This window comes from Brassica napus, chromosome C6 (assembly GCF_020379485.1).
Source record: "Brassica napus cultivar Da-Ae chromosome C6, Da-Ae, whole genome shotgun sequence".
Classification (NCBI taxonomy): Eukaryota; Viridiplantae; Streptophyta; class Magnoliopsida; order Brassicales; family Brassicaceae; genus Brassica; species Brassica napus.
In genome coordinates, this window is record NC_063449.1 from 44163030 (window position 1) to 44232856 (window position 69827).

The following is a 69827-nucleotide window of genomic DNA, read 5'->3' on the forward strand; positions in this document are numbered from 1 at the left end:
ATTTATGATTAACTTTATCAAACACACAACATTTATTTTTCAAAAAAAAAAAACACACACAACATTTAAAATAATTACCAAGATAAAACTTTGGTTTGATTTAGAAAGTGATAAAAAATCGTACGGACGCAGTGATCTCTAAACACGTAATTAGAGATGTGATGTCGTGACCCTACGTTGTACCCACCCACCCTATTCTTCTTATCGGTTCAAACGTTAGTCACAATGTGTGATTATTGTTATCTAATAGTTTAATTTAATTATTTTTATTCTCTTCATCGTCAATTTAAGGTATAGTTTTGATGAAATAATTACGCTGGGAGACACAAGTTCAGTTTCCATTTTCTCTAAAAGACACATTGTATATATGACACACTTTCTCATAGCAAATTGACTAACATAACCTTTAAGTAAGACAATAAGATAGTTTCTTTATTCTTTCTTTAGTTAGCCTTTCTAAAGAATAAAATAAACTCTATTTGTTTTTTTTTTAAACAAAAATCTTATTTTTCCAGATTCCCAAATTCAGAAAAGTAATCCTAACTCCTTTACCTCTCGACATTTTCTCGATTTGGAAATCGAATTCTGGAAACGAACCATAATCTTCTCGATCCAAAATTCTCCCTAACCCCCTTTTTCCATGCCAACATCTTCTCCATCTCTATTCTCAAGCATACATCTATTGGTCTTCTCTACCGTCTATGGAAGCGATGGTGGCTATGAACAAGGTGGTGGTAGCTATAAACGGCGGCGCTTAGTTCCATGGAAGCGGTGGTGGACACCGTAGTGAGATGGGAGTGGATACCATAGTGGAGGCAGTGGTGGTTATGGAGGAGGCGGTGGAGACGTGATAGTTATGAAGGTGACAATAGCTCTCTTGGTCAATGTGTGCGTGGATATTGTTTGATGTGGTCGGAAGAGTTGTGGATGAGGATCGGTGGCTCTCTTGGTCAATGTGTGTGTGGATATTGTTTGATGTGGTCGGAAGAGTTGTGGATGAGGATCTCGTTTTCAGTGGTTGTGTTGATGTTGTCAAGAGAATCGTGGTTAAGAAAATTGTGGTCAAGAGAATTGTGGTTAAGAAAATTGTGTTATAGAAGAGAGCATTGTGGATAAGATAGTTATGGACAAGATACTTGTGGTCAAGAGAATTGTGTTAACATTTTTATAAAGAAGCCATGCAATTCAAACCTCGTACTCACAAACATGTATACATGATCCGTCCATAAGTATCCATCCACAAGAGCTTGTCCACGTGGTTACTATCAGATTACGTAATGTTTTGACATTTTTTGTTGTTTCCAGCTTAACTAACTGTAAAATTATTTAAAGATGGAGACAATATATACTAATTTTTTTTGAATTGAATAGTCTCTTGAATCTTTATTTCTCAATATGTGGGAGGGAAGATGAAGATTGAACATGTATTCATAATCCATCCACAATCGTCCGTCCACAAGAACTTGTGTGCTTTTTATACCACCGACAGCCACCGTTAATGATTTTTCCTTTTTTCAGATCCTGCAGAGGACGCCGTAGACCACCGTCTTCCCATGAGGCTCTTCGCAACTGATAGATTCTCGAGGCTCAGTCCCGTGGAAACGATGGCGGTAGCGGTGGAGGGCGTGGTGGAAGAAGCGGTGGATACCACAGTGGAGGCGGTGGTGGTTGTGGAGGCGATGGTGGAAGACGTGAGTATGGATACAATGGTAGTGGTTGGTGGAGATGGCTGCCGAATCTTCATCCACAAAACCTTGAACATGAGACCTCATCCATAAGATCTTCATCCACAAACCCTTGAACATAAGACATCACAAACCTCATTCACACAATCTCATCCATGGAACTCTGTTAAAAAACCTTTAGTTACAATTTTTTGGTCCATTTGAAATTAGTTATTGTCTTTTTGATGGTAAATTTACTATATATGAAAGAAAAGTTTGATCATCTTTTTATGAAAATGATGAACTTATAATCCACTAAAACCATCCACAAGACTTCGTCCACGAAATCTAGTCTACAAAACTCTTGTAAGATTAAAAATCTCGTCCACAAAGCTTCGTCCACACGTTCACATATCTTCCATCCATGACTGCACCATCCAACATAAAACCCATTAGCTGTATCCAATATACCTTTACATTTATTACAACTGAACCGTAATATAGTTACAAAGAAAGAAACAAGACTTCTAAAAAGCTAACACTCTCTTTACAACAACCAAGGGTAGTTCTGGGCAATAAAAGACAGCTGGCGGGATAAAGTGAAAGGAATGTGTGCCAAACTCACATTGTGTCTTCCACCGAGAAACAAACACACAATGTGTCTCTTTGTGTAACTGCATCAAATAATTACGCTGGGAGACACAAGTTCAGTTTCCATTTTCTCTAAAAGACACATTGTATATATGACACACTTTCTCATAGCAAATTGACTAACATAACCTTTAAGTAAGACAATAAGATAGTTTCTTTATTCTTTCTTTAGTTAGCCTTTCTAAAGAATAAAATAAACTCTATTTGTTTTTTTTTTAAACAAAAATCTTATTTTTCCAGATTCCCAAATTCAGAAAAGTAATCCTAACTCCTTTACCTCTCGACATTTTCTCGATTTGGAAATCGAATTCTGGAAACGAACCATAATCTTCTCGATCCAAAATTCTCCCTAACCCCCTTTTTCCATGCCAACATCTTCTCCATCTCTATTCTCAAGCATACATCTATTGGTCTTCTCTACCGTCTATGGAAGCGATGGTGGCTATGAACAAGGTGGTGGTAGCTATAAACGGCGGCGCTTAGTTCCATGGAAGCGGTGGTGGACACCGTAGTGAGATGGGAGTGGATACCATAGTGGAGGCAGTGGTGGTTATGGAGGAGGCGGTGGAGACGTGATAGTTATGAAGGTGACAATAGCTCTCTTGGTCAATGTGTGCGTGGATATTGTTTGATGTGGTCGGAAGAGTTGTGGATGAGGATCGGTGGCTCTCTTGGTCAATGTGTGTGTGGATATTGTTTGATGTGGTCGGAAGAGTTGTGGATGAGGATCTCGTTTTCAGTGGTTGTGTTGATGTTGTCAAGAGAATCGTGGTTAAGAAAATTGTGGTCAAGAGAATTGTGGTTAAGAAAATTGTGTTATAGAAGAGAGCATTGTGGATAAGATAGTTATGGACAAGATACTTGTGGTCAAGAGAATTGTGTTAACATTTTTATAAAGAAGCCATGCAATTCAAACCTCGTACTCACAAACATGTATACATGATCCGTCCATAAGTATCCATCCACAAGAGCTTGTCCACGTGGTTACTATCAGATTACGTAATGTTTTGACATTTTTTGTTGTTTCCAGCTTAACTAACTGTAAAATTATTTAAAGATGGAGACAATATATACTAATTTTTTTTGAATTGAATAGTCTCTTGAATCTTTATTTCTCAATATGTGGGAGGGAAGATGAAGATTGAACATGTATTCATAATCCATCCACAATCGTCCGTCCACAAGAACTTGTGTGCTTTTTATACCACCGACAGCCACCGTTAATGATTTTTCCTTTTTTCAGATCCTGCAGAGGACGCCGTAGACCACCGTCTTCCCATGAGGCTCTTCGCAACTGATAGATTCTCGAGGCTCAGTCCCGTGGAAACGATGGCGGTAGCGGTGGAGGGCGTGGTGGAAGAAGCGGTGGATACCACAGTGGAGGCGGTGGTGGTTGTGGAGGCGATGGTGGAAGACGTGAGTATGGATACAATGGTAGTGGTTGGTGGAGATGGCTGCCGAATCTTCATCCACAAAACCTTGAACATGAGACCTCATCCATAAGATCTTCATCCACAAACCCTTGAACATAAGACATCACAAACCTCATTCACACAATCTCATCCATGGAACTCTGTTAAAAAACCTTTAGTTACAATTTTTTGGTCCATTTGAAATTAGTTATTGTCTTTTTGATGGTAAATTTACTATATATGAAAGAAAAGTTTGATCATCTTTTTATGAAAATGATGAACTTATAATCCACTAAAACCATCCACAAGACTTCGTCCACGAAATCTAGTCTACAAAACTCTTGTAAGATTAAAAATCTCGTCCACAAAGCTTCGTCCACACGTTCACATATCTTCCATCCATGACTGCACCATCCAACATAAAACCCATTAGCTGTATCCAATATACCTTTACATTTATTACAACTGAACCGTAATATAGTTACAAAGAAAGAAACAAGACTTCTAAAAAGCTAACACTCTCTTTACAACAACCAAGGGTAGTTCTGGGCAATAAAAGACAGCTGGCGGGATAAAGTGAAAGGAATGTGTGCCAAACTCACATTGTGTCTTCCACCGAGAAACAAACATACAATGTGTCTCTTTGTGTAACTGTCTCAGTTTTGATCAAATTGAGCAACTTGCTTAAAATGGCCCATGTAATTTTATTCATTGACTTTTATGTTCTACTAAAGCCAAGACAACTTGCTGTAACTTGTAAGTGTTGTCATTTCACAAACGTTTTCCTTTTGTCCACCAAATTCGATCCGGTTAACCCAAATCCCGGGTTTAATAGTAAACCAAACCAGAGAACTTCAGTTTCTTTTTGTCGGCATCATTCATCATGGCATTCTCAATGCTTTGATCCAGTCAATTTCGACTCTGAAATCGCCTGCGCCTAACTTAGCTCCAATAAAACCACCTCCTTGTGAGTTAACTGACAGAGACATACCCACAACACGGCCTGGATTCATCTCCATGTCTGCATCTATCACGTTTCCTTTCCATGTTGGCAAGTAGCGAGTTAGAGGAACCTGAAAAAGAAAAATTGTCAAGCTTGGGTTAGGTTTATATAACAAAACCTCTTTTTACGCAAGTTGCCTTGTCGAAGAAGTCTGAGACTTGCCTTAGCTGTATACCAGTTTCCCTTTGGAGCAAATACAAAAGCTTGCCATGAGTTATCTTCTGCTTGTCCTGGCGAGTTTACCCAATTCTCAGTATATATCTGAATTCAAATCACGGTTTAGTTTAAGAAACAAAGATGTGCTCCTATGAACTTTGTGTTGAGACATCAGACTCACAGTAGAGATGTAGCATCTTCCATCTCCTTTAAGCCTCATGGCTATTGAATCATACCCGTCGAGATCAATAAACCCATCAAACTACAGAAAGGCGGAAGTGGTTTAGTTAAGTTGAGCGTGAACCCACTCTGATATTTGGTTTTGATTGACATTTGATGATTAGTAAGAAAAAAGGGTATGTGTTTAACCTTCTTTGAGCGCATTCCACAGAAACCACTCCGGTTAATACTCAATTTTGAACCTTCGCTAATCTCCGTAAAGAGGCTCCCCGAGAAAACACCTAAGGAAGAGGTACACGGTGAAAATGGTCAGCCCAATTGCAGAAACAAGAATGATGAGACTTGGAAGCAATGGTACAAGAATCAAGAAACCTCATATATTCATTTCCATGCATGTAATTTCATCAGAGACGCATAAAAGAACCTAAACGGCTAAAAACCAAACAAATTGCAGATCAAGATATCAAGAAAAAGGGTGTTGTGAATCTCTATTAACATGTACATGCCTCCATTTATGAGCAAACGACAAGTCTATTTGAAAAATGTATCTTACACAAACTGGGTGTATCAGAACCAAGCAAAAGAGCAACAAAAGGAAAAGGCTAAGCACAATTGACCACTATATAACGCTAACCAGTGCAATCTGATCCATTTCCTCCATCTTTAATCTCCAATGAAGCCGAAGACAATCCTACATAGTAAATATCCAACACGATAATTAGCAGAGCACATGAAGAATTGCTATGTATGTACAGCAGATATTCAGATATCTTATTTCGTCTCAATAGTTGTTTATATGAATCAAAGAGGAATGAATGTAAAAGAAAATTTTCTTAAGCAGGACATATGTTCTGCAACATCAAATATGAGCAGATGCCTGAACCTGTGTTTTAAGTACCTCCATACTCAGAATCAGAATACAGGTGCCATCTCTTCAGGTCTTCTTTTGAACTGAACTTGAATATACACTTCTCCACAGGCGGTAGCATTTCCTCGAGCTCCCACGTTAGAGCTGAAGTATGTATACCGTGAAAACAAGTTAAAAATAAAAGACTAGCTAAAAGGCTCAAGAGCATACATATTATAAGCAAAACCTTCATCCCTAGTCTTCAAACATATCTTTATTTCCAGGCAAATACATTTTGATTATAAGGCCAAAAACCAAGAATATATAAAGTATTCGTTACCTTGGTTTTAAATGGCGACCGCTTTGAACGCCATGGCGAGTGGCGACCTGTGGCGATCTCCAAAACGCCAGAACCCCTCATGGCCATGCGAGGTACACATGTCGACCGCCTTTGCTCGCTTTTCTTATTTACTGGGTGTCGACCATAGCGTCGCTTCGTTGTTGAGAAACAAACCAAGTTGGTTTAACAGAATTTTGGTTTCTAAATCCACAATGGTTAAGTAAAATAGTACTATACTCTAAATATACTAAACAGAAAGCCCTAATCCATCTAAAACCCTAATTACTTCAACAATAGTACTATAGAATAGTAACATGACCCTATCGTTTTTCTTAAGTTCTTGCTTTCTCTGCTAGATACACCGGCAGTAACTCTTCTTTATTTATGCAAATCTCTCTTTGACATAGGGTTCATAGGATTTTAAGTTAATGTTCATTACGTATATCATTTTTTTGTTATCTTGTTTTGTTTTAGATTTCGGGTTTTGCTTTGAATTGGTGTTTTGCTTTGGTATTATGCTTTGAATATGTGTTTTCATTTGGTGTTTTATGTTTTCTACATTTATTTTATCAATGAATAAGGTGTTTTGGTTTCTGAAATATATTCTTTAGGGGTAGAAGCTGACTGTAATTTGGCTTTTGGATACACATGGCGATCGCCATAAAAAGCCATGGCGTGTGGCGAGTGTCGAGCCTCCTAACGCCAAGAGTCGCCATTCGACATTTAAAACCCAGTTCGTTACTATTTAATACACAACCCAACTTAAAACAAGATAAGGAAACCAATGGCAACAAAATTAAATAAGTTACAAGAAGTGTCAAACATGTTAAATTGACTCTCAGCAAGAGAATAAAAAAGAAAATACCTTTCTTTGTTGCATTCACCGAGGCTTGCCACAATGATCTAAACCGTGACATTCTTATAAACCTCCTGACTGTTCAACTGCTCTCCCCAATGGCAACGGAGAAACTCTGAACAATAATACACTAATAAGAACTCCTGCGGAGACTGCAAGTCGTAAAATTTCTCATTTAGTCATGAACTAAAAATATTGTTTCCATCTAAGAAGAGAGTAGTAAGTAAACTGACTTCAGCTAATCCAATCCAAGATCATTTTAGATTCATCCGCAGAACCCCTTAAAAACCTATATTTGCGAAAGAAATGACTATCTCTACCCATTGAGGCATTTCAGCAAACACTTGGAAGACATACTTGAACTGAATACAAGCTCAGTCGTAGTAAAATGCACAATCGTAATCATTCAAGACAAAGGATGAGTTGGTTTCACCTGATTTTTTTATTTACTTATGGTGCATACAAGACACAAAGGATGAGTTTGGTTTCACAATCACTGGCAACGTCGGCCACCGATGAGTGTCAGTTTAACTAGGAGACCAACGTGGAAGGCAGAACAAAGTCTTGTTTCTTGTACCGGTGTGTGTTTTTTTTTCATTTCATTGTGCCATGAGGCCTGCTAAGGCCCAATTCCTTCACTCGGCTTTGAATCCAATCTAAATTGAGACTGGCATTCAAATATTTTCTTTTATACGCCAATTAACTCTTGTATGATCTATACATATAACATAATAAGCAGCCCATTATTATTTCTTTAGAATTACTCTCTTTTTTTTTTTTGAGGAACTGAAATTCATTGATTTAAAAGACTTAACAAGGGCTCAGCCCGGTAAAAGATGTACTTTTGCAATAGAATCAGCAAACCCATTTTGGGATCTACGGGTCTGTTTGTTTCTCCATCTGGATGGACCATCTGGATGAAGATGAGAGTTTTGTTTGTTTAGGCACTAAAAGTGCAACTCATTCAAATGGATCATCCGGATGACTTTTGGAAATTTAGGCTTAATTTAAAAGTCCATTCAGCTGAACCAATTTGGATCATTTGAATGGAGATGGTTCATTCAAAAAGGTATAATGTCTATTATACCCTTAATGTAATTCATAAATTACAAACCTAAACATAATATCATTTTTGTCACAAACGAAAACTGACAAAACTATAAAAACACTTTTTCCCGTGCTAAAAACTACTTTTTCACGCCAAAACCCCAAAACGCATTTTCCCGCTAAAATTGCAAAAAAAATGTTTTTCCATCAAAATTGCAAAAACGTGTTTTTCCGCAAAAAACCGAAAACAAGTTTTCATGCCAAAATCACAAAAAAAATGTTTTCACGCCAACACCCCAAAATACATTTTTCCGTCAAAACACAAAAAAAAACACGTTTTCCCGCCAAAGTCGCAAACCGTGTTTTCCCGCCAAAATTACAAAAACGTGTTTTCCCGCCAAAACTAAAAAATGTGTTTTCCCGCCAAAACCAAAAAACGTGTTTTCTTGCCAAAACCGAAAATTTGAATTTTCCCGCCAAAACCGAAAAATCTCGTTTTCCCGCCAAAACCGCAAAAACGCGTGTTCCCGCCAAAACCGCAAAAACGCGTTTTCTCGCCAAAACCGCAAAAACGCGTTTTCCCGCCAAAACCGCAAAAACGCGTTTTCCCGCCAAAACCGCAAAAACGCGTTTTCCCGCCAAAACCGCAAAAACGCGTTTTCCCGCAAAAACCGCAAAAACGCGGTTTTCCGCCAAAACCGCAAAAGCATGTTTTCCCGCCAAAATCGCAAAAATGTGTTTTCCTCCAAAAACGCAAAAATGTGTTTTCCCGCCAAAAACGTGTTTTCCCGACAAAACCGCAAAAACGCGTTTTCCCGCCAAAATCGCAAAAATGCGTTTTTTCGCCAAAATCGCAAAAAACGTGGTTCCCTCCAAAACCGCAAAAATGTGTTTTCTCGCCAAAAACGTGTTTTCCCGCCAAAACCGCAAAAACTTGTTTTCTCGCCAAAACCAAAAATTTGTATTTTCTCGCCAAAATCGAAAAATATAGTTTTTCCGCCAGAACCGAAAAATCTTGTTTTCCACCAAAACATAAAAAATGTGTTTTCTCGCTAAAACCGAAAAAACTTGTTTTCCCACCCAAACCGCAAAAAAAAAACTCGTTGATTTTGAAATAATTCTAATGTAAATATATTAAACTAAATAATTAAATGTAATATAGCTAAAATTAATATTAAACATATAATTAAATCAACACAAGGATATTTTGGTAATTTTTTTACTAAACTCATTTGAATGGAAATGAAAATAAAGAAACAAACATAAGATCCATTTAGATGATTCATCTAGATGAGCTATGTGGATGGACAAACAAACAATCACAAAAATCTGAATGGATCATTTGAATAAATCATACAAATGAATCATTTGGATGGAGATGGCAAATGGTGAAACAAACAGCCCCTAGGAAGGAAACTAAAACGACAGAGAAAGAAGGATGAAGACAGTGAATCGATGTCCGACAAGACGCCGTAGAGTTCTATCGGTTCCGCTTCATTGAGATCGCTTTGATTAGCGCTTCTTTAGAATTACTCACATTCACATTTTACCAATTTAAATGGTGTTACGTTTTTAACCTACAAAAAGAAATTGGTGGATAAATATATTTATTCTGAGAAAATTGATTATGGTAACCAAATATATTTATTCTGAGAAAATTGATTATGGTGATGATTGGTTCGACTGCGGCAGTAAGAATTTAGCTGTAAAAATTTAGTTGTAGGTAAGTTGGTTGTAGCTGTAAAGTTGTTACTGTAGATTTTTTTGCAAAGACTTTCGCTGTAGTTAAAATTGTTATAGCTGTAAGCTATAGATATTTCAAAATAAAATATGTGATATATATATAATAATTATTTTGTCAACTAAAATCATTTATATTAATGATTTTTATAAATTATCAAAGTTCATTGTTATTTAAAATGTGATATGTAAATAATATTTATGTTATTTAAAAAAATTCGATAATTTTAAAAACACCCAGAATTAAACTAAAATATTTATAGATATTTTTATTATGATTATCTAATTTATTTGATATTATAGATATTTTTTTCATTGTACAGTTTCTACAGCCTGTAAAATAAAGGGGTTGATTGGTAGAGGCTGTAGCTTTGGGTTTTTTGCTTTAAGATTTAAGCGGTAGATTTTGTGGCTTTAGCTTTAAATTTTATTACTGTAGGTTTATTTCAAAGTTTTAAAAGCACTAAACCTAAAGCTGTTGAAAAATTGATTTCTAGAACCATTATATTTTCTTTTAAATATTTTGCGCTCTAGCTTTAGTTTTTATTAATAAAGCTTGATTGCTTTGAATTTATTGCGGTAGAGAGAATTATGGTTGTGTAGAACACTCACAGCCAACACCAATCACTCCCAAAGATGTAGGTTTTTACCTAAAATACATAAAAAAAATTGCTTTAATTTTTTTTAATGTAGCTTTAAAAGTAAAGCTAAAGTATGATTGGTAAAAGCTAATATAAATTTGTTGTAGGCTTTAACTTTCAAAAATAAAGTTATAATATGATTGGTAAAATTAAGTGATTTAAAATAAATAAACATAAAATAGAGAGATAAAATTCAACTAATCACTGTCAGTATCTCTATATCTCGACTCATAAGCATCTTTTGAATGTTATGGTTATTATTTTATTTTTTTGTAAAAGGAATGTTATGATTATTACCAACCATTTTTGCGCACGCCGAATAAGAAACCATAACTATTTAATTAGAATTGTTCATTTTACAAATTTAGATGGTGTTACGTTTTAACCTACTTAAAATTGTGGTGAATAAATATATTTGTTCTAAGAAAATTGATCACATTTCGACTCATAGCATAACCCAATCTTGTACACACAGTATAGGCAGCAAGAGGTGTAATGAAGAAGACAGAAGTAGACATATCCATGAAGTTTGCGGAAAGGACACACCGAGCGACTTCTCAATCATTAGCATGTCGGAAGCAATTACGAAACTTAATTAAAACTTAACCACCAAACTTCTCCTCTTGTATAGTTTTATATGAGAGCATATATAGTATTATGATCGTACTTAAAAGTTGATATGATATTAATTATTATATTAGAGCATATATAGTTTTGTCTAATTAATTACGTTTATGTGTATAGATAAAGTCCTCGAGACTCTTTAATAATATTCCGTGCGTCCCTTTCGTCACCACCACGACAATTATCAGTTTCGATCACCAACTTTGCTGCTACAGATATACTCTATGTATACATGTATTTGTATGCTTTTTAACTGGTGGTAAGCAAGTAGTATAAACTATATTTTTCATTATGTATTATACTTCTTTAAAATTAATATATTTTTATATGGCTGGAAGTTCAGAAACATTAAAAATGAATATGTTATATCTGCAACTAGAAAGGAGAGTCGGGACATGAACTTGGGACCAGGTCACCAACGCGTCATGAGAGCGACCATTATTCTTGGCAATTTTTTTTAAAAAAATGCTTATAAGTTTATGATTTATACGGAAATACATATTTGAAACGGACAACCATATATACATATGTATGATTTGCAGAGGATCGTGTCTCAGGTACGTATGTACGTGGAGTCTCGACGATTTTAAAATGAAGATTTACTAATTACGTTTTAAAAACAAATACAAAACAGTATTTTAAATAATCACAGCGCAAAAACATATGAAAAATGTTTATTATAATTGTTAATTTTGTAGAATGGATCTTTCAGAGTTCTTAATCATTTCGATACTAGCTAGTTAGCAATGTTATGTAGTATGTCTTAGCTAAGTACTGTCCCGGATTTAAAACCAAACACCATGAATGTCAATGATATAAATCATTGCTAGTATTTTTTTTAAAGATAGATAATTTAGTTAACTGGGATCGTCATCATGTAATCAAATTTTTTTTTTAAAAAAAATCTGTATTAATTTAAGCAATTTTCAAACATCAATAAAGTACTTTTTATATGTCATGAGACACATGACTCATCATGAGATAGATTCCGTTACAAAAAGAGAAACAAAAGTTAAAAAACCGCCACAATGAAAGTAAATAATATAAATGCGACCATAAAATAAGTTTATCTATAAAATCATCACATTCTCTTAATTGTCTATTACAGTTAAGTTAAGGAAATGCATATATTAGAATATATTTGAAGGGAATATAAAGGGGAATATAATTATTTGTTGGTCGTAACAAAGTAAGAAGCTACATATGCTCATCATCATAAAATTGCTCGAGAACAAAAAAAAAGCAGAAGCAAATGACATGGTTTACGAGATCACGTTTTTGATCACACACCGCATCGAATCAAAACACAAATCAGCAGCAACAACAAAAATAACAACATTGGAAGTATATATTATACGAAACAAATGTTTATAAATCAATCGGTCGATGTTAATAAGTATAGAACTCAGCCAATTCTTCAACGGATCCTCCTTCTTGACCAGTCTTGAGCATCCACAACAAGTGCTCGAACAAAACAACTTCACAAGCTACAACAATCTCACGATCATGTTCCAACGGATCCTCCTTCTTGACCAGTTCTTGAAAAAGTGGGTGAGAGATGATGTCTGGTCTAAGCATGTAAGGTCTTCGAGTCTGACCAACATAAACAACATGGAGATTGTTGTCCTCTGAGAGCTCGTCGGATACAGCGGCGGAGGAGGATGAGTGGTGGTGGTTCTTGGCGAAGGAAGGCCATTTCTTTATGGCCGACTTGAGCTTTGTCAGCTTCCCAACTTTGGCCATTGCTTATGAAACTAACCTCTTTTTCTTGGATTTGGAACTAGAGAGTTGTTGGAACTAGGTAAGGTTTAGGGTTTATGAGGACAAATGATTATATGTGTGTGTGTTGGTCAAAATATTTCAATGAATGAAGAATAGAAGTGTTTGAGATGTTCTTGGGAGGAAATAACGAGGAAGGTTCGTGTATAAATATATTGAGTGCGAAAGAGAAACAAGAGAGAGAGAGAACGTATAGATGCATGACCCACCGATTGATGCATAACAGCTAAGAGGGATGAAGACATAAATGGCAAAACTAGTGTTGCTGTGCCCATTGTTTTTCCTTTTTATCTTATAATCTTTAAAAAAAAAAAAATTGTATAGATATCCCGTAATAAATTTTGCGGCAGTAATTGATTTATTTTCATGTAGAAATATTAAATAAGTCACAGTTGTTAATCAAATTAGAAATTTCTACTGATGATTAAGAACAATACAATTAAAATATATATTTTGGATTAGTACACTATAATTACTAAAACCTCAACGATATCATATATAAACCACATGTATAAAATATAAAAGAAAAATTGGAAAAATGACACTTTGAACTTAGATTTGTCTCAATAAGATTTTTAGCGAATTTTTTAGGAAAATAAGAATTTAATTCCTGTGAATACCATAATAACCATAGAATAACAAATTAATATGAATTATAATAATAAATTATAATTTTCATAATTGATTTAGTATTAGATTAATTAAAAAGGGAAAAAGGAAGAAACACGGTTAATGGGTATGACTTTCCTTTACCCTAATTTTTTTTACCTTGTCCTCTCCGCCGAAGCTCTACTTCACTCCATCCACGGTGATTTAGTGTTCTTGGAGAAAATCATTGTTCCGTCGAACCTTTCGTCTCTAACCTCGTTTTTGTCATCCTCCTCGTCGTTCTCACACACGGAACAACGAAATCGAAGTGTTCTTCCCCAAGGAGTTTCGTCGGACGGTTCGGTTCATTACGAAATCAAAGTGTTCCTTTCTTCAATGTCATCTGAATCTCATGTTTCTTCACACTACGTATGTGATTTCTTGTATTGATTCTCTTAACCCTAGATTTTTGTGAAAATGATTTGTCATCTTTCTTAAACTAAATTAGTTTTAGGTTGATTAATCATCTTATACAGGAACAGAAATTGAATATGGTTATGTCTGCTTCTAAAAGAGAGAAGGACTTTTTATCTAAAAGTAGAGAAGTCTCTTGCTATGAACGAGACTGATGAACGAATGAAGAAGTTGCTCACTTTTTCTAACATTCTAAGTTACAGCTTTGTGCTCTTTTTTTAAACTCGTAATCCATGCTAGTGCTAGTATGCTGACTCTTTGAAGGTACTGTATTGATTTTCTCTCTACTCTAACTTGATGTTTGGTTATGTGTTATTCTCTGTTTTTGATGTTTGGCAGAAGCGAAAGATTCAGGAAGAATCAGGCAGCAACGCTGAACCAGCACAAGTCTTCCCACCTAGGGTGGTTCGTCAGTTCAGACAGAAGACAACAATCAAAAATGAGGTGTCTCAGAGCAAACCTGGTCTCTCCACAGATGTCCTAGCATCGGTCAGTATTTTGTTTATATCTTATTTCTTGAAAGGATAATGATGCATTTCTTTTGTATTTATGGTTTTGTTTTTCCTAATTCAGGTTTTCGGTTCTTAGAAGATTAAGAAGAGGCATGTGAAGATATTGGAGGTTGATCAAAGGCTTTATAATATATGTATCAATGGCATTTGCCATTAGTTTCTGCATGTCAACAGAGTGAACCTTCACTTACACTGATCTAGCTTTTTTGTACTAAGAATATGAATTAAACAAGTTTCGATACTTTTATTTTATCTCAGAGCATTAACATACTAGATGTGAATACAATACTTAGCATTAGTATATGCGAACAACAACGCAAGAGATTGTGCGTATATTATAAATCATCGAGATGACTAGAAGAACGCAATGGCTTTGGGAGATCAAGTTGTGTAGTAGCTGCACTTTGACTGGTGGCTGATGAACGATGTAGCCTGCAACGGAATGAACCTTTGTGATTTGTTGGAGCACAAACGCATGTCTTTCCCATTATATTGCTGTTACTGAGCAGACCAAGCGAGTCTGTGGACCATGACTTCCTCAATGGACGATCCTGCCTTGTTTCTGCTGTCGTCTTCGTCTTTCACCTCACGGCTAAACGGATTCTTGGGAGGAAAAAAACGTGGGAGAGAAAGATAATATGAGAGATTTAGGGTAGATTTAGTTTAGATTTAGGAAAGATATCAACAGAAATATGGAAGTTTCCGTATTTACCAGATTTAGCTATAATATGTATCATACGTTGGGCATATCACCGTAGAGTGGGTGAGAAACCTATTCTTCCCTAAGCGTAACATAAGGTAAACGGCATAACATGTTATAACACATAAACAAGAATAGGTACATCACAGAGTTGTGGCTATAAGACGTAATAAAGATGTAGATAGACTAACGATATCTAGCTAGATGATAGTCTAACGAATTCTAGCCTAGATAGAATATACAAGAAATTTTTGTTTGCGTTATATACCCTGGATATATCAACGTATAATATTTAGTATGCAATTTCTAGATTAGGTAGATGGCGAGAACAAGTATTCTGACCCGGCTAGAAGATTAAATAAAATATGATTCCACTATTTTGTTTAAATAAAATTAAACATATAAATAGTTATATCGAAGTTTCCAATTGATTTTATATTTTTTTAAAATTTAGTTTACTATTTTTTCCATAACAAAACGGTAAAACATGTCCAAAATGACCAAAAATATCAAAAGTCTTAATAGGACAAACAAAAGTTCAAAGTGTCTCATTTTTCCAAATATAAAACTATATAACGTTTGATCAACAATTAAAAGAAACTAACCATAATGGTTTAGTTTACTAAAAATATATTATTAATCTAGATTTACACGACAGCCATCGCGTCATACGTCTATTTTCTTAACCATTGCATCATATGTCTATTTCTTACATATGCCATTTTGTTTTGCTCCATAGATGCCAGTATACCACGCATCATAAATCAAAAGTTATAAATATTTTACATATAGTTATATACATTCATGTTTATTCAGTAAGTTTTCTTTTTTGTATCTTATAATGTACTATACATAAGTATATAAGTATATATGATATTGGACATTTATGCAACCACCAATCACAAGGCAATTTTGTTCTTTTGACAAAATACAGTCCTCTTATTCAGTGCAAAGGCATATTACGAATCCTTAAAGTTAGTTTGGTATTTCCGAGAAATTAGGTGGAGAAGACCATTGTACCTTACCCTCTGTCTTTATCCAACAAAAAGTTGTGGATGGTAAGCTAATCATTTAAGAAAATTTAAATACTTCTTTTTATAGGTGGTCGAACATTACTCATTTTTGTAGCAAAATAAATCAAATAGTAAGATAGTACTCGCGCATGATTAGAGATTAGATAAATGTCCAATGTCATATATACTTATATACTTATGTAGTCCTCAAACTAAGCCTAATAATTTTATCAAAGGTGATTCTTTAAAAAAATAGTATTCTATTTAAAGACTGAATTTATTGAAGATTTTCTTTTTTTGAACAGATAATTTATTGAAGATTAAGAAAGGAAAATGACACGAACATATATGCATATGCATACATTATATATACTTTCATTATTACAAGAGACAGACAAGCAACCTGCAATTCGGAATATTAATTTACAGTACTTTTGATTCCTAATCAGTGATTTGATTAAATCGCGTTATGCTGATTAATTTTTAAAAGCAGCCCCATATATATTACTTAATAATCTAAGGTGTGATACTTTTAGCATTTTGTGTTTTATTTTGTCTTGAGATTTAAACATACTTATAACCTAAAAGGTTAGAAACTCAATTAAAAGAAATTCATAGATTATACTAAAACTAGAGTCCAAAACTAAAGTAGAGACAAGCCAGTTGTGATAGTGCTGTTGTTCATGCAAGTGCTCGACAATTGTGCAACTAATCTACTTTAGTTTTTTGAACTTCCTCTAATTATAATAATCCGTGTTCCATACATACTAATCTACATAATGTAGTAGTTGCAATCGTTGCTGGATATAAATGTATGTTCGGATATGTTTATTATAGATGAATATTTTAAGATGTATGAACATGAATATCCTACAGATTTGACCTGACACATTGGTGGGTTTGGAAATGTTTAAAGTTGTACTTTTGAAAATGTGTTTAGGCTTGGAAATGTTTTTAAACTTTAAATGAGAGGTTGGCTTCTTCCCCAAAAAAGTAGGATTTTAAGGTTACATATGATCTAAGCATGTCTTAATCATTCAAATCACTCAATTAAAGATTTAGTATGATTTAAACTAACTACCCAATTACCACTGTTTCAACTTGTACTCCCACGCCTACCATGATGCCTTTCACTATACCAAGAAGAAATTATACCAAATAGTATCAATATTCGTATGTAAATAAATTTATTACAATGAAAAACACTCAAAACTGATGAAAGTGAAACGATTAAATTTATTACAATGAAAAACACTCAAAACTGATGAAAGTGAAACGATTACGGATATAAAGGATATTTTGAATTATGGTTTCAAGGATCAAGCCTCAAGTGATTAGAAAACATAATCATACAAAATCTTTTTGTTTTAAAAATGAAAACTTAAAGTAGAAGAGATAACAAAACACCACAAAATTGGAGTAACTGTCTCCAGAGTTTTAGTACAACTCAACAGCACAAAAGAAGCCTTGCGTAGCAAGCAATACGAGTCTTTCCTTTTGCTTCAATGTATCATTCTTTATTCTGCCGCTTTGGTCGTCTTCTTCTTTTTCTTCTTTTTGGGCTCTGATGTTTCTTTTCTTTTCGACTTTGAATCATCCTCGTCTATCAAATGCTCGTACTCTTCAAGACTCGCAAATGGAGATTTCCGTTTTCCTTTTTCCTTCTTTTTCTTGTTATCACCAACAACACCACCATCATCAACATCATCACCATCCTCATCCACATCTTCACCATCAAGCATATCCATCTCTGCGTCGTCCAACTCTGCATCACTCGTATCATCCACAAGCTCATCATCATCTCCCACAACTTTATCTAGATCATCATAATCATATTCACCAGCCTCTTCTTCCACAGCGTCATCATCAACATCATCCAACAGATTCTCAATCTCCTCATTGTCACTCTCATCGCCAGCTTCGAATTCGACATCACTATCGTAGTCACCTCCACCATCGCCATCGTTCACATCGTAAAGCTCTTCAGCAGCTTCTTCTTCAGGTAGCTTCTTCTTCTTCTTCTTCTTTGATTGCTTCGTGCTGTTCATCTTGTTCACGTAGAACTTGTGGAAGACTAAATCTTCAGGAGACACATCTTCTTCTGCTAACCTTAGAATGTCAGATCCAATCATCTGGTTTGACATGTCAAGCTGCACATGAAGAAGAATAAGAATGAATATAGATAACAAAATGGTTTCAAGCTGTAGATGTTGAGGCTTGAGCTGTGTTTACCTTCTTGGAAGGTTCGATCTGCGAGCCACCATGCCAAGCGTTCTGCTTTGGTTTCTTCTCCATAAACTTATCCAAGAAAGCAGTTAGAGATAAATCATTCAAAGGGTTTCCGTTGTAGACTATAGTAGTTCCAGAGAGAAGGGTTCCAGCCATGGTAGCCACCGAGGGGTGAGCGTGTGAAGCAAGTACCACCAATTCCCACCAACTCACACGGTCTCCATTACTGTTAAATTTGAGATCAATGATTCAGTTACAACCAAGAATCTATAATATTAAGAAAGTTGTTGTTCTAAGCATAGCTTCTCAATTTTAATTGGGATGAAAGATGAGATTAACTGACCAGTAAGAAGGTTCTCTATGGCGAGGATCGTATCCACCAGGAAGACAACTTGATTTCAATGGCGCTTGAATTTTTTTGCCACTATCATTAGAAACCTCTATGGTTTCTTTGGGGGTTTCTTTAATAAATAACTCTTCACCATCATCAGAAGCATCATCATCTTCTTCTTCATCAGATTGCCTGACCGCTAAAGCCTCTTCGTCATCTGAAGAATCATCATCATCATCATCATCTTTACTTGTGATTTTGTCCTCTTCAACATCATTCTTTTCTTTCTCTGCTTCCTTAATGGGATCAATATCATCTTCATCTTTAGCATCCTCGAAATGTTCTACATCTTCTTCTTCCACAACTGATTCCCTCTGGACCACCATGTTCCTGCATGGTAAAAATAGAAAGACCCATTGAATAATCGGAGAAAAAAACAATCAATATGTTTAATAAAACAAAAAAAAAAAGATTTACCATAGAGGTGGCCTTGATTTTAGCACCTCAGACAGAAGGAAAAGGCATCCACATGCGTACTGTGGTGGCTGTTGTAGCGCAACCTAGTCAAAGTATACAAGAGTAAACTTTAGAGATGACAAAGAATTTCAATACAGTGTGCTAATGACATCAATCTTTATGTGCTAGCATCACTAATCAAGATAACAAATGAAATTATTGTCTTACTATCAATGAAATTATAACGACAAAAGATGGGTTTGATGATTCATATATTCATGTTACCAACCTGCAAGATTCTTTTGGAGAAGGCAGCCACACGCTTTATATTTATATCGTTCTTCATGGCTCTGAGAAGAAGCCCAATAAACATTTCAGCCTGAAATTAAGAATGAAAAATTATTGAACACGGTTACATAAAATTGATGAACTAAGTTAACTAAGTCAACAAACAAAATTGAGCTCGCCTTGGAAGAATTCATTGCGGAGGAGAGTAGAAGTTTCGAGTACAATGCACGGTAAAATCTATCACTGACAATCTTATTCTTGGATGAGATTTTGTCAAGAAGCATCAGTGATTGAACTCCCACATTGAAATTCTTCGAGTGTACCTGCATAAACATTCAAGATTCAATAATCTTTATTAACTTCCTGGCTGCAACTGTTGAAACAAAAATTATACGATGATGTTTTCAGAATTACCAATTTAAAAAGCACCGGCGTCTGAGAATCAATTATATCATCTGCTTCGTCAGTGGAAACATATGGAAAAGCTCTGTTAACTCCCTGCAGTAATGGAATGATAAGGAATAAGTTGACCTGTAAAGTCTCAATGATAATAAATTACATACACCAAAAATACATTGGGACTAACCGTAAGTAGAGCTGATAGAATTCTGGAATCCAATTCAACAGGTGAATCAGCCGCTTTGTCTTCTTTTGTGTCCTTTGAGTTGGCATTTTTCTTATCAGCCGCTTTATCATCTGTGCCTGGTTTCTTGTTTGCTTCTGTGGTTAAAACCTACAAAAATGGAAACACATTCATATGTCTCAGACTCGGAACACGTCAAGTTATGACTATTGACCAGCACGTAAAAGAGAACATTTAGGGTAGTAGATGTCTTGGAGATCATGAAAAGGTGGAAACGGGGTGAAATATTTTGATTTCTCACTTATATAGAATTTAGATGCGAGTTAGTTATATACCTTAAACAGGGCAAAATATACATCAATAAGGCGTTTTGCCACCTTTGGATCCTCTCCTTTGTGGCTCAATCGAATTTGGCTCAGAAAATTAACCTGTGAAAATTTACAGGGGTTATAATAAGCATGGTTTCAGAAAAGCTGAACATGTAAGTCTCAGTAAAATTGTTTCCCATCGAAGTCAAAAGAAGCCAAAGTATAACAATAATAAGAGTATATGAATGGAGAAAAGAAATTTGTTTAAAAATATGAACAGAAAATAAAAGAACATACAGCGTGATACTTTGCACGTAGCCCAAGATGAGGACGAAAGAGAAAGGAGTCAACTTCATCAATCACCACAGCCTGCAAAATTAACTATACTTTAAGCCGAAGAGAAGACTCCAAACAACCAAATAGTCAACAAAATCCCGACACATGACATAAGAAGGTTGAATAGTTCAAACCTTCATATTAGGATGATCAGCCAAAAGGTTTGTCAGGTGAAAATCAGCATTAGACGCACTTTTGTTTTGAGGATCTCCTAACTGTGTAAAGTTAATCCAAAGGAACAATTAGAGGGATCATCACAGTTGATAAAACTTTATTAAATATATAATAGTTTTTATTAAATACATAATATTCCAAAGTACAATTGAAAATACCTTGTTCACCAATGACACAAGCAATTTCCGCTCCTGTTCTGATTTGCTTGTCAACATGAAGTATATAGTCTAACACCAAAAAAAAAATCAGTAACGATAGTCAAGATCCTGATCATGTTAGCAAAAAAAAAACAATGGTATCTATTAGAAAACTGAGACCTCTGCCGTGAAATCATGCATCATCCAGAGAACAGTATTACATTTATATTACTCAAATGTCTGATAAGATAAATCAAAAAAACCAGTGGTAGTAAAAAGGCTTGAGGGCGCAGAGTGGTAAAAACAATATACCTTTAAAGCCTTGTCTTTCAGCTCTGGAAGCATATCCTTAGATGATTCATCAAGAGCGTTGACAAAGCGCTCATACCTACAAAGTCAGTATAGTAAGCCTTCAAATGAACCATCAAACCAGAACATTTACCAAACACCAATACACGAAACAGATCTTGGACACATAGCAGCTCGTGGCATTATTTAAGCAAACTACATTTCGAAATAAACTAGAAAGTATGTTCTCTCTGGAAGTAGATTTTTACCTCTGTTTTAAGCATTCCTCCCAGTACCAAAACAGCAAAAGTGAGTAACCATCCTTAGTTTCTGGAATGCTGTTCAAAGGTCGCTGTAAAAGCGTCTTCAGCTTGCGATCAGGTAACAGCCTGGAAAAACACAAAAAAAAATCTAACTTAATGAGAACCAAATAAAAAAAAAGAATGCAAGCTCTGACGTGATTACGACACGCATAAACGCACCTGATCAAAATTTCAGATAGAGCCTTAAGACCCTTGAATGCAAATCTCTTTCCAACCTTTGAAGTCACCATTCCTGCAATCAAAAACAGCTCCAACAAGTCAACAAGTGTTTTGTTTGAGCAGATAACACAAACAGAGACAGCTTCATAGAAACATACCCAACAAGGCATCAAGAGACCTCATATTAGCAATTGGATTCTCCCCAACCATAATCTCAAAGGCAGTGATTTTATCAGCCACCGTCCCAGACTTCTGAGCAGAAATAACCATCTTCATATCTCCACTCTTCCCTTTCGACGCCACAAAGTCCTCAGCGTACTGCCACATCAGCCTCTCCCCCATCTCCCTCTTCACCTCCACCACACCCATCACATCCCCCACCGCCACTTTCCTGCCAAAGACCTTCTCCTCCAGCTCCTCCGCGTCGTTATACCACTCCGAGCTCAGCAAACCCGCTTTCACCAACGGAAGCTTAGGCAAAGCCTTGAACTTTTCGAACCGCTTCGCCTTGAACCCACTGTTCTCGTCCTCAATCGATAAAAAATCAGCCTTTGGCTTAGGGTTCACCGTCTGCTTCGCCGGAGCTGCGTCTTTAGGGGTTTGCTTCTTAGCTTCCTTTGGATTGTTCTTGACTGCGTCTCCTTCCTTCTTAGGGTTCTTACGTTTCTGGGCTTTTGGGGGTTTGCGGAAATCAGAGTCGTTGAAGCCTGAAGAAGGGAGAGATGAAGGTAAGCCGAGAGAGGAGGCGAATGAAGCGATCTCGGATGTTGTGAGAGCATTCATCTCCTTCGTTGGCTTTGATTCCGACATGATTAGGGTTTAATCGATCTCTCTTTTGGGATTCTACAAAAGCTTTAAGCTGCTGGTTAGGGTTTTAGAAAGAGCACAAGGAAGCAGACGAGAGTGGCATAAGTGTAAATTACGACTTTTAGAGCCCAATCCCGAACTGTAGAGATTATTAAGATTCAAGGCCCAAATTTGTAAGGACTTAGGATTGAGGCCCAAACTCTAAAGACTCGGTGATAGCGTTTTTACCTATAGGCAGATACTAATGCCTTCATTTCATCTTGGACATTCCTGAGTTGACATTTTAGTGAAGTAGTTTAATTTTGAAGCATATTGTAGAGTGAAATGATATTTAAATCTTTTTGTTTTACAAGCGGGATCCCTTGTAAGAATGCAAAATCCAATTAACTTACCACATGATTAGAATTTGAATGGTTTCCACCCCCCCACCCCCCCCCCCCCCCCCAACGAGTTTACTTGTATGTGGAAGATTGTGGTTGCACTCGTTTGACACTAATTCTAAATTGCATTGTATAATTTCACAGATGCTCTCAAAGTTTCTCACCACTAAAATGTATTAAGAAGATAAAAAAAAAAGGGTATGAAAAGGAGAGAGGAATACTTCATATGAGAAAACCATTTGTATTTCTAACAAACGATGATGTTATTAATTTATTTGGCATCACTTTAATGCAATTGGCACAAATCTATATTAGTTTACATCACTTTTTTAAAATTTATAGTAAATATAAGTTTACATCATTTAAATGATTGACACAATCACTAATTTGGATTAACATCACTTATAAAACTGGTACAATAGTAACATCATTTCAATAAATGTTGCAAATTTGACATCAAAACTAAAATGATATTAACATAATTTTAATTAAAATATTAATATTGCACGTAATTCATTTGTGTCGCTTGAATATATATGATTTTGAAATCTTATTTCTTATAAATTTAAAGTTCAATATTATCATTGAATCTATATAAATAAAATCTGTATATTACTATTATAAAGAAAATTTACATTGCTTTCAGCAGCCGGAGACGAGATTTCAAGGTTGTCGAATGTTTTTGGAATAAAAGAGAAAGGCCAAAATATCTTCCCACTTATTCTAAAGAAAGTATGACTATGTAATACAATTACGAAGAATCTAAACCAGATGGAATTACATATTTTGACAAAAAGTAAACGAAATAATATATAAATCATTCAATCTATGGCTTCAAATCCTCAGTAAGTTAACCTGCAAACGTGCACTCTTGAATTTTTATACGTCCTAAAGCTTGAGTTCGAGATCTTTTGAACACCGTCCTTCTTCGTCCACTTCCATCGACATATCGTTATGTCTCTGTGGTTTTGAGGGTGTTGCAGGCTGTTGTGAGGGTTGTCCTGCCTCTACTGATGGACCGACCATTTGTGGCTTGGGAGGAAGATGACCACCGTTTTGGTTCACTTGATACGGAGCTCTAGCCACAGCCCTGAAAATCAGATATTAAACTTGTAAACTATAACGCATATATCACAACAATGGATTCCAACAGAAGCATCGAAGCATCACTATTCTAATAAGTTGAGCTCATTAGTTATACTTTTCTAAACTAGAAAAGGTAATGGTCTTAATCTATGTATATACTACGACCAATTCAGGACAGACACATGTTCCAGTTTGGTTTACCTGTCTTTTCGTTTAGCAAAGAACCGGTGAAGAGAGGCTCTTCTTGCAATGCGTTCCACGACTTGATGTTCCTCTTTTGTTTGACGATCATCGTTGTTTCCAGAACTCGTGGGTTCATTCAGATCAGGAATCACAACGTTGCGTTCGTTGTTAATGTTCATATCAAGATTCTGAGTCTTCTTTGAGTCAACAACAACTGGATTTGCTTCTTTGGCTGCTTCTATTATCTCCTTGGCTTTGTCTTCAGGAAACTCGTTGTAAACTATAACTTTACTGCCGAAAAATATGGTCAGCTGGGAATTTTTAGGCTCCGGTACGTTTCTCGGTTCACTAAAATCAAATCAAATTCATTTTGTAAAATATTAGTTAAATTCCATACATCGGTAGCCGGTAGACGGTAGTCCATACATCACGATTGGACTTTTTGTCTAATACCACAAGATCAAAACTAGATACCTTAGATAGACGACGTCTATGGCTTTGCCTCTGGAAGAAGTAGAGGTTTCACCTACTGAAAGCTGCTTCTGAGTCAACTTGAAAGGTCTGCTTTCAGAAATGTTTGCCTTCTTTATTGCATTTTGTTGAGCTATAATTAAACCAAAAAAATACATCAAATTTAATTATTTTTTTTAACACAAGCATCAAATTTAATTAAATCAAATTGCAAAATCTAAACTTTTTTCAAACAACAATTTTATTTAATACACGTGTATGTCATCAAGCTACATATAAGTTAACCATGCTTTTAAATTAAAAATGGGATTTAGTTTTACATTTTAAGCCTAAAAATCTAATAGCTACGCCACAATTATGATTTTGTTTTGGATTGTGCTAAGCGTAGTTGGACGGATGAAATTGAGTTAACTCACTGATAAAGTTTTTTTTTTGAGAAAACTCACTGCTAAAGTTCAGAAACTAATCTAGAATTTATAGAAAATGAAATTGTGAATATTTTTCTTAAATTTTTGATAAATGATAAATCAATGTATATTATTCTGTGGAAAAAATATTAAAAAAAAGCTGGGTCTTTGTCGTCGGCGGCCGTGTCAGAGAATGAGAGAAATAAATACCTCTGTGATTGTTGTTTCCGGCAAGCTGAGGATCGGACTTTCGAGCCAAGCCTATATCTATATCTCCGAAACTTCCCTTCTCCTTCAAGTACCGGCTGAGCAAACTACGTCTCCGGTTAAAGTTGGACTTCTCCGGTGCTTGTCCGGTCGACATACTGTGATGAGACTGCAACACAAGATTCTTGTTCTTGTATGGGCACACGTAAAAATTGAAGATTACAAATATCTTGAGTTTCTTTTCCCCATGCTCTTTTTATATTATGTCAATAAGTTTATGTGGCTTTAAGACCTCACGAATATATAAACAGACTAATAAGCATAACAAATAACTAATAGTATCCAACACCAGTCACCAAACCAAACAAATATTCGTTACAACTTCTGGCACGTTTTACTTATGTCTGCAGTGAATTTTTTTTTAAAAAGGAGGAAAATAGTTGACGGCGACGTTACAGGAAGGCGTTAACAATTATTGTTATTTACGATTTTGTCCTTGTATTAGTGGCATTTTTGTTATTGATGGACATAACTGAGGGGGTTACAAAAGCCATTTTCGTAACGGACTATATAGCCCTCGCGTCGGCTGAGGGAATGAATCTGTGGAACACATTGACTGTAGAACATTAGAACTAGTGCATTGATGAATACTTATCCCCGACAAGTGTTTTTAGTACACGTGAAAGTATTAGTCTGTGATTATGTGACAATTAGGATTCCAACACGTATCGACATCTGAACGGGTACACCCATAATTCATTCATGATTTGCGTGTTTTCTCATTCTGTTCCTTTTGTTTTTAGCATACACAGTTGAATTTTTGTTACAAGTTCACATAATATATCGAAACTGACAAGACATATCGGAAACCTATTAATGTTTAAGTAGCATCTAAACTCCAAATATTTGTTTAGCAAAAAAAAAACTCCAAATATGTGTTTTGAGAAATTTCTGCTTCTCAGGAGTTTGCTTAGTCCTAGTAATAGTATCATGCACAAGTCAGTCAGCCAATCCTATTGTGACACATGGAAAATAGTTTTTTTAAATTCAATAAAAGTTAATTAATCATCAACATAATAATTAAAATTTAAATTCATTACAAAATCAAATAACTGTATAAAATAACTATCTCTATAAAGAATTCTTTCACGTTCCCTATTCTCATGGCATGATTTCAAATTAATTATCCTCAGAAAAAATCAAATAATTAACCTTCTTTCTTTTTCTATCTTCTCCGAATCTCTCTGTTTTCATCATCTTTTGTAATCTTTCTCTTAATCTCCAATTGTTTCGTTTTTTTTTTGGTTGAGTGTAGCATCAAGACTCGACATAGCTTTATGCTTTCTTTTTTCAGTCAAAGTTATCTTTCTCTACTTCTCAGAGTAATACTACTATTATTTTTGTATGATTGTGTTTGGTTTAGTCGTTAAAAAAAGGGTTTGATTCTGTCTGAAGTGTTTCTTATGGATTATTTAAAATAAGAGGAATGAGCAACAACACTGCACAAATATATCTAAAAATCAGACTACGGAATACTAAAGGTAAATATTTAACACATCTCTTTTTGTTTACATGGAAAGTTCTAATCTTATTGTTAACTTTTTTAATGTTATCAAGTTGGGTGAACTTTTCAGTTTATCATGGATATATGACAAAGTAAAACTAACTAACCTTGCCATTGATAAACGTGAAGATGGCATATTGTGATGTTGTGTGTGACGAGATTAAGGTAATATGGTAAAATAGAGGTAGTTTAGTTTATTATTGCTATTAGCTTTTCTAGATATATTTACTATCCACAATTTCTAGAATTGTTACGCAGTACGTGCTCAAACACTAGTATATTACTAAAAAGTTAGATTCTAGTCGGCTTGTTTCATGAAGGTATGCGTTGAATTTTCTTTATATAAAATCCAACACCAACCGGGGACTTGAATAATTTCAAAAGTATGTGAGACACAAAAGATTCTATAATAAATATCCTTGACGATGGTGCCAAGGGAAAAAAATAATATCAATTACTATTCATCGCAACTTGCAAGATCTTGTCGATCAGAACATAATGCTCTGAAGATTTTTCAAAATCATTATCTACAACAGCAACATGAGTCTCTATATACATACAAATATATAGTGTATGTATTCAGTGATGCATTGCTGCACGATTCTACTCCACAGGACCAAAGCAAGATTCACAGTTTCACATGACGATTCATATATATCTAGTATCTACATTGTTGTATGTAAGGTTATCCGGAAAGGAGAAAAACGACTGCAAATCGTATAGTATACAAAACTATGTGGTATTTTGGTATGTAATGTTTGTAAATGTATCCATTTGACGTTCCATTCCTATTTATGTGCATTAAAAATGGTTTAGATGACAATTTTGTAAGATAATATCTTATACAATAAAGTTGTCTTGTCTCTCTCCTCTTTGCGTCACATCCTCAACTAGCATGGGACAAATCTGGACACGTGGCTTACACTGAAAAATCATATGAACTTTTTTTTCGTGGAGTATCTTTAATTTGGGCTAAGTGTTTAGGTTTGACTAATGTGATGGGTTCTAATTGTCTTTTAGAAAGCCCGAATTTAATTAGGATTTGCTTCATCTTCGCTGATGGAGCTGCAGGCTGTGTCACCGTGTCTCTTCACATCTCACCGTCTCTGGCCTTCATCTCTGTAACGGCTTCAATTATTGTCACTCAGATACATTAATCCAAGCTTTTAGGCCTTTTGCACCACTACTCCCACTCTCTCGAAATAAATGGGCATTAGCATCCTCCAGCGTAACCGACTCAAGCTTCACTTATAAATGCCTTCGTTGCTTGCGAGGAACTGTTACACTGAAACGAAATCCCAAGGGCGACTCTCTGCGATGAACTATGAGCTACTGTCTTGCATCATTTAGCTGTAAGAGGTCTGATTTTAACTAATATTGTTGCTTATTTTATTTAGCTTTCTAAGATCAGAAAGTGTTCTGTTTTGCTTATCATTTGGGGAAATCGAGTTGCTAAAGGAGTTCCTGTTGATTCTCAAAACGATTCTGGCACACCATGGATTTGGGCTGCTGGCCATGACCAAAACGATGCAGAGCCAGTCTTATTAGAACACAATGCCGATGTAACCGTTTGTGTATATTGCATATCTTTAGTGAATTTCCATCTAAACTGTAGTTTTAAGTTTGATTTGTAATGACTTGCAGCCTAACGTTGAGACCGGATAATGTCACGCCATTGTTATGAGCAGTGACGGCTGGTTCTGTGGCATGCTTAGAGCTGTTGGTCAAGGTTTGAGATATTTTATTTTGTAGTTTTGTCATGTTATCACTGAAACATTATAATTCACTGAGTTATCAATGAATCTCCAGCTATTTGATGAGGCAGCCAATGCTTTTTACGGAGTAAAGCAGAGAGATCATTGATGGGTTCAGGTTTGTTTGAAGCCCTCAAGATGTTTTGTTTTTTTAATCGATTTTCAATATGGTTGAAGTGTCTTTTCTTTCTTCTACAGAGAAGCTGTAGATGCTCCAAGGAAGTTTCACGGAAAGGACAAGATTAAGGTCAAACCAAAAGATCTTTTAGAGATGGCTCTGTTTAGTATATGCATGAAGTTTTGATTTTACTTCTTACCTTGGTCTCTTCCCGATGCAGTTGTTGCATATCTTACTTAAATGTACTAAAATCTTCAGGCATAGAGTTTGGTTTGGCTATGATTTTTTCATCGTATTCAGATTGTCAGCATTGATTTTTAAAAACTGTAGAACAATAATTTGATTTGTTTTAGTTAACATTTTATTTTACTTCTTCCAGCAAAAATCTAATCTACTAAACTATTTTTATCTTTTGACTAGATTTTGACGATTTTACATTATGAAGATCTAATATAAAATATGTCAAATGCGTTGTTAGAGATACTAAAATAAGTAAATCCACTCTATTTAAGCATGTCTCATTTAAACTTTGAAATGTTAAAACCTATTGAATTTTAAGAACTAATAAGGTTGCCTATTTAGACCATGATAATTATATTGGTCTTTTATATCCATTTAGACCTATTTAATTATTTTTCAAAATACATTTAAACTGTATTTTTCTATGAATATTTATATTGAAAAATGAAAAATATTTTCGAAAAAGTTGGAAAACAGAAACAATTCATGGTATGTGCCATTATAATTTTGAGGTTTTTCTTATTTCACATAATTTTGACATAACTAATAATTATGGGAACAGAACTCTCCATAAATGTTTAGGCAATAAATTATAAAAGTAAATGTTGAAGAAATTTCTATAACTGATTATGGCATTAAGGAATGAAATCTTTATTTTATTGTTGGGGATGAGGGGACGGCGTGATAGGAGGAGCCATGTGCAAAGAGATGGGGGCTTAACGAGCACTTGTAGCGATTCTGAGTTTTCTAACACTCCTGGACCAAAGAAGGTTATGATTCTTATGAACATGTTCCACATATTTTATATTATCACTTTTTACCAAAAGGTATTCCTGGTATATGATTCTAAAAGTTGTGCGGCCTGAGTCAGGAAAATGAAAGCAAGACAAAACTAAATAAACAAACATATCCATACAGTTTCAATAAATAAGATTTGCTTTGGCAATATAAATGAGAAAAATGAAAATTTATTTGTAGTCTCATATATCTATCTATACACTAGATATAAATTCTTGCAGCGGGAAGGTTTTGCACCAGAAATGTCAATCGTGTTCTTGGCATTTCTCATATATCTATCTATCTCACATGTAAACCACGACCCATAGGTTTTGTTGTCAACGGGAAGAGAGTCTCGACAATATTTGTAATCCTCCTCCACTTACTATCCTTACTAAGGCTGCATTACTATACCCTAGACTGGGAATACACACTTATCTACTTCGGATCATTGCTTGAGAAAGATTAAAAAAACACTCGGTGTTTATCCTATTCTGGTGGAAGACAGATATCTAAAGAACATGGCCAGACTCAAACCCCTCACGAAATTGCGACCTCCAAAACATAAATCATCTATGCAAGAATTATTACTACTTTATATGAGTGGAAAAATTTGTCGATTACATTGCTAATAGATAAAAAAGAGTATGTTATCGTTTACTTTTCCATTTAAAGACAAAGCTGAATTTACATTTCTTCTATCAAGAATATTTTAAAAACTTTAATTTATTGTTTATTCAAAAATGCATTAACGTGACCTAGAAAGCTAAAGACTCCAAGTCTGAGTTATCCTAACATGTACTCATAAAATTCATTATTAGGTCAGGACTCTCAATTCTTAATTGTCAAGAACTATTAAGTGTACGTAGATTAGATTAACAACTAAAAAATAGAACAATTAAACTAATTGAATTCATAAGAGAAAACAACGTCCGAACCCGGCGCGTAGCGCCGGAATATCCCTAGTATAATATATAAATACTGGTTTGCATTAACCATTATAGTGTGTGAAGGCCAAATAGAAAGTTTACGTGTCAAACATTCGATAAGGCCTAACTAGGTCCCTCACGACAATGGATGAAAGCAAATTTATGCTTTGACGCCGACAGATACTAATTGCAGCTTGTTCACATGCTCCATATGTATATGGACCATACATATGTGTCTTTGGATTTGCATATGCTTGGTGCGTAGTTGGTATCAAACCCGTATTCTGTAACGTGAGAAAATATATTATAAAAATTTATATATTGGTTATAAAAAAAATGTAAGTTAATTATAGAATACCCACTTTTCAAGTGTGTTTGTAAAAATATGATTTACATAACTATTACAAGCCACTAGGCATTGGCAAAGAGCCGCTTGGGTTGAAGTCTTGTACTGCTTAAGAGACAAAGGGACGTTACGCACTGAGGGGAGTTTAGGAGTGGGCATTTTGGTTTAAGTTTGGGTTCGGTTTAAATATTTGGGTTTAAATATTTGGGTTTAAATTTTTTAATATATTCAGTTAATCTGATTTAGAAAACACTTCGGGTTTTTGTTTGTTTGGTTTGGTTTAAAATCAAACTAAATCATTTGGATTGATAAATCGTTAACCAAATGGTTTAGACATATACTTTAGTTTGGCTCAGTGGCGGACCCATGATATTTTTTAACATGGGTCAAATAATTTAATGGGGTTTAAATTACTAATAAAATAATGGTAAAAAAAGTGTCAGGTGGGTGTCAAACCCGAATTTAGGGGTGTCACCTTTAGAGATTTTGCCAACAGATCTATGGAATCTATACAATTTCCCTTTAACAAATTAGCATTTTATTAGTTAAGCTGTGTCAGCTGACCCACCATTAATACATGTGGGTCCGTCTCAGGTTTGGCTTGAATGGGTTTCGATCGGTTCGGATTTTTCTCCACTCCTATTTTGCATCAGGTGTCTCAAGAAGTGCTTTAAAGAGAGGTTTAAGAACGTGAATGGGAAGGCAGGATAAAAGCAGATCAAACGCGTAAGTCTTTTAACGCTCTGTTTGAAAAAAATTCGCAAGGCTCAATCACAATGGTTGGTCCCAGATGCTCAGCTGAAGATCTTGATATAGGAGAAGCTTAATGATATCCTGCATATTTGCATTGTTTTATCCATTCATTCATAAACATTTTCATCATAGAGATTAGGATTTAGACATGTTTAGGTTGCATTTTGCATACATGAGTCTCTATTAGGTACTGGAGTGCCACATGGAGTTCTTGGGGACATTTGGATGCATTTGGAGCTCAAAGGAGGTGAAATAGGTGATCATTAAACGAGCAGAGCATGGGAGCGACCTCCCGGAGCGACATCACGAAGTCGCTGTGTCCCACCTCTCAGAGCGACCTTCCTAAAGCGACGCCATGAAGTCGCTCGCGTTCTCGTTACTCCGAACCGTCTTAGATGACCCTGGAGCGACCTCTCAGAGCGACCTACCAAGGTCGCTCCCGATCCAGAGCGACCCGTTGGAGCGACACACCAAAGTCGCTCGCGACCTCTCACCCGGAGACACCAAAAATCGGCCTTGGAGCGACTTCCCGGAGCGACACCTGCAAGTCGCTCCGCGTTACTTTGCTGCCGAAAATCATGATTTTCCGAGGACCTTTTTGCAATTTATTTTGGACGTTTTGCACTTGGAAAAACCTATGTTTTAAAGACCTTTTGTAGCCACCAGACATATTATCTTTTGATCTATTGAGAAATACACAAAAACTCTCTTGAGAAGTTCATCTCTTGGATTTTGATTGTTATGTTCTTGTGTTATTGTTGATATCTTATCTATTTCTCTACATGATTAATCTGAAATCCAATATGGGTTTAAGAGGAATCATGGAGATTAGTGAGTAATCACCTTTTGAATTCATGGGTTAGGGAGATTAAGGGTGATTAGGTTAGTTCTAGGATGTTTTAGTGTAGATCATTCTTGTTCCTTGCTAGTAGAGTATTCCTAATGCATCTTCTGAGTTGGCCACTCAAAAGTTGATCAATAGGCATTTCCCACCCGAAAGGTGTTTGATGAAATGCCTGAGACAACTCTCCTAGGCTTTTAGTATACTTTGCCAAAGACATTTGTTGTTAAAGGTGCTAAGATAGCTAATAGACTTGTTAGTAATGATTGCTTTCATATTTTCAACCAAAGACATTTGATGTTTGAGATATGTTAGCAAATGAGCATTTATCTAGACATAGAGCTTGCTTAGAATTGTGTCTAGGCTTAAGGTTGATAGTTTGATTGATCGTTTGTCATCCTTAGTTCGATACTTGATCACCCGAGGTCTAATCCCTATGCCCATGAGTTCTCTTTTCCCTTAGTCAAGAAAGTATCATTTTGTTATTGCTTTCTAGTATTAGTAGTAGTTTAAAACCCATCTAAATCATTGGTTGCACTTAGATTAAGTGAGTACTTGCATTCTCAGTGCTTTGATATCCCTCAGAACTGGTTCAACAATCACTATACTACAACATTTGTCTTAGGAGCCTTGAAAACTCCTAACATCAAATTGGCGCCGTTGCCGAATTCTGAGTAGATTTGAACACTGAGATTTAGTCACTTACTTGAGACTAAGTCATTTTTATTTTCTTTTGTTACTGATTCTTCGTCTTCACCTACCTTTAACTTTCAGGTGTATGAACTTGAGGAGCAGGGGTCCATCAAACCTAGTTCCAATAGTAGCAGACATCAGAGCTTTCGAGAGGGAGTGTACTAGAGCTAGAAGAGAAGAAGAACAACAAGCCCACTTGCAGATATTGGATATTGATATGGAAGATCCACCGCAAGGGGCAGAACACCAACCGCGGGCAGCTCGACCCATTGGTACTTATGACCGGCCCAACATTCTTGGTCATAGACTAGGAATCCGAGCACCGGCTGTGGCAGCCAACAACTTTGAGGTCAAGTCAGGACTCCTCAACGTGATCGAGAACAACAAGTATCATGGCTTAGCTCTAGAGGACCCATTTGACCACTTGGACAGGTTCGACAGCTACTGTGGGTTGTCAAAAACCAATGGTGTGTCAGAGGATGCCTTAAAGCTGAAGTTATTCCCTTTCTCTTTGGGATAAGGCACGTCAGTGGGAGAAGTCTCTACCCAGCGACTCTATCACTACTTGGGATGAGTGCAAGAGAGCATTCTTGGAGAAATTCTTCTCATCCTCAAGAACTGCTAAGCTGAGAAATGGGATCTCCAGTTTCCAACAGAAGAACTTGGAAGGCTTCAGTGAAGCCTGGGAGAGATTCAAGGGCTACCAAGCTCAATGCCCACACCATGGTTTCTCTAAAGAGAGCTTACTGAGCACATTCTACCGTGGTGCTCTTCCTAAGTACAGGGCCAGACTGGATACAGCTAGCAATGAGTTCTTCTTGGGGAGAACTGAGGAAGATGCAGAGGAGCTGGTTGACAACATGATAAAGAGTGATGCAGTCTACAGTGGAGACCACGACAGAAACAGCCGAACAGATGATAAGCAGACGAGGAAGGAGTTGAAAGCTCTACATGATAAGATAGACATCCTCCTTGCTGATAAAGCCACACAAGAGCAGCTGCACTTTGTTGGTAACCCAAGTCAAGAGACACCACCTGTTGTCCATGAGGTTGAGGGTTTGGAAGGTCAGGAAGAGCTGTGTTTCATCAACAACAATGGTAGCTGGTACAAAAAAGAGCCCAACTTTCAGTACAACAACTACCAACAGAAATCCTACCCCAACAACCAATAGAGTGGTTATCCGCTTCGAAACAACCAGCAAGGCAGCTATCAACCTCATCAAAACCCCTCATCTGGTTCCTCTGCTCCTCAAGAGAGCAGCACTGACACCCTGCTGAAACAAATCTTGGAGTCTCAGACTAGAAGTGAGAAGCATGTTGGTTATGAGTTGAAAAACCTTCATTCCAAGATTGATGGGAGCTACAATGAGCTCAACAACAAGTTCTCACATCTTGCTTCTACAGTCAAGAATTTAGAGAATCAGTTTGCTTCCATGAACACTCACCAGACTCGCCAGCAAGGATCTCTACCTGGAAAATCTGACCAAAACCCCAAGGAGGCCAAAGCTATCACCGTTAGGAGTGGTAAGCAGTTACCTCCCACAACCCTCACCAGGGATGCTGAGAAACTAGGTGAAGAGGTGGCCATCAACTTAGATGATGAAGTGGTGATTGTTGATGAGAAAATCAATGATGAAATCTTGGAGAAGATTGTGGAAGCCAAGGGTAAAGGAAAGGTTGGGGAAGAGAAGAAAACAGTGAAAGATGGTGAAGTTCTTGCTCCAGCAAGTGAGAATTCTTTTGTTCCTCCTCCCTATGAACCCAAACTACCATTCCCTGGTAGATTCAAGAGGCAGCTGCTAGAGAAGTACAAGGCTTTGTTTGACAAGCAAATGAGTGAAGCTCAGGTTGCAATGCCCATCATCGATGCTTTCATGTTGATTCCTCAATACAACAAGTTCCTGAAAGATGTTGTAGCTGCAAAGAAAAAGGAAATGGAAAGCATGATGATTCTTACCCATGAGTGCAGTGCCATCATCCAAAGGCTTGATGTTCCAGAGAAGTTAGAGGATCCAGGATGCTTCACACTACCTTGTGCTCTTGGACCTATGATATTTGAGAAATGTCTCTGCGATTTGGGAGCTAGTGTCAGCGTGATGCCTTTGTCTGTTGCAAAGAAGCTTGGATTCACTCAGTACAAGAAGTGTAAACTCTCTCTGGTGTTAGCTGATCGTTCAGTGAAGTACCCTGTGGGCATCTTAGAGGACCTACCTGTGAAGATTGGAAAATATGAGATACCTACAGATTTTGTGGTGCTTGAGATGGGTGAGGAGGCTCAAGACCCATTGATTCTTGGAAGGCCATTCTTAGCTACAGCAGGAGCAATTGTTAAGGTGAAAGAGGGCACGATTGATCTCCATTTGGGTAAAGGGCATGTTCTACACTTTGACATCAAGGAGAAAATGAAGAAACCAACTGTGTTCGGACAAGCCTTCTACATTGAAGAGATGGGCACTCTTACTGATGAGCACCTTGAAGAGTTACCACCTGAGGACGACGAGGAGGGAGCATCTCCCTCTACTCATTCTCCATAGAAGGTAACCCACTACTTTCCATTGTATATACCATTTCGTTTTTGCATATTAGTTTTCTCTTTTTGGGTATCTCTCTCTCCTTGACAACACAGAGACTGTGTCATTTAAGTTTGGGGGAGGTACCAAGTATTTGATCACGTTTGCTTTGATGATTTTGAGTCTCATGCATTGCATTATACATATATATTTGCATAAAAAAAATTCATTCAGTTTGCATCATTGGCATTTTTAGGAGAGTCTAGAGCATATAGGTTGCATTTACTTGCATTGGGAGCAATGATTTGAAATTCCTTGTAAAGAACATTACTTTGCACCTGAATAGCTTATGCACCTCTCAAAAACACTTGTATGCTTCGAGCCTTGAAGACTCTTCCTGAAACTTGTTGATTGCTGAAACTCAGTCTTTGAAGCCAACTACAACTTTATTTGAACTGAACGAACTTAATGCTTCTTGCTCATGGTCCCTTGTGTACTGAGTCATGGCTATACACACTTGAGTTGTCACATCCTTTATGCCAATCTTATTTTGACAAACTCTAGTGGTAGACCACTCCCAAAACCTTTCCCTTCTTTTAAGCTTTCATTGTTTGATGAGTGAGGCCTTCTTCGGAAAGTCTTACATGTGCATAATGTTGAGAGTATCGGGAACGACAATGCTTGATCTTCATTCTTGCTAGATTGGGCACTCTATTGTCTAGCTATAGGTGGGGGGTGAGAGTTGTGATTATGATTTGGGAGCAATGAAAAAGGAAAAGAAATGACTCTTTGTGTTTAAGTGAATTGTCTTATTGGGATAAGTAGAAAAACCTCTAGCTCAAGTTATGAAAAGTCTTGGCCCCCATCTAAAAAAAAAAAAAGAAATAAAATATAAAAAGAAAAGAAAAAGAAAGAAAAAGGGGGCTAGCAAAGTTGTTAGGAGCTAAGAAATGTTTTGAGGTTGTGAAAAATCCCTTGTAGATTTCAAAGAGAAAGAGTTGATGTTCTTAGGATCTTTTGGTGAGAGGTGTGAGTTGGTTTTGACATTGGGAAATGATTGTGTGATTTGTATGTTTGGGAAAAGGGTAGAACAATGGAGATTGAGCATTGTATGCATGAGTTGGTCCATTTCTTAGATATATTATGTGCAATGTCAAGGCTACTTGTTTCGAGAGTAAACCACCTTAAAGATCACATATCTTGAATCTCTTGACTCTCTTAAATAAAAGCCTTCCCCTACCCAACCAAATGATTTAGACCAATTGACCATTTGCAAGAATCCACCTGATGTTTTGTGCTTAATGAATGTGAGAGTTGGTTGATTTGAATGTGTGGATGCTTGATGATGAATGTAAGGGCAAAAAGAGTTGAGATAGGTCTAGAGAAGCTAGAGTGTAATAAGAGAGTGTGCTCATGTTGGATTAGATGTTGAATTGAGTGCTAGTTGTGTTTTTTTTTGGCTAAGAGCTCCCATCTTCAAACCTCTCTCCCTATGAGTTCAAGAAAGTTCACTTGTGGACAAGTAAAAGAACAAGTTTGGGGGAGTTGATATCTTGCATATTTGCATTGTTTTATCCATTCATTCATAAACATTTTCATCATAGAGATTAGGATTTAGACATGTTTAGGTTGCATTTTGCATACATGAGTCTCTATTAGGTACTGGAGTGCCACATGGAGTTCTTGGAGATATTTGGATGCATTTGGAGCTCAAAGGAGGTGAAATAGGTGATCATTAAACGAGCAGAGCATGGGAGCGACCTCCCGAAGCGACATCACGAAGTCGCTGTGTCCCACCTCTCAGAGCGACCTTCCTAAAGCGACGTCATGAAGTCGCTCGCGTTCTCGTTACTCCGAACCGTCTTAAATGACCCTGGAGCGACCTCTCAGAGCGACCTACCAAGGTCGCTCCCGATCCAGAGCGACCCGTTGGAGCGACACACCAAAGTCGCTCGCGACCTCTCACCCGGAGACACCAAAAATCGGCCTTGGAACGACTTCCCGGAGCGACACCTGCAAGTCGCTCCGCGTTACTTTGCTGCCGAAAATCATGATTTCCCGAGGACCTTTTTGCAATTTATTTTGGACGTTTTGCACTTGGAAAAACCTATGTTTTAAAGACCTTTTGTAGCCACCAGGTAGATTATCTTTTGATCTATTGAGAAATACACAAAAACTCTCTTGAGAAGTTCATCTCTTGGATTTTGATTGTTATGTTCTTGTGTTATTGTTGATTTCTTATCTATTTCTCTACATGATTAATCTGAAATCCAATATGGATTTAAGAGGAATCCTGGAGATTAGTGAGTAATCACCTTTTGAATTCATGGGTTAGGGAGATTAAGGGTGATTAGGTTAGTTCTAGGATGTTTTAGTGTAGATCATTCTTGTTCCTTGCTAGTAGAGTATTCCTAATGCATCTTCTGAGTTGGCCACTCAAAAGTTGATCAATAGGCATTTCCCACCCGAAAGGTGTTTGATGAAATGCCTGAGATAACTCTCCTAGGCTTTTAGTATACTTTGCCAAAGACATTTGTTGTTAAAGGTGCTAAGATAGCTAATAGACTTGTTAGTAATGATTGCTTTCATATTTTTCAACCAAAGACATTTGATGTTTGAGATATGCTAGCAAATGAGCATTTATCTAGACATAGAGCTTGCTTAGAATTGTGTATAGGCTTAAGGTTGATAGTTTGATTGATCGTTTGTCATCCTTAGTTCGATACTTGATCACTCGAGGTCTAATCCCTATGCCCATGAGTTCTCTTTTCCCTTAGTCAAGAAAGTATCATTTTGTTATTGCTTTCTAGTATTAGTAGTAGTTTAAAACCCATCTAAATCATTGGTTGCACTTAGATTAAGTGAGTACTTGCATTCTCAGTGTTTTGATATCCCTCAGAACTGGTTCGACAATCACTATACTACAACATTTGTCTTAGGAGCCTTGAAAACTCCTAACATCAGTTAACCCGGCTTTCAGATCGTTTCTTAGGCGTTCAGGAGCCATATAGAGAGCGGGAAACACCCGGAGAACTACATTAAGATCAAAGTTGAAGAGCTAGGAGACCGAAGCTTCTGGCTTAAGCGAGGGGTTATACGTTTCTCAGCATCTAAGGAGATGATCAAAATCAGAGACGAGTGTTCTCTTTCTTGACCTATTCGTGTCCTCCTTCATACAAAGCATAAGTTACCAACAAAACACCAAGTTTTAGTGTAAGATGCAACTTAAGAAAATGAAATTTCAACATTACATACGGTAATAAAAACATGGGTACACAAACTAAAGCACTATAAAACACTGAAGACAAAGGCTGCTTTGGTCTCTTGACCTTAGTATTGTACAAAACTAAAACTCACGTGACCTACAAGAAATACATAAAATGAAACTTTGAGATGTCTATAAAGAGAGAAAGAAGTGTCAAAGTAGAAGAAGATCTACTGTAACTATTGTGTCTTCACTACTTCACTCTCTTTTATCTTCCTCCAAATCTTCTTCTGCATCTTCTTGGTCAGGCAAAGATCTAGCTTCTGAGAGGCTCTTGGCTTCATGAGAAGGAACTGGAGATGGTTTAATGAGGGTTAGTGTGTAATCATCCTTCTCAAACTCCCCACTTGAATCACCAGAAGATCCAGAGAATGCATACCTACAAGAACAACCGCATAAGCTTCTTATAGCATATCAAAATCTTCTTCTTGGACATGGTGTTACCTCGTCGAGTTCTGAGATGGAGCCCAGAGAGAGCATATAACAATCAGGAGCGAGAAGGAGAGAAGCTGCCAAAAGGCTGGAATGATCCAAGCGTTTTGCCAATGCTCATTGTAAACATCTTTAGACTTGAAGTAAAGCTGCCACAAGTTAAAAACATTAGTACACATCTCATTCTCACACACTACTAAGGTGTTTGTTACATTACCTCGTAGCAAATCCAACCAACGGAAACCAAGATAGCTACAGCCAAAGCATTAGTGAACTTCCTGTACACATCCAGCTTCACCAACAACCTCCTCGTCTGAAGCTTCTTGAAAGTAGCGGAAAGCGACTTGAATATCCATATGATGAAGAAAGCATCCAACACCGCAACGGGGAGAACCAAAAACAGTCTCGCTTTCCCTGAGAAGTCGCTCACAGCACCAACATTCTCCAACAGCTCAAGAGTCTCGGAAGCAGCGAAGAAAGTGACACCAAGCATGATCACCTTCGATGTAAACCCACCAAGCGTGGGCCTCACGACACCGTACCCCATCGAAACCATAAGGATGATGAGACGTGCGCACGTGCGTTTGATAGACCCAAACGTGACTGCCCATACGGTGATCACGGTCGGTCTCACACCTGTCTCGTTGAACTCAGCGTAGTCGAAGTACCAAAGCGCCATCTCACACATCCCTAACGTTATCACAAGCGTTACGCAGTTCTGCAAGGGGAGCACTTCTCTCCAGAACCTAGCGCACTGGGAGAACCAGAAGACGCCGAGAAGGACAAAGGCGAGAGACATGAACCCGTGGAAGTACATCAACGGAGCCATTCTACCTGGTAAGTATCCTCCAGGGTTTTTCCAGATCGTTTTGCCTTCAACAACCAAGTCCTTGAGAGCAGGATCACAGTGGATGAAGTAGAGGTTGTACATTCCTGTCCTAGTGATCTGAATCGATCTTGTAAGCAGCGTAGCAGACAAATCGTTCTCAAGAAACGAAACACCAAAGACTTGAGGCCAGGAGGAGTCTTTAGAAGAAGGATGGTGGATGATCTCTCCGTGTGAGCAAACACCGAGTTTGGCGAGATCAGATGTGCAGCAGACAGCTCTCTGTCCGCCGTAAGCTGATCCTCCGATGTTCTCCCTGTCTTCTACCTCGAAAAGGACGGCGTGGATTGGTAATGAGGAGGTGTTGGAAGCTTCCTCAGGTCTCCGGAATGTGATCTTCTCGAAACTGTTAAATGCATTCAAAGTAAGAGACTTTCAGAGAGAAGCAGCTACGATGATACTCAAAACACAAGGAAAGTTCAAAACTTGACACGTGGAAGCAATGCTTACTCAGAGAGGACACACACAGAGTTTACTATGTACATGATTCGATTCAGAGAGGATACACACAGAGTTTCAAAGTAAGATGTTACTCAAACACAATGAAAGTTACACTCTTTGACACGTGGAAGCAATGTGCATGATTCAGAGAGGACACACACAGAGTTTCAAAGTAAGAAACTTTCACAGAGAAAACAGCTAAGATGTTACTCAAACACAATGAAAGTTCAACTCTTTGACACGTGGAAGCAATGTTCAGTACAAACAGCGTTTCAAAGTAAGAAACTTTCACAGAGAAACAGCTAAGAACTGTAAATAAACGAACTAAATCAGCTCTAAGATCCAACTCGTAGACGAAGAATCCTAATGGGTTCTGATTAAAAAGTCAGATCCTAAGCAGATTTAAAAGAGGAAACTTTAGTTAAAGAAATGGAAACAGACAAGTTTACCGGATAAAGGAGGAGAGGGAATCAGAGTCGGAGGTGAAGTTGTCGGAGGGAGAAGAGGAGTAGATGCCTTCGCTGCCGCCGTGGAAGACAAAGGCGTTGCCTTTCGACATGAATCTCTCGCTTCGGTACTCATGCACCGACGCTTGTAGCAAAGAAGGCGTCAGGGATAGTAGCGAAAGAAGGAGAAGAAGATGAAGCGACATTGAAACCGAGGAGAAGAAGCAGAGATCTGAAGAGGAGAAAAAGCTGATGACTGTAAGGACGTCAGTGAGAAACTGAGATGTGTCAAATGAGTTTTGATCGTACGGCTGTCAATAGGTTGCCCCTTTGATCGTTTCTAGATGTTGGAAGGTTCTACTGAAATGGTTGAACCTATAAGCCTCTGGTTTAGTCAGAGGGTTCAGCCGACAACTATATCCTCGATTTTATAATGGGCCTTTTGTGGGCCTTTTAACTGTGTTTTGAAATATATGGTCCATGAAAACTGGATTTCATATTTAGGAGATGAACCTAGAAGTAGTCGTGTTGGAAGTTAAGCTCATAAAATGAAAACTGGCCGATTCTAAAACTGTTATCACAAACAAAAAGCCATATAATTTTTTTTGTAACATGAAGATTCTATCCTAGGCAGAAATCTTTAATCTCAAACTCAAAACTACACCATGTAATATTAGTTTCATTCTAAGTGTCATTTAAATTCTAGAGCATTTAGGTTTTGTTTTTGATATTTTTTTTCGGTTAAGATATTGATACGCGAAGCAATTGTTTAGGACGCGTTTCTTTCTCTTAAATTATTTTTTTTCACCGCTCTCTAGAAAGTTCGCCGTTTCTCATATTTTCTGTGCTCCGGCGGTCGCCGCGTCCTCCTTTCGCGGTCGTCGGAGGCCTGCCTCCTTTTGTCTCCGCTTCTCCTCGTCTCTCCCTGTAGTCTTTTCTGTTTTGCGGCGGAGGGCAGCTAGACGAGTCAACCTCTTCCGGTCCAGATCCAAAGCTCACGTCGTAGATCTAGGAGGCTCTCGGTACGGTAAGTGGTGCTTGAGGACGGCGTTCGCCTTGTCGCACTTGTCTCCTCCTCTCGGTTGTGGTCTTTGTCCGGTGAGATTTTCCAGATCTCGTTTGGCTCTTCAGGTCAGGCGTCGCGTGGGTCGTCGGTGGTCTCTTCCAAGGGTTCTCCTCCTCCTTCAGTGTGGCTTGTGGCTGTCGTGGGGTTGGGGCTCTTCTCGGAGGTCCGGTCTAGAGCTTTCTGCTCCGGGCTCAAGTTTAGAGTTTTGTTTTCCACCGGTGGTCTCTGGTGGATTGCGTGGAGGCTTCTGAGGTTGGGTCTCGACTTTCCTCTTGATTGTCTCCGGTGGCGACGCTATGTGGTTAGCTTCGGTGCTCCACTTCAAAGCATGTCTTGCCGGTGGTGTGGCGCTCATCGCCCCTGTCTTTCCTCCATGTGCTTCTTGCAGGTACTATTGCTCTGATGTGGGTTGTAGTGATCGTTTTTGATTAGTGACAGGCTGTCAATTGGGCATTTGTGTTGTGCTCTCGTTCGATGTTAGCTGCTCCGGAGGTGTGTACCCTTCCGGTCCCTTTGTTCTATATGAACCTTCGGTTAAAAGGGTGTATACGGTCACGGTAGGCGGATTTGGAAGCAGCAATCTTCGAGTCTTCCTTTCGTACGAAGGCATCGTCGGATTGTGTCACTACCTAGTGCCGTCGGTCGTGGTTCGTGTCGGGTGGAGAGTCGGTTTGTGCTTGTGATTCTTTGGACTGGTTTGTGTTCGGTGGGTCTCTAGGAAGCTGTGAGCACCCTGCGTTCAAGGTTTGAGGAGGCCTTTCTCTCGGGCTCCTTCCTGCTCCGCTCCTGGTTCCCTGGTCTGAGCTTGCCTCATTGCCTTCTGTTGCTCTGACTTCATCTCTCACCATTAATGTGCTTATGTTCTTGTACTGAAACTTGTTGTTTATTTTTCTGCACTTCTACTAGTCATCTTGTAATTTCTGTCAAAAACCCAAAATTTTGGTATAATAAATTTAACATTTTACCAAAAAAAAAAACAATTAAGAGTCCTCATCACTCTATGGTTCAGGTTGTCTTCCACGATGACACTTTTAGAGCGGATAACCTCCTTATTTAGCAATATTCTAGTGACCATAGCCGATGAGAATAAAAAGGCATATTGTAGTGCCAAGTGTGGCACTTTGTTGGCTCTTAATCTTATGGAGAAAGGTGAGCAAGTAGTATCACAAGTTAAAAAAAACACTTGGATGAAAGTTTAGTCAATAGATTTAAGGTTGAAGAATACAGAGCCTCAACAATCCTAATTAAATGTATTTTTAATAATTTTAACTTAACTCATAGTTAAGGAACCCACCAAATTGATTTATGCTTGGAATCCATATAATTGCATGGCAATTCTGGTTGAAACGATGGTTGTCCTAATCTACTTGGATGCTTTCGTTTAGGACCCACACAGTTTGTGTGATTAACAACTTTATTGAATAAATATGACAGAACAGAACAAAGTGTAAAGAAAAAAAGAGAGTGACGAAGTCTTTATATAAAACTAAGGTTATCCACCTGAAAATACACAACTACATACATGTATGTATATATATAATTCTCTCCTTATATACACACATGTATGTACTCGTATAAATGTTTAATTTACTGTATTCCAATGTTTTAGTTTCCAGAACGTGTTTGGTTTTATGGACTCAAACATGCAAAAAAGAGAAACTCATGGGATCTACAGATACCCATAAACTTTCATCAGAAGGAAAAAGAAAATTGATTGAATCACTTCTTTTTGAATTTTCCGTGTCTTGATATGAATGAAGATCCTCTATCTGCAAAGACATAAGATCCAATATCAGATTCAGAATTAGAACAAGCAAAACTAATGAAATTAATATTCATTATTCAGTTTGATTATTACCTGTACTTTCTTGTAAGGACATGAAAAAGGGAGAAGTGGGATCAGATCTCAAGAACAATGACTACAACCAAAAGAAGAAGATCGAATCAGCTCATGAAACCATTTTTAGTTTTAATTTTAAGAAATCAAAAGATATGAAACTCACAATCAGAATCTGTTTTGACCCATTTACACCCATCGCTACTACTACTACTTCCTTCTTCTTCCTCATTCTTTAGTGAAAGCTGTTGCTCGTCTTGCACGTATTTCTTCATTGGTGTTTCCTTCGAGGGAGCTTGAGCATTAATCTTCTTGAGTAGCATCACCCTCAGTAACTGTGTATATCGTGTAAATAATGAGTTACATGAACAAAACACTTTAATTAGTACATTAAGTGAGCTTCAGTAAAATACCTTTTCCATTCTTGATTCTTGAAACGTGTCTCTCAAGATAGGTTTAGGAAGAGGAGAGAACCCTTCTGTACAGACAAACATCTTCTTGAGGAGATAAGAGACAGAGGTTTTGCTCAAATCTTTCTTAGTCTTCTTCTTCTTACTGTTACTCTCTGTAGAAATGGCTTTGCATCTTCCCAAGATAACACTGATCGTACGCTCAATGTCTTCTTCGTTCTCATCACAATCTCCACCACCACCAGAAAGAGCGTTGCTGATTCGTCTATCGACTTCAAGACTCGAAGGACAATTCAAGAATCTATCCAGAGGAAGATTCGCAAGTTCTCTATTCACATCGGACTTCCTCTTCTTGTTCTTTCTTGTCAAGAGCTTCGTCAGCTCCTTCTGAAGTTTCCCAACTTCCTCCGGAGTGAAATCTTCTAGGTCACCGGAGGGTGAAAGATCTTGATCTCTATCTTGCGCTTGACCTTCCACGTGCACGTTAGAGGGCTTCTCTTCTTGAACAGTCTCTATTGGTGTTTGCTCTTTGGCCACACTACCGAACGTTCCAATCGCAAGTAGTCCATGAGGCCAGTCGCTGAACTCCTCTCGTGGTTGATCTATGATTTACAAACATAATAAAATAAAAATTATGAGAGAGCCAGTTAATTGGGAGGGTTGCTTTGCACATGTTTCAAGTAGACAACAACTTTGGTAGATTAAAAGGTTTGTTCCAACGGTAAGTAGACAATAGAATCTAAGTTTGTGTAAACTTTAACTTACGAGAAGAAGCAGAGGATGTACTTGGTCTATGAGTGTTCCCTTGTTTCCCATGTAGCTTGTTCTGCATCCATCCAAAGAGCTGAAAAAAAACATTTATGAGTACTTATGTTTATTTTCAGACACCATTTGAGATATCAATGAATATGAGTAATGAAACTAACCTTCATGTTTTAGTAGTGACCACCACGAATAAGAAGAAGCAGGAAAAATGTGGAAAAGGCTATATAACTAGGGTTCTCGATGAATCAAGAAGCTTAAATACAAATAGGAATGCAAAAATAAGATCTTTGAATATATTCTTTTGATGAATCAAGAAGCTTAAATACAAGTAGGAATGCAAAAATAAGATCTTTGAATATATATTTTTGATGAATTTGATGGTTTCAAGTTCCAAAAATTGACGGTCTTAGTTCTTCGTCCAGATTCACTTCTTCAAAAAGAATAATGAAGAAGGAAATATTTTTTTTTTGTAGTAAACTGTGTATTTGTTTTGTTAACTTCTGTTCAGATCACCCTCTTCTTTATACAGCTCACGACGTACGACTCATATCCCCATGCAAACCATGGAAGTCCAACGAAACATTCTTCCGTGCATATTTAATTCGTATTATAGCTTAACTTAATTTTTTTAAAATGTAGTTTTTTTTTTTGCTAAATAAAATGTAGTTAATAACTTAGTATTATAAAATGATTAACTAATATACTTAAAATATTGATTTTGTATCGGAGAGAACGTCACGGCTTTGATCATAGTTCATATAAACGGCACTTCGTATGATGAAGTCTCCTATATCTTTTTACCATATTTCGACTATCTATAAAAGGAGAAAAAGAGTTACGTTGAATCCCTAGAAAAGTATTTGTTTTGTCATTGACTGGTTACTATGTTGACACGAAGATATAGAGGCTTGTACACATTTTGTTATTTGCGTGTTATTTTCGTCTAGTTTATCATTTTTTCTTGTGATCATATGAGATATCGTTATGTTATGTATGTTGGCTACTTGGCGTGTTCCTCTAATTAAGTGCACGCAAAAGTTACCATTAAAGCTTCAATTGGTGACCCGAAAATGAGTATAAAAAAGTTGGACAAAATTTTATTTAAAGAACTGAATTGGAAAAAAAATTAAATATGGAAGAATAATCGTTCTTTATCAAATTTGGAAGAGGAAAATACTCTTCATTAATTCATCAATATATGAGAAACGCAGAAGGATATATATGGTGGGGCCTATATATTCTAAATTTGACAAAAAAAATCAACTTAATTAGTATCAATTTTGAGGAACAACAAATTAATCATCATTTTTTTAAAAAAATATGGCCACCAATCGAAGCCTAACAGTTTTTTTTTAAATGATATTATTTTCTAGAATATTTTATTTGTAATGGGTTTGTGCGGATGGAATATACTCCTTTACTTAAAATGTTTTAGAAAATACTTGATGCTTCAAACAACATTTCTTACGTTTTTGACATTTATTAAGCCTTAAAATTTATTTTAAATTAACTTCAACTTTATTAGAAATCGTTTACAAATAATATGTTATTGTATTTTTATAATTAGTTAACTTACTTATTTTAATATGGGGTTTTAAAGAAAATAGATATATATATATATAATATACATTGCCAATGTTCAAAACTAAAAATTATACATGAAAATATATAAACAGATGGTAAATCTGGTAAATGAAAAGGTCGCAGAAAAGGAATGTTGGTAAATTGTATGAAACAGCTATCGTTTTAATACTTTCAAAACTAAAAAAAAAAAAGCAAAACAATCGCTTTTTAATTTGTGACCTCATTCGAGTTCATGATAAAAAATTTCTGATCCACTCGTAAGTCTAATATAAAATTCTAGAGAATTTCAGAAAATTCTAAGAGGGAAAGAGACAGAAAGAAAGGGTGAAAATTTTAAAGGCAAACCCCCACGAAAGAACTCGTGCCATTGTCCCCTTAGACCAACCGCAACGGTCGGTTTATTGAGTACTTAGCTCGCGGTTTTAGGAAAAATAGAATTAAAAAAATTTAATTAAGTACGGTTTATTAAGGACCGTAACTTAATTAGAAGGCTGGAAGGATTGAATCCTTACCGACGTGTCATCCCTTCCCCGGTTCGATGTCGGGATGAATTTGGTTCAGGGAAAAAAAAATTAAACGCGAAGGAGATTAAAAAAAAAAAAGCTCCGGGCGATCGAAGAGGCGACAGACGACTTGGTGATATCGAAGGTAAATCGAAGCCTCCTATCGTTCGTTTATGGATTTGTTTTGGTCGGATGTTGTTCTCCTCGAGATTTAGGGTTTCTTTTCAGTTTTAAATCGATTTGGGGATATTTCGATTGAAGTTAGGGTTTCGAATGATTTGGGGATGACGATTCGAATTGATTAGGCTTTGAATACGATTTTGTTTTCCTTCGATTGATTTAGTATTGATGTTTAATTTCCATCTTATTCTCTCAGGTTACGGAATCATGGGCCAAGATTATAGCTATAGCCAACCGTCGTCTTCAGAAGTGAGTTTAACTTGGCTTCTTCAAGAAGAAGCAGATGTGTATGCCGATGAAGCTCAGAGTAGGTTGAACCTTCAAGTCCCTGTTCAGTACGTTCCTCAACCTGATGTCGAAGAAGGAATCCCGAAGACATGTTACTGTGGTGGTGACCCTGTAGTCGCAACATCTTACACACCGAGATATCCAGGGAGAAGGTATTTCACATGTCAGAACGTAGACGACGACGACTGCCATGTTTGGAAGTGGTGGGATGTGGCCGTTACGGAGGAGTTGAGTGACATTCAGACACAACTTAGGCAGCTCAAGGACCAAGGTAACGAGAGTGAGGAGAAAGTGGTTAAGCTTAAGGAGACAGTTTGTGAGCTAGCTAAGAAGAATTCAGGGGTTACCACGGGCTTCCACTTGCTTTGTTGTTTAATTGGTGGTCTCGTAATAGCTCTCCTGCTTATGTGTCTGCCGGGTTAGTTCTATACTTGTGCTTGTGCTTAGTGTTTCTTAAGTTATTTAAAAGCTTTTAACTGTTTCGTGTAATGTGTGATCAGGGGCAGGGTCCAAAGCTTGAAGCGGGAGTGTCTCACCTCGACACTGTGTATATAAAAGGTACTAACTGTAACAACTTCCATCTTTCTTGTTGTTTTTGATAAGTATAGTTACCAAGTAACTACTCGGATTTGATAACTTGAAATGTTTTAAGAGTTGAAAAATTAAATGAAAAATGTTTTCTATCTTCCTAACCTCTCCGATTTGATTGGTGTTAAATGATAATTTTAAATGCTAGTGAATTTCTATCTACCTTTCTTTAACTTGTGTGTACTTGAAAACTTTAAATCCTCTACTTAAAGGCTCTGTGTTAGTAGTTGAGTAACACAGAGTTATATCTAGTAAACCATGGATACCCCTAGTTTTGTTAACCTCCTCAATAGCCAAAATCCCGTTGATCTTGATGCACCTGAACATGTTTGGATGAGTAGCCAGAGTTCAAATGTTAAGGAGAGGCGTAAGTGGTCTCCCAAAGAGGATAAAATCCTGATTGGGGCTTGGCTTAACACAAGCAAAGACGCTGTGGTGAGCAATGAGCAGAAAGCTGACGCTTTCTGGAAGAGAATCGTTGATTACTACAATGCAAGCCCTCTCTTGGTTGGGACAGCACCTAGGGAGCTCGGTCAGTGCAAGCAGCGGTGGGCGAGGATTAACGAGGGCGTCTGTAAGTTCGTTGGCTGCTACGACGCGGCTCTGAGGTGCCAGAGTAGTGGTCAAAACGAGGATGACGTGATGAAAGCTGCCTTGGACTTCTACTACAACGACCACTCCATCAAGTTCAACCTCGAACATGCTTGGAGGGAGCTCCGGCATGACAGTAAATGGTGCTCAACCTATCTGCCTAAGGAGGGGCCTAAGGAGAAGCGCAAGCAAGTGTTGGAGGTTGATGGAGATGAGGAAGTGAGAGAACCTGAAGCAAGACCTATCGGGGTAAAGGCTGCAAAAGCTGTTCTAAAGAGGAAGAAGAGCAGTAAGGAACTTGAGTTGTCAAAGTTAGAGGCCCTGTTTGAAATAAAACAGAAACTCTCTAACCAAAAAATCCTAGAACGTTTGATAGCCAAACAAGACCCCCTCTCTGAGATGGAAACATCACTTAAAAACAAACTAATGTCTGAGATGTTACAGTAAGGTATGTTTATAGTTTTGAATATAATTTCACTTGCAGGGTCACGGGTGCATTTTAGACTTGTCACATTTTGAGGACATGTGAAGCCAGCTCACGGGTGAAGTAAGCTCACGGGTTCCTCTGTCATGACTTGTCCTTTCATCTCTAATTTGGCCTTATGTACTTCTATAAGTTGGCGTAAAGCCTCGGTTTAGGTAGCACTTGTAGTTCACTTGTTTCTTTAGCTTTCTGTGTACTTGAAAACCGTTGTATTGGCGTGAAGCCTCGGCTTGTATTGACATAACTCCAGCACTTTGTATCAGTTGTAAGCAGGTACTTGTTTCTTTGTTATCTATGTATGGCTTGTGGTTCTTTCGGATTGTATTAATGTGATCAGCTTCGTGTATCGCTTGTGAATTTTAAACAAATTTAAATAAAAAAAAATTACAAAGCATATGGAACTCACTTGAGAATTTTAAACAATTTAAAAAAAAAAATTGCAAAGCATATGGAACTCACTTGAGAATTTTAAACAATTTTAAAAAAAAAATTACAAAGCATATGTCTTCACTTGTGAATTTTTTAAAAAAAATTTTTACAAAGAATATGTCTTCACTTGTGAATTTTAAACAATTTTTTAAAAATATATACAACATTTTAGCAAACTATTTAGATAACAGAAGTCTTCACTTGTAAAATTTACAACACAAGTGTTTTTTTAAACAAAAAATTAATTAACAATCTTCATTTTCAGTGAAGGATTACGAAGTAAACACACAAAATGTCATCATCTTCATCCGACGAACTCGAAGAAAGACTAGAAGAAGTTTTTGACGACATTTTGGAGGACACATACAACAACATAGTGGATTCCCATCACAATAACCCAGTTAGACGTCTTTATATAGAACGCGATCGAGAAACGGGACACGAACGTTTATGGAATGATTACTTCTGCGAGAATTCGACTTTTCCCCCCAACTTATTCAGACGTCGTTTCCGCATGAACAAAGACTTATTCATGCATATTGTCCATCGCCTTTCAGAGGACGTCCCTTTCTTTCGTCAGTCAAGAGATGCAACCGGGAGGCCCGGTCTTTCTCCACTACAAAAATGTACGGCTGCTATTCGTCTCCTCGCTTATGGTTCTGCAGCTGACGCAGTTGACGAGTATCTTCGACTTGGTGAATCCACGGCACTTTTGTGTTTACATAAGTTCACAGAAAACATAATACGGTTATTTGGAGATGAGTATCTACGAAGACCAACTCCAGAGGATCTTCAACGACTACTTGATATTGGAGAGATACGCGGCTTTCCTGGAATGGTAGGAAGCATCGATTGTATGCATTGGGAGTGGAAAAATTGTCCAACCTCTTGGAAAGGACAATACACACGTGGATCCGGAAAACCGACAATTGTCTTGGAGGCAGTAGCTTCACAAGATCTTTGGATATGGCACGCTTTTTTTGGTTCTCCAGGTACTTTGAACGATATTAACGTCCTTGATCGATCACCTGTTTTTGATGACATTTTACAAGGTCGAGCACCAAGAGTTCAGTACGTGGTCAACGGACACCAGTATGATTTGGCGTACTACCTCACAGACGGCATATATCCAAAATGGTCAACATTTATCCAATCTATCTCCCTCCCGCAAGGTCCTAAAGCAGAGTTATTTGCTAAATGTCAAGAAGCGACTCGAAAAGATGTTGAGCGGGCTTTTGGAGTTTTGCAAGCTCGATTTGCGATTGTGAAAAACCCGGCTCTTACATTAGACAAGACTAAAGTTGGGAAGATTATGAGAGCATGTATCATACTACACAATATGATAGTCGAATATGAACGAGACGGATACACTCAGTACAATATATCTGAGTTTGAAGAAGGAGATGGAAGCAGAAGTTCTCAGGTAGATATGTCCTACAGTACCGAGACGTCTACAAATCTCGATAATATGGTTGGCATTCGGACTCATGTTCGCGATAGGCGTATACATGAACAACTAAAAAACGATTTAATCGAAAATGTTTGGAACAAATTTGGTGATCAAAATTAATAATTGTTGTATGTTTCTTTTAATCATGAAATCAGTAATTATTGTATTTTTATATTTTTTTATGCAATAATTTTTTTTTTTCAATTTTTAAAAAAATATATTATTATTTTATTCCTAAGGACTTCTGATTGGATAACACTATTGGACGTAAGATTAAGACAATAATCCTTAACTATTCAAAAGTAAAAAAATAATACTTTTTAACTCCTAAGGACTCCTAATACAAGTACACCAATGCATATGCTCTTACCTCTGGATTTCAAGATCTCAATCTCTCTATACACTATCTTTAACTTCCATCAAATAACTGAGTCACAGGATCGGGAGCTTGCAGTCAAGTGGTGGATAAAAATTTGGGAAGTCACCACATTTCAGGTTCGATCCACCTGTCATGCGAAACTAAGTCACATTTTTTTGGTCATTCTACACGGATATGGGCTACTGCATTTCTGCCCATTTGAATACCCGGAAAAAGGTCTATCCGTGGACTGCACCTCCCACTTGGAGATTAGGTATGTATCTTTAATAGATTCAGATTTAACTCTTTTTTTCTCAAAAAAAATAACAGAGTCATGGACTCACAAATATAATGTTATGGACGTGCAACTCATTTTATATATTTAACTTTGATAACCGTGGAGATTCTAAAAGTTTTTTTGGTCCAAAAATTAATTTCACGAGGCCCATAAAAATCCGGATTTTCTTTCTACTTTAACTCATTTTATCTTTTAATGGCAATCTAATCATCTATATTATTACACTTCTGATGGTGCCACGTTACTGTTACAATATATGTATTTATTTTTTTCTATAGTATATCAAAATTTAAACTAATTATGGAATTTATATATATGACCATACGAAACCTTTAACTTGAGGGGTTATGGTCTAGTAGTGATTAACTTGAGATCAAAAGTCTAATACGGTGAAACCACCAGGATTCGAGTTCCGGCCATTGGAGAATTAACTTTTCGGCATTGTCAGAGCCAGAGGACTGACACATGGCAACACGTGACTAGTCTGGACTACTTTTGTAGGGCTAAGATACCGTTGTATAATTAAAAAAAAAAACTTTTTTTTACTCTGATTTATTATGATCTTACAATTATCAGAAATATTAAATAGACGGTTCGACAACCGATAATATTATCTGCCTTATGAAGATTTACACTTAACTGCATCATCTGATCCGTCCTATGAAGATACACGCCTGACCGAATTTACTTCCACCATGTTGAAGATCCTTTGTAAGCCTTTCTTCCGTAGTCTGCATAATTTTCTAATAATCGCTTTCGCCGAAAATTAAAATCTGGATTTCATGTAATGTGCAATCTGCAAAAAATTGTATAGTCTGAGATTCGAATTCCAGATTTTGGTGCACAAGCATTCAAATCTTAATCACTAGGACACACGGTCTTTCCACCAACCATACGAAACCTTTGTAGACCATATGTGTGTACATCTCACCAAAATCGATATTGATTTAGTGGTTTGACTAAGATGGTGATTGTTACCATAAAGTATTTGATGACTGATAATGCATCTATAAGCATTATCCATTTGATATATTTTTAAAAGATTTGTTTAAATATAAGAATTTAAACAATATTAAATCTTTCGCTTTTTTAATATGTGATATCTCCGTTCCTAAAACATAATATTAATTAGGAATTGTAAATATAACATGGTGAGTTGATTGTTCTGAAAATACTAGTAGACGTGAGCACTGATTAGTAATCTTAGAGCATCATTATCGCCGTATACTAACAAGAGTTTTAAAGTATGGATCCCGCAGAGTTCACTAAAAATGTATGTAGAAATAGCGAGATAAAAGACGTTTTCGGTCTGTTTTTAGTGATGTTTGCGGATCCTACTGACACATGGCAGTCCGCAATTAGTTCTTTCTTTAAAAAAAAAATAATAATAGAAAACACAAAATGATTTATGCAATAATGGTGCTCTTGTGTTATGGCAAAAAGACGGAGTAGTTCTTTGCTTCACTGTTTTAAATCACATGATTATGCAATACAATTCTCAAATATTTTTCAAATCCGTAATATAAATAAATAAAAAACACAATCCTGAAATGTTTATTATTTGCACGTAGGACTGAGAACTGAGAAGTGTGATGAAAAGAAAGGAGACAAAGGGAAAGCAATAAAAAGCAGTTCGCTTTATCTTCGGAAGCTTGAGCCCACCACGCCACTCCCAATCACGTTGATTCTTGTCAAATAGACATTCGCCACATCATTCTTATCTTTTGTCCATTTGTCTGAAATCGAACAACTACTTTGGTTTTATTTAGATGATGATTGTTTACATTAGTTTTTCGTTTTTAGATTTTGGATCGTGGTTTTTAAGTTTTAGATTTTGGTTTTTGATTTTCAGCTTTTGATTTTGGTTTTTAGTTTTTAGATTTTGGTTTTGCTTTTAGTTTTTTTTTATAAAATAAGCAATACATTGTTTTAAAATAATATTTTTTTAATTACCATTAAAATTTATCAAAAAATAGTGGCTGTTATTTAAAATAAAAACATCACCATGTTTTAAATTATTTTATTTTAAGTGTTATACTTAAATATAATTAATAAAATATCTATAAACTATAAAAATTAAAATATTTAAAAATTTTGAAACTATTTATAAATTTTATTATATAAAATATTTTTTGTTTTTTAGAACTTGAATGGCTATTTTTCAAATTAATATAATATATTGTATTAATAAAATATTTTAAATTTTATAATTTTTAGTTGTTGTTTATTATGTATAATAATATTATTCAATAATTTGTTTATAGATATTAAGAATTAATTGGCTACAACTAATACTAAAATTATCTATATTTATTTACATATATGAAACACATTAATGAGTTTACATTAATGTTAAATGATAAAAAAAATTGTATGGGAATTTTATCTTTATGAAAATATTATTTACTTAATTATTAATTAATTAAAATATAGTATTTTATACAAAATAAAAAAAATTAGTTTTTATATTGAAAACCCACGAAAGTTGGTCTTTAGCTTTTCTTCATAAATTGGTTGAAATTTTGAAAAACTAGTTTCCCTAAATTTTAGGGAATCTATTTGTTAAAAATTTGATTGGCAAGTGAAAAATTTGATTGGCAAGTGATATGGTTTTTACAAAAACAAAAACTAAAAGCTAAAACTTGATTGGATAAAAAATGATTTTTACAAAAGCAAAAACTAAAAACTAAAACAAAAACTACAAATAATCAACCTCTTAGGCTCCAATGGTAACATCAGATTGAACGGTGCGGGACAAACGGTATAACTGCGGTGCGATTCTAATAGTTATAAAAACACATAGATATATGGTATATGTAAAGATTTTTGTTACTATTAACGGTTGGACGGTTCAGAACGGTTAAAACATTTGGAGCCTTAGGGTGTGACTGTACAGTCTTTGTAATAAATATTTTGGAGTAAAACAATTTACTCAAAGTTCAGCTGAAGTGTTACCAATCAGGTTGACTATTATTATTTTATTTTTATTCTGTGTACTATTGATTAAGTGGAAAATTACTTTTGTATTGACAAGAAAAATACAAATAATGCTACTTTTTGTTTTTCTTTCATTTTTCTACCTTTTAATATTTACTCTATTTTCACAAGTATAATAACTCTGCATTACTCCAAATTTTTCCACTCATAACCTTAGAAAAATTACTTTATTAATAAGTTACTAGAATATTACTTTTACAAGAGATTATAAATGAGTTGCTCAAAAAAAAAAAGAGATTATAAATGAATAAAATGTCGAGAAAAACGTGTATTGAGCTAACAGGTAAAGGCTACGGTGCCTCCAAATATGTAAAGCCTTTTCCCTCCACAGTTTGTTTTACGTTCATATTAATTAATAGTTGTTTCTTTGGAATATCACAGTTTTCTTACTGTATGAATGATACTCTAGTTTATGCACACAAAAGAAAAACCACATAACTTAGTACTCAAAGAAAATGCTTAAGTAATAATAAAACAATATTCTATATATCAAATACATTGTTATATGTAATATATTGATAACAAAATCGTTTTTATTTACAGATTCTGGTATATTTCCTAGGCATCCAGGTAATATCAAATGAATCTGTATCAAAACACTTAGTTTATTGAAAACTATTCATGCCTTTGATTATTAATTAGTACTTGAATCACTTCTCTATGATTATCATTTTATAATATTATTACTAAACACGCCACAAATCTCAGACCAAAATATACAGCGAAAATTTGTTGCAATTTCTAAACATCATTACAACAAAATATTTATACATTAGAAAATATCTAAATAAAACATATTCACTGTAGTTTTAGTAAGCAGATCAAGTTGACATTCATATAGTTTTGAATACTGATAAATAATGTGTCTATACAGTACACATAAATATATAGACTTACTTATAGAGGGGGTTATCTAATTCCAATAGCGTTTCATGTTACTAAATGAACTAGCATCATTGGAGGAAACATGCATATCTTATTTGTCCCCACAAAAACTTCGGTTTTACTTCAACTTCTTCCTTCGCCTTCTTCTCTTTTATCTCTTCTGGTTGTACTATTATTTAATTATCACTCGTATCTTCAGCAAAATCGAGACTTAATTAATTAAATACTAATCGGAGCGTTTGTGGCGACTTGACTATTTTGTCCCATATACCCATTTTAGGGGTTCTTAATTATTCGTTAATACTTTTCATCAATAAAATGTGTTAAAGATACTCCGTTAAGAGACCTGAACATTTATGTTTTCTATTGCAAGTCTCTTATTTAAGAGTTTTTTAAAAAAATTATTAAACAATTTTTTATTAAACTTAATTTTTTTTTTATTAAATAAAACATAGTAAAAGATAATATTTTAAACATAGATTTTTAAATAAAAACATGAAAACAAAGATTAGTAGGGATATCTGTAGAACGGTAAAATTTTCAAAGGTTTGATCAAAGTGTTGATCAAAATATTGATCAAATGTATCATCAATTGACCATTCTAAAGTGTTTTGCGAGGAAGAAGCCATATAGAAATTGTTTTTAATGGTTTTGTGATCAAAATTTGTGATCAAGAGAAGGAGAGAACGTGAACTTGTTTAGATCAGAATGTGTTTGGTCGTTTTGTTTGGTGAGATTATAATCCTATTAACCACACACAATTATAATCCAATTAACCACACACAATTATAATCCTATCAACAAGTAATGAAACAAATTGTTGATTGCTGAAAGAAACTTAGTTTGAAGACGAAAGAGTACTCAGCCTCCCAACAGAACTGATGTCGTCCATGAGCTTCAAAGATTTGACTCTTAACTTTCACCGATCCTTTAAGAATACAAACCAAAGATTCCCACATATTCATGTTCAGCGAATCTCCAACAAACGCAAGCCTTCTTTCTGTAATCATCTCCAGCAATTTGCCACCATTCAACCTTTTATATATAAATACATGCAACACCAACCATATAAGACAAAGTACTAGACTTTAAAGTCAAAATTAAAAGTTTTATCCTTTTACCTTGGTAAAATGCATTGCTTTGGCTTCCACTTCAATTTCTGAAACTCAACGTCGGGACTTCCGTTGGTTACACAAGTAAACTGCTCGTCGATCAGATTACACGAACCGGGTTTGTAAAGCGGATACGAGTCGTCTTTGACCAACTCTCCCTCGTGGAAATCGCAAACAGTAAATAAAGATTTTCTGTAAACAAAGTCATAATCAAATTCCTTAATAAATAAAAATCATCTGCTTTATTCTGGTAGATACAATTAAGCTTTTCATCAAAAAGTCTTCCTGTAAACACTAAAGCTTTAAGCTTTTCATCAAAAAGGCTAAATTAAGAACCTTTACGATTCAATACGATTTCACTAGAAGGATTCTAAATCACAATTGATCTAAGATAAAAATCTAAGAACCTTACCTCAGGGAAAGTAATCGTCAAGATAAGAAAATCTGAGGGAGAGAGAGCTAGCACTACAAGAAAACATGAGAGTAACGACTACCATTTACGACTACAAATGTGTAGTCGTAAATTAACTTCGACGTTACGTCTAACTTACGACTATGTTAAAGTCAGTCGTAACTTAGACGTAATTTTGCTACTAAAAGGTTTAGTCGTAAATTGGTCGTAAACTAACTTCGCATTTACGAACACACTTTCAGGTAGTCGTAATGTGGTCGTAAATGTACAACTAAATTACATCGACAAGCTACCATTTGATTAACGACCAATTTACGAGAAACGTAGTTGCACATTCGTGGTTAAGCTATTATCAAACGTAAATATGTTATTTATTATATAATTAATGAAGTTATATTTATATATATATATATATGTTGATGATCCAGGTTGATTATGATGATCCATTCTATCCTCAGTGGTATCACGAATTGATACAAGGTCCGGTCGCTAAGGTCACCACAGCAACTATGTATTTCACACGAGGCTACACTTTTCACACTTACGAATATGGAACTCGGCGAGCAATAATGAACTATGGAGTATGTGTGAAAGGTAAAACTGATTTCTATGGAATCTTACAAGAGATCATCGAAGTGGAGTTCCCCGGCCTGGTGAAGCTGAAATGCGTTCTCTTCAAATGTGACTGGTTTGACCCACCGTCAATAGAGGTGTTCGGTATAGCAAGTTTGGAGTTGTTGATATAAATGCTTCACGGAGGTACAACAAATTTAAATCCTACATATTGGCTTCTCAAGTAGACCAAGTTTGTTTTATTCCATACCCGAGGATCAGACAATCTGGAATATCTTGGTTAGCCGCTATAAACGTTACACCTTGGGGCCGAGTCTTGACTGTTGAACAAACGCCTTTACAAGAAGATGTCGTAAGTGAAATAGAAGTACCTGAGCAAGCTACAAATGATATCTTACTTGTTGATCCACACAACCAGGGATATGAAGAACTTCAGACGATGCAACAGACGAAGCCAACGAAGATGAATTTGAAGAAAATGATGAAGTGGATGATGTTTCTGATGACGAGTGATCGAGTTTGATTATGTTACAATGTTTGTGTTTTATTATATTATTAAACTCTTTGTATTGCATTACAAATAATATATAACTTATTATCATGTTTGCTCAACTATATATGAACTTAGTTTAAAAAACAATCTTTGTACTTTGGGGTTTAGAAGTGTATAAAACTTATGATGTTTGGAGTTTGGGATTTGGGGTTTCAGTTTTAGGGTATAAACACAAAACGAAGCTAATTAGTCGTAAAGTATGACTCAGTTACGACTAATCTTAATTCTTCCCACATTGGTCCCTAATTGGTCGTAAAGGACTTCATCCCACATTGGTCGAAATTTTAATTCTTCTTTACGACTATTAATCCTTATATGGGCGTAAATAAAAAAATTATTTAGTCCCTAATTGGTCGTAATATTATTTGGTCCCCCATTGGTCGTAAATTTACGTCTCCTTTACGACCGCTAGTATCTTATTGGTCGTAATATTACAACTCATTTATGACTAACACCAAAACTCTATATATACTCGGACCTCGCGAAGCCATTTGGTTGCTCATTCTCTTCTCTCTAACAACGACTTCCCTTCTCTCTCTAGGTAAGTTTTTTTTTTTAGTTTTAGGTGGTTAGTTAGGTGATTAGATTAGGTTTGGAATTAGTTTAGGATGGAAGTAGATTATGATGGAGTTAGATTATGATGGAATTAGAATTGGTTTAGATTATTTTTATATAAAAAATTTGAATTGTTTATAACCATCTATTTTTTTTTTTTTTTCAGATTGACGATATTGCTATGGTTGGCTGTAGAAAGAGACTTAGGAACCTTGCGCCTAGAAACTCTTACGGGAGTACCTTTCTTGGACAGTCGGATCTATCAGCTTCTACCTCCGGCACATCATCCGACTTCTTCGACGAAATAAACCTTAATGCTTAGTTTTTTCGGTTTTAATTAATTTGTATTTTGAATGTTTTATATTATAGATATTATTATGTTTACGGATGTTAGATAGTTTTTTTAATTTTATCAAAATTTAAAAAATTAAATCAAACTAAATTTAAATATTTGATTTTGATTAATATATAAAATTCATAAATAAATACAAAATTCGAAAATAAATAAATAAAGTTGGTCAAATTTACGACCAATGAACATCTACAGTCGATGTAAAGTGGTCGTTACCTTACGACTAATAAACATCGACATTAGAGGTAAATTGGTCGTAAGGTTACGACCAATTTACCTCTAATGTGTCTAGTCGTAATATTACGACCAATGTGCCTCTAACAATTAATTACGACCAGCTTCTAACGATTAATCTATTTTCGAAGTTAATTGGTCGTAATGTCCACTTTACGACCAACTAGCTACTAATATTGTAGTCGTTAAAGTTATGTTTTCTTGTAGTGTAGAGATCACATGGCAGATGGAAGAGGACGATGATGAAGATACGTTTCTTCCTTCTTTTGATTAAGAGACGTGTCTTAGATTTATTTCTATTTTTCATTTTTTTAAATTCTAAATAGGTTAACAAACCAATTTAAGAGCCAGCTATAATGCTGCTCTTACCGTTATTGCAACTTATAAATGGTATACTTTAGTATAGATATGGCCCATATGGGAGGAAAATGTGGACAATGATGGATTTGGGACCACTTAAACAGTTATTATTGTATTGAATATGTGGTTTATATGGTTGATACGTTGCCTTAAACATTTGCTAGCAGTGATTAACAACAAAAAGCGAGGTTTTGAGATGTCTTTGTGATTTTAAACAGAACACGTGTAAGGCATCTGAATTATAAATATGTAGTCAATTCATTTTTTTCAATTATAAATATGTAGTTTATAAAACTACTGGAAGTATAATTAACGTACTATGACTCATGAAAAAGTAGCAATGTACTGCATATATAATTATATACACATGATGATCGTCATGCAAGTCGTCAGCGTACGAAAAAACATGTATCTTGTGGTCAAAGTAATCTAATCATATTATATACTGAGAATAAATACCGTTTTTACTTCACAAGATATTTAACGGTGTGTGTAATTAAACAAGACATTTAAAAAGAACTACTTAATATAATTTTTAGATCGATTCTAAAGATATTTGGATATGCATTACAATAAGAAAATAGGTGCAAAGCCGAGTATTCCATACACGATAAGCTGGTGGATCCATACATTACTGAAACAATGACCCGATATTATAGTAATATACCTCTCTTTCCGCCTAGAGGGAGGGCGAGAGATTTTCCAATACGTCATCTTATGCAATTTCCTGAGTGTAATTAAGTTTTTCTTTTCAAGACTTTCCAAACTTTTATTGCCTTTGACACTTTGTTTCACCGTCATTTCTTAAAAACCACTTTCACCGTCATTTCTACACCATAAAACATAACACCTTGTAAACAATTCATATATATATATACTCACGTGCCATTAGACGACTAAAATTACACCATGGATCTATCTTATTTTTTTTCATATTGTGGGTTAATTAACTACTCTCTCTTGTTTTGGTTGCTTTCTGGTTGTGAGTTGTGACTTATCAACCCATGTTTTTTTTTTTTACAAACTTGAGTATTGGTGGTCGCTCGAAAACACCATTCCACCATGTTTTGAGTTTTTCCACCTTCCATGTGTTTACTTATCTTTGTAGGAGATTTGGCCCTAAAAATGAAAAATCCCCAAAATAGTGTATTTTATGAAATATATATGAAACTAGTATAACCCCCCTGCTACGCACGGGTCAACAAATGATCTGATCATAAATTGTAATGGCTATAAACATATAAAAATCAATTACTATTATTTAGTTACATATTTTCTAAACCTATGTAAAATGTGATAGAAATTTCTTAAATGAATGCTTACCTGCACACACGCTTTATATTTGATTTATGGATCTGCAGAAATTTTTATTGGTAGAATAGTATTTTTTTTTATAGAGCTAATGTGTGTGCAGGTAAACAAATTGAAATTTGCTCTCTCTAGGGAGGTTCACATATGTAAAAATAATATACGAAAGCTTGACTTCTATCTTTTTGCTATAAAAATGCATACAAAACTAAGTTTCATCTATTTAAATAGACTTTGGGATATCATAATATTAAATGTAAATGTGTTTATCTTTTCCCACAAGAATGGCTTTTTCGGTTTACAAAAAAAGAAAGAATAACTTTTTACCTTGAGAATAATTTCATGTCCGTGCAGTACTCTGTGAAACAACTCTGTTTTTCATCATTTTGTTAAAAATCAAACTACAAAATAGATGTATAAAATCTTACACTTGAATTATGAAGAAAGAATTACAATATTGTTTCCAGGGAAACAAAGAAAAAGAATGAATAATAAAGATCTTTTCCACACTGAAAACTCAAATAAAAAGTTAATTGAATGTTATATAGAAGAAAACGTGAGAGAAAATATAGAAGAAAAAATAGTTAATTGAATGTTATATAGAAGATACAGAGATGATACAGATATTAGAAGCTGCTGAATTTTCAAACGTGTGGTTTGATAGTGGTAGACTGGAAGTTACAGAAAAAATAGGAAACTAATTTTTGCAGTTCTCTTCAATTTTTTAATAAAAAGAACGGGATATAACTTTTTGTTTTAAAAATTTTGTTAATTTTTTTTTAAATAATGACATGTGTCAGAATATGATTGCTCAAGTGATTTGTGATTTAGTATATAAAAGATATAGCATTAATAATCCCCAAAATATGAAACTCCCATATAATATGTATATACCAATATTTGAATAGTTAAACACCCTTTACAAAAGAAAAATCCAAAGTTTCCAAACTCAAGCCGTATAATTGATAGAGAATAACTTGTACACCGGTTGGCAATGGAATTAGAACTAATATACTTTGTATGACGGTAAGTTTTCGAAAACAAAATCTAAATCTATTAACGTTATATGTTGTTATTCACTATCTCATACGTAACACGCTAATATACTGTTTATCAAAGTACCAACTGTCACACAGTTCTACATATACCTATATGGTTTGTTACTCTCTTCTTTTTTTGCTTAACAATAGTTTGTTAATTTGTTCCATCCATTTACCAAATCACCTCTTTTATGGTAGTTTTTTAGTTTTTTAAAAAAATGCAAAAACTGAAAGATTATTACTGTGAACTGAAAGATTATTGTGATAGTTTATTACTGCGAACTGAAAGATTATCAGAACTAAAACACAAAAAAAATTATCAGATTTGATTTCGTATAAATTTCAATAGTTAGTATAAATATCCTCACAAACTGGAGGGATCGAAGTGAGTGAGACTCAGAGTATCCCCAAAAGAAACTTTATAACTTCAAGTATAGAGTTTTTTGCTCTCCAAAAATGAATTTTAAAACTTCAAATTTAGAGTTTTAAAAAGTGAAACTTCATATTTTTATTACTCAAAACTTCATATTTCAAGTTTCACTACTCAAAACTCTAAATTTAAAGTTTCATCTTTTTAGTTGCATCTTGGTCTTTATAATTAATTATACCTCACATTTATGATTCTTAAGTATTTTCTCATTCATAGTTTTAATCTTTAAAACTTTTGTATATTTTAAATATTTCAAATTTATTTTTATAAATTTAAATTTTACACATAATTTAAAAAAATAAAAATAAATAAGATTTATAATATTTTAAAAGTAGAATTAGACAATAAGAATATTATAAAAGAAACTTAATAGAAATATTTTTAGGAAGATACATGAAGATATAATTATTACAAAAATTTAAATATTATAATAACACTAAATAGTCTAGTAAATTTTCTCCGAAACTTCTAAAATATTGTCCAAACAAATTTTGTGTTACCGAAAATTAAGCATTAAGAAAATAATTTTATGTAATAATAGTATTTTGCTTGTAGTTTAATATTTAATTATGTATTTTTATTTATAATTTTATATTTTAGTATAAGATTTTATTAATTAATATCACTATAATATTTTTATATATGTGCTAGTTATCTATAAAAGTTTTATGGATTTATATTAATTATAACAAATATAAAGAGCATAGTGTAAATTACAAATAATTTTGAAATTAAATTTGAAGTTTTGGTTTTAGAGAAAAACACCTTGAAATTTCAAATATAGACTCTATAATAGAGAGTCTTTTTGAAGATGCTCTTAGACCTCGTTTACTCCTCTGAAGTTCTCTTTTTGGTCCTTATAGTTTTGCCTTCATATTTTTTAGTTTATATCTCATTTATATTCATATTCTTTTGTAAATGAGGCCTTTGAGTGATCAATAAATTTCAAATTTCATTAAAAAAGGATTATCAGATTTGATTTCGTAAATTTCAATAGTTAGTATTATTGGAAGATGGTCAAATAATTGTCAAGTTGGTTTAAATTAGTTAACTAGACTCTAGAGAGACACACATCGAGATGAGAAGAAAAGAAGATGTGGGCAGGCACATGGAGTGTGAGCATGACGATGACTCTTTGTTTCATAACCTTTCCATTAGTGAAATCAAAACTTTCTATTTTGGGAATGTTTTATCTCTTCCGCATCCTTTCTCAATCTATTCAACTCTCCCTTCTTCAATGCCCTTTGGAAAAAAAGAAGAAAAACCCCTTATCTTTTACCAATAGATCTACTACTGTACACTATTATTATTATTATTTTTGTAACAGATGTACACTATTATTTTGACAGTCATCTTTTTCGTTGGATCCGAAATATGTTTGTCTCTCTAGTCGAAGTTTACAGTTGAATGCCATTGTTAATACGTAAGAAAATAATTTATGGTGGGTTGATTGTTTACTGTCTATTGGTGTATTGGTACTTGTTCTTCGTCGTCTTTGGGACAGAGCACAGAATGTTAATCTGGATATGTACTCTGTCTCACATTGTAATCCTCTTCCCAATATTTATTTTACAAATGTAAAGTAATTGAGCTTACTAACAAGATACTCCGTATATCTTACAGATGGATTCAAATTTACAGTTTCTATGAACGATCACCTATATTGAATTGTTACCATTTACCAACGAAGAATTAGACTATTGGGTCAAACTTTTTGATCATCTAATAAAAGCCTAAGGGGTCATATGTTCAATTTCTGTTGAAAGATGTCTAATGAAAGTTAAAATTTTGTTTGAACTTCTCTTTAGAAAAATGCATATGAACGTTGATTTAGAACTTGTTAATCATTCAAAAAAGTAAAATAACAAACTGCTATTCTTATTATTATTATTATTATTATTTATTTATTTTCTTATTATTATTTTGTGTGTGCATATGGTAATCTTTTGTAACGAATACATGATTTAAAATCAGAGGCATAATTCGGAACAACTGATTCTTGACCCATCAAAATCACTCTGTCTGATCGTTTTTTGGAGGCTTTTGGTCGTAAGAGCTTAGTAAAAGTAAACAACGGACATGCTTTGGTGTTCGTGGTGACTACATATTCATAGGGTGACGTTGTCACTCACCTTTCAATGTTTTCACCTTTTTCATACACATACAATGATACAACTAGCTTTTATTGACAATGAAGAAATTTTGTCATAGTAATATAGGTGATGATGACAATAGTCAAATACATTTACCCTTTTATTTTCGAACGTCACTTACATTACAACTCTAATTTTAGTACGTGATTACACATATATATATTACACACACTACTACATTATATTATTTTAGCCTTTGCAAAGATTGTAAATTCATTATTGAATTTTACAATCTCCTTAAAATATTCTTGAGTATATTTTTTTTTATCTCCTTAACAGTGATCTGCTTTCTTAGAGGTCAAGACATCCACATACTTCGAAACAGCAACCAAGACACTGGAAACAAGCCAATGCAGCACAAATCTGAGAGAAGACAATGGTGCACTGATCGCTAACCCTAGAAAGGCACTGCAAGCAACACATACAGCATACTCTATCCACCACTCCTGACGCTGCTCTTATCAGAATCTCTGCTCCTTCCGGCTCTTTAGGCTCCTCCATCCACGGCGGCAAGTTCTTTAACGTGGCAGCCAAGTTACCAAACCCAAAACCTTGTTTCCCAAGCAAACTCGTTCTCTCGATGTTCCTGCTCATCTGCTTGTGGATTTGGTATGATGGGTTCCTAAGAATCTCTTTGATTGAAACTGGTCTCTCTATAGTCTTCTCTTCGTCATTGTCCTTGAGTGATAAAATCATCTGCGTGTATTCGCTAGGAAACCCTGTTTGTATACTCAATCTCGTGACCTGATAAGATGGATTAGTTAAGGAAAAAAGATTGAACAAAAAAATGACAAAATCACAATCTCTATGCACCTTGTCTTGTAGCTCTTTCTTGTCTTCGAACCAAGCTTGAGCAGTGAGTTCATCGATTTGTCTCCTCGCAAGAACCTAAAGGTTAGGCAAAGAGAGAGTCAATGTTGTGTTTCTTACAATTTCTAGGTTATACAATAGTATTGAAGTGACCTTGTCTAGAGGAATGTCTTTAGCTTTCTCCACTGTTAACTCAATAGTAAAACAGCTCATATCAGCCAGTGTGCCTCTGAGTTCAACTTCGTCAGGGAACTGTCCTTTGTATCTTCCAGACAAGATCAATGGTTGACCAAGCGTTATGTCTGGAATCTGAGAAGGAAACAGCTGGCAAAGAGAAAGAGAAAGTCAAGAAAAAACTCAAAGAACTTAGATTATTGTATTGTAAGTTGTTTAAGTACCTCAACTGAGCGTAGGAGTTTGAGAGCATCAAAAGTAGTATTGGCTACGATGGTATTAGAAGCAGAATCGAATAGTCTACTCATCTGATGCTCAAATGAATCTGGCTAGGTTTATCATTTAAGAAACGTTTTTAGTTTCCTGATCCTTGGTTCTGAATATACCAATGGGGAATATAATTACCTGTGTTGTTTGTACCATCATAGTAACCATTCCCTATCCGTGCTAGCATTTGCAAGAAGTAATGGTTGCAAAAAGAACCTGCAAGATGTTGATACCTACATGAGAGAAGCAAGGAAGCAAGGAAGCAAGTAAAAGAAGAGAGTAACCTTTTTACTTACCAATGCCAAAGGTAGATATCCTAGGAGATATCGATTTTTCGTGTCCACTACAACATTCTTTCATGGCATTACATATCTCTCTCTCGTTTTCAACAGATCCATCAGTGACCAGGTATACAAGAGGCACTCCAACCTTGCTTCCTTCAAGCAACTTCATTGCCTAATAAAACAAAAAACACAAGAAGACTCTTAACTTATGTCTTGTGAAGAGATAAAGAGATCAGACAGTAACAGAGATTTTAGACAAGGACCTGTATCAGGGGAAGTAACATGTTTGTTCCACCACTTGCAATTAAATTACTATCTAGCCATTCAGTCACAGCAGAGATAGTCTCATCAGTTGCAAACTCCATCTTAGTTGAGAATTCTACAATGTTGTCATTGAAGGCGATTATGTTGAACACATCTTCAGGTTCTAGCTTAGCCAAAGACTCTAATAAGGCTTTCTTTACATCCTCGAGCGGCTTCCATTTCATGCTTCCACTTATGTCGATCACAAACACAACCCTTCGTCTGAAAATCTACATATAACATGCAGTGCATTAATAATGTCATCATTATTTAGTGATATCCCAAAGTTGTAAGAACAAACCTGCTTATGCTTGGTGGTTCCAGGGAATAGGTACAAACAGAACATCCCTCTGTCATCTGAATCCCATGGAGATGGAGACTTAACCAAAACATGACCACTCAGATCACCAGAGGAAACCTGTGAAAGGAAACATATATCAAATCTTAAATTCCATTTCAATATATACAATGTTTTAGGGAGGTTTTGTTGTTTCACAATGTTTTACATATTTATGCAACTTTGATTTTATTTTTAAAAACTGTGTAACCAATTATATTTCAATTATTTTATTTATAATTAAATTAATTATTTTAAATTACATTTTTATTGATAATTTTGAGAAAAAAAAGTATTTTTTTTTTAAAAAAAATTGTGTATGGAGGTAAAATATCATATAAACAGAGGGAGTAGTATAAAATGCCTCAGAGAATCAAGAAGTTCTCACATTGAATGAAACATCAAAATCAACCCTTGACCAAGAAGGTACTTCAGCTTCATACTCACAGCTTAATTTACCGGATTCACGGTTAATCACCTGAGAACAATCACAGCATTACACAATCTATAACATCAATTTGATCAAATCTGAAAATGTAAAACGATACCTTTAAAGGATGGCTTGAATAACTGCAGGCTACTTCACCACCATTAACACAAGAATTCATGTTCAACACAATCTTTTCTCGCTTAGTAATCTCTTTGCCTACGGGAGTAACATAAGCAGGGAATCTAAAAGGTACATTGAGATGAAACTTGCCGTCTTTGTAGACCAGTTTCTGTGACCAGTTCACATTAACCGAAAAGATTGATCCTCCACTAACCTATATTATCAATAACACCATCAATCAACAAGATAATTAACAAATAAAAAAAAGTGAGGCAAAGAGGATTAAACAACAAACATGTGGGATCTTGAAAGTATAGATTTGAGACTTCAAAAAACGTGATTCTTTGTCTTTGTGGGCATTATCAATGTCAGAAGCTTCTTCCTCTGTAACTAGTTTGGTCTTGTAAGACTTCTCATTGCTCAGAACATCAATCTCAGCACTTAAAAGTGTACCCTGTTACCAAATATATACAGAGAATATGCATTTTCAACAAAATTTCAGTGTGTAAAATATATTAGAATTTTCTTATTTATTTTTGGCAACATTTTTATAATTAAGATAGTAAGAAAATACAAGTCTGTAAAGTTATGCTATATAAGGCAAAGATAGATAAAAGTAGATATTTTGTCGTTTTGTTGTAATAATTTACCTTCTCCCCCGTGGGAACAGCGATGCAGCAGTCAAAGCGTTTACTAGGCATAACGCAGTGAACGCGCCACCGCCCGGTGACGGTGACGAACGCCGTGTCGAGCCAGCAATCTACTCTCATCTCTATTCCGAGCATCTGAAGCGGCACGAGCGCCGACGGGTCGCAACGTGCGTGCACGTACGGCTGGTAGCTCGGGACGTCGGGGTTATCAACAGCCACCGGATCTGTGATTGAAGCGTAAGCCGTAATCGCCGTCGGGAGAAAATTCTCCGGCGAGGACTGAGGATCCGGGACTACGGGAGGAGCGATGCCTTTGCCGTAGTATATACGTCGTGAGAGCTTGAGACCTTGCTCCACTCGGACAGCGAATTCTTCGGACATTTTTATGTTCCGGCGATGATTGAGATGAGAGGGAAGGAAAAAAAACAGGAGAGTGACAAAGGGAAGAGGTTTTTTCAGGCCCGTGTTTAAAGGGGGTGTTTAATCGACCGGTGAAAGGAACGGCGATAGAAGATTTTTTTTAATAAGTGAGCTTGTTGAGCTAATTGTTAATAGACACGTATAAAGTATCCTGCCGTCAGAACAGTGATGGATTTTTTTTATATATATAATTAGATGAATTTTGTTTTCCAACAATTAGATGATTTAAAATCATGTTTATTGTTTACCATTTCTGTTTTCTCATTATTTTTGTATAGTTTTAAGTTAACCAAACGAAGTGATCTTAATATTGATTTAAACATAGGACTAAAAGTTCCATCTCGAAATTTTAGTTAATTTATTTGTCACTAAAAATAATTCTAATAAATTTCTACCTACTAAACGAAAATAATTCCAAAGTTCCTACTTTATATGATATTGGTTCTCGGACATACCAACCCGTTGATCAGTTTTTCCACAAACAATATGATTTGTGTTCAATTATTCTGTTATTTTAATCATAAAAATTGAATTATTTCTCATTCCACTATTCTGATATATTTTCCTTGGTAATTATAACATATTGTTTTTGACTTTTTTCTTGTCAATATTTGCAAGTTAGTTTATTCACTCCTAACATAATGATGTCTCGCTATCCATATTTAATTTTTGGGTCCATTGTCGATCTTATATCCTATATATTTGTGTGGACTTTCTTTTATATTCTTCGTTTATCACTCACTTAACAAAAAATATATTAATAAAACTAATTAATATATTTGACTATATATCACCAAAATTATTTGAAAAAACTTGTAAAATGTTAAATCTTGTACAAAGTCTTCCACGTCGTGATCGGACG

General features: G+C 35.6%; 8 protein-coding genes, 1 long non-coding RNA gene and 1 other non-coding gene across 18 annotated transcripts; 2 read left to right on the forward strand and 8 right to left on the reverse strand.

Annotated features, from left to right (window-relative positions):
• Positions 1-2089: 2089 nt before the first annotated feature.
• On the reverse strand, positions 2090-7757 carry LOC106404994 (probable complex I intermediate-associated protein 30). Of its 5 annotated transcripts, none has more exons than XM_048761375.1 (9): positions 7543-7744; positions 7119-7224; positions 6254-6406; positions 5965-6078; positions 5701-5757; positions 5256-5347; positions 5068-5148; positions 4893-4991; positions 2090-4800 (listed from the first exon to the last, which is right to left on the reverse strand). In XM_048761375.1, the coding sequence occupies exons 4-9, from the start codon at positions 6053-6055 to the stop codon at positions 4609-4611; spliced, it is 612 nt and encodes a 203-aa protein (XP_048617332.1). In that variant the 5' UTR covers positions 6056-6078; positions 6254-6406; positions 7119-7224; positions 7543-7744; the 3' UTR covers positions 2090-4608. The 5 variants fall into 5 exon arrangements, with proteins under 5 accessions (XP_048617332.1, XP_048617331.1, XP_022560357.1 ...); XM_048761374.1 differs by having other exon boundaries at positions 7119-7261; XM_022704636.2 differs by lacking the exon at positions 6254-6406 and having other exon boundaries at positions 7543-7757.
• A 4557-nt stretch (positions 7758-12314) lies between these two features.
• Positions 12315-13152, reverse strand: BNAC06G33620D (auxin-responsive protein SAUR78). The gene has a single exon (XM_013845234.3). It carries the CDS (start codon positions 12902-12904, stop codon positions 12551-12553), a length of 354 nt encoding a protein of 117 aa, XP_013700688.1. The 5' UTR covers positions 12905-13152; the 3' UTR covers positions 12315-12550.
• Positions 13153-17531: 4379 nt separating this feature from the next.
• LOC106405680 (protein SLOW WALKER 2) lies at positions 17532-22723 on the reverse strand. The gene is made up of 16 exons (XM_013846199.3): positions 21998-22723; positions 21840-21912; positions 21627-21746; positions 21382-21457; positions 21091-21159; positions 20893-20973; positions 20720-20791; positions 20450-20542; positions 20118-20264; positions 19946-20029; positions 19711-19854; positions 19533-19622; positions 19265-19347; positions 18800-19177; positions 18460-18682; positions 17532-18377 (listed from the first exon to the last, which is right to left on the reverse strand). Exons 1-16 carry the CDS (start codon positions 22647-22649, stop codon positions 17745-17747), a joined length of 3018 nt encoding a protein of 1005 aa, XP_013701653.1. The 5' UTR covers positions 22650-22723; the 3' UTR covers positions 17532-17744.
• Positions 22724-23621: 898 nt separating this feature from the next.
• LOC106405682 (protein TIFY 11B) lies at positions 23622-25747 on the reverse strand. Its single transcript, XM_048761376.1, has 4 exons — positions 25384-25747; positions 24770-24899; positions 24314-24643; positions 23622-24116 (listed from the first exon to the last, which is right to left on the reverse strand). The coding sequence occupies exons 1-4, from the start codon at positions 25535-25537 to the stop codon at positions 23915-23917; spliced, it is 816 nt and encodes a 271-aa protein (XP_048617333.1). The 5' UTR covers positions 25538-25747; the 3' UTR covers positions 23622-23914.
• A 159-nt stretch (positions 25748-25906) lies between these two features.
• On the forward strand, positions 25907-29123 carry LOC106405061. The gene is made up of 4 exons (XR_001281243.3): positions 25907-28506; positions 28589-28673; positions 28754-28816; positions 28897-29123. It is a non-coding gene; the product is annotated as an uncharacterized LOC106405061 (long non-coding RNA).
• Positions 29124-34018: 4895 nt separating this feature from the next.
• On the reverse strand, positions 34019-34125 carry LOC125589303. Its single transcript, XR_007325491.1, has one exon. It is a non-coding gene; the product is annotated as a small nucleolar RNA R71 (small nucleolar RNA).
• A 5005-nt stretch (positions 34126-39130) lies between these two features.
• On the reverse strand, positions 39131-41713 carry LOC106405992 (transmembrane protein 87B). Its single transcript, XM_013846563.3, has 4 exons — positions 41379-41713; positions 39820-40834; positions 39615-39751; positions 39131-39549 (listed from the first exon to the last, which is right to left on the reverse strand). Exons 1-4 carry the CDS (start codon positions 41579-41581, stop codon positions 39369-39371), a joined length of 1536 nt encoding a protein of 511 aa, XP_013702017.1. The 5' UTR covers positions 41582-41713; the 3' UTR covers positions 39131-39368.
• A 1884-nt stretch (positions 41714-43597) lies between these two features.
• LOC106405384 (protein LAZY 4) lies at positions 43598-46059 on the reverse strand. Its single transcript, XM_013845942.3, has 6 exons — positions 45615-46059; positions 45454-45532; positions 44692-45290; positions 44445-44613; positions 44300-44360; positions 43598-44210 (listed from the first exon to the last, which is right to left on the reverse strand). Exons 1-5 carry the CDS (start codon positions 45618-45620, stop codon positions 44341-44343), a joined length of 873 nt encoding a protein of 290 aa, XP_013701396.2. The 5' UTR covers positions 45621-46059; the 3' UTR covers positions 43598-44210; positions 44300-44340.
• Positions 46060-46914: 855 nt separating this feature from the next.
• LOC111207144 (glutathione S-transferase T2-like) lies at positions 46915-52415 on the forward strand. Of its 5 annotated transcripts, none has more exons than XM_048761378.1 (3): positions 46915-47685; positions 47917-48426; positions 48509-52415. In XM_048761378.1, the coding sequence occupies exon 3, from the start codon at positions 50393-50395 to the stop codon at positions 51668-51670; it is 1278 nt and encodes a 425-aa protein (XP_048617335.1). In that variant the 5' UTR covers positions 46915-47685; positions 47917-48426; positions 48509-50392; the 3' UTR covers positions 51671-52415. The 5 variants fall into 4 exon arrangements, with proteins under 5 accessions (XP_048617337.1, XP_048617335.1, XP_048617338.1 ...); XM_048761380.1 differs by having other exon boundaries at positions 46915-48426; positions 48509-48566; positions 49672-52415; XM_048761377.1 differs by having other exon boundaries at positions 46915-48426.
• Positions 52416-65249: 12834 nt separating this feature from the next.
• On the reverse strand, positions 65250-69113 carry LOC106406051 (inter-alpha-trypsin inhibitor heavy chain H5). Its single transcript, XM_013846646.3, has 12 exons — positions 68546-69113; positions 68191-68349; positions 67894-68109; positions 67734-67823; positions 67310-67426; positions 66969-67238; positions 66718-66877; positions 66560-66637; positions 66379-66479; positions 66134-66304; positions 65984-66058; positions 65250-65914 (listed from the first exon to the last, which is right to left on the reverse strand). The coding sequence occupies exons 1-12, from the start codon at positions 68924-68926 to the stop codon at positions 65462-65464; spliced, it is 2271 nt and encodes a 756-aa protein (XP_013702100.1). The 5' UTR covers positions 68927-69113; the 3' UTR covers positions 65250-65461.
• Positions 69114-69827: the final 714 nt, after the last annotated feature.

Excerpts from the sequence above, each read along its gene's own strand:
- LOC106404994 (XM_022704636.2), bottom strand. The coding sequence starts at position 7,170 with ATGTCACGGTTTAGATCATTGTGGCAAGCCTCGGTGAATGCAACAAAG. Across the intron at positions 5,758-5,964 it reads TTCTGATTCTGAGTATGGAG|GATTGTCTTCGGCTTCATTG; the intron begins GTACTTAAAACA and ends TTTACTATGTAG. Across the intron at positions 5,348-5,700 it reads AAATGGATCAGATTGCACTG|GTGTTTTCTCGGGGAGCCTC; the intron begins GTTAGCGTTATA and ends CCTCTTCCTTAG.
- BNAC06G33620D (XM_013845234.3), bottom strand. The coding sequence starts at position 12,904 with ATGGCCAAAGTTGGGAAGCTGACAAAGCTCAAGTCGGCCATAAAGAAA.
- LOC106405680 (XM_013846199.3), bottom strand. The coding sequence starts at position 22,649 with ATGTCGGAATCAAAGCCAACGAAGGAGATGAATGCTCTCACAACATCC. Across the intron at positions 20,792-20,892 it reads CTGATCATCCTAATATGAAG|GCTGTGGTGATTGATGAAGT; the intron begins GTTTGAACTATT and ends TTAATTTTGCAG. Across the intron at positions 19,855-19,945 it reads CGCCGGTGCTTTTTAAATTG|GTACACTCGAAGAATTTCAA; the intron begins GTAATTCTGAAA and ends ATGTTTATGCAG.
- LOC106405682 (XM_048761376.1), bottom strand. The coding sequence starts at position 25,537 with ATGTCGACCGGACAAGCACCGGAGAAGTCCAACTTTAACCGGAGACGT. Across the intron at positions 24,644-24,769 it reads ATAGACGTCGTCTATCTAAG|TGAACCGAGAAACGTACCGG; the intron begins GTATCTAGTTTT and ends ATTTGATTTTAG. Across the intron at positions 24,117-24,313 it reads TTTGCTAAACGAAAAGACAG|GGCTGTGGCTAGAGCTCCGT; the intron begins GTAAACCAAACT and ends TCTGATTTTCAG.
- LOC106405992 (XM_013846563.3), bottom strand. The coding sequence starts at position 41,581 with ATGTCGCTTCATCTTCTTCTCCTTCTTTCGCTACTATCCCTGACGCCT. Across the intron at positions 40,835-41,378 it reads TCCCTCTCCTCCTTTATCCG|TTTCGAGAAGATCACATTCC; the intron begins GTAAACTTGTCT and ends TGCATTTAACAG. Across the intron at positions 39,550-39,614 it reads CCATCTCAGAACTCGACGAG|GTATGCATTCTCTGGATCTT; the intron begins GTAACACCATGT and ends TTGTTCTTGTAG.
- LOC106405384 (XM_013845942.3), bottom strand. Across the intron at positions 45,291-45,453 it reads TACATCCTCTGCTTCTTCTC|ATCAACCACGAGAGGAGTTC; the intron begins GTAAGTTAAAGT and ends TGTAAATCATAG. Across the intron at positions 44,361-44,444 it reads GGTCAAAACAGATTCTGATT|TCATTGTTCTTGAGATCTGA; the intron begins GTGAGTTTCATA and ends TTTTGGTTGTAG.
- LOC111207144 (XM_048761377.1), top strand. The coding sequence starts at position 50,393 with ATGTCATCATCTTCATCCGACGAACTCGAAGAAAGACTAGAAGAAGTT.
- LOC106406051 (XM_013846646.3), bottom strand. The coding sequence starts at position 68,926 with ATGTCCGAAGAATTCGCTGTCCGAGTGGAGCAAGGTCTCAAGCTCTCA. Across the intron at positions 68,350-68,545 it reads CTGTTCCCACGGGGGAGAAG|GGTACACTTTTAAGTGCTGA; the intron begins GTAAATTATTAC and ends ATTTGGTAACAG. Across the intron at positions 68,110-68,190 it reads ATACTTTCAAGATCCCACAT|GTTAGTGGAGGATCAATCTT; the intron begins GTTTGTTGTTTA and ends TTGATAATATAG.